This window comes from Triticum dicoccoides, chromosome 3A (genome assembly GCF_002162155.2).
Source record: "Triticum dicoccoides isolate Atlit2015 ecotype Zavitan chromosome 3A, WEW_v2.0, whole genome shotgun sequence".
Lineage (NCBI taxonomy): Eukaryota > Viridiplantae > Streptophyta > Magnoliopsida > Poales > Poaceae > Triticum > Triticum dicoccoides.
In genome coordinates, this window is record NC_041384.1 from 35,507,737 (window position 1) to 35,579,825 (window position 72,089).

A 72,089-nucleotide genomic window follows, 5' to 3' on the forward strand; every position below is an offset into this window, starting at 1 on the left:
GTATCGCAAATAGTTGACTCAAAATATTTATTCACATTTTCTGTCAATATAGATGATGATATCTTTGTTCACTGCATTCCTATTTGAAACTATGCTGCCATTGCACAAGTTACTGTTGATTACCTGCCTTGTTTGACTCACTTGTTTGACCCAGGCACCTGAAGGTTCTACCATGCCAAAAACGAAAAAGTGTGGCAGATCCAAAAATAGTGCAGTGGCTACCTCAAGAATAACAAGATCTAGAGCTACCACAACAACTGAGTCAGTTGAAGCTACAAACCATCAAGAACAGTCTGCACCAAATCCAACAAACACATCACCTCACCTAACTTCTAAGGATAGCAACTCACTTGATGCTGATTCAGGGGTACAAGGTTCCCAAGACATGATAGGCACATCTGAACAATCAGATAACATGATAGCATTACAAGGCCAAGGTATATGCGACATCATCGCTTCACCCCCTTCTATTTTCCACTTGAAATTGTAACCTTCTAATTTATCTGCCAGTTTGTAATGTAGATGCGTTAGCATGCTCCACTGGTCCAACTGATCCACGGCCGTCAAGGAGAGGTCGTGGACGTAGACCAACCATGGGGCATGGGCTTCAGGAGTATGCAAGCAGAAATGGAGGGAGGAAAATGCATATTGATTTTACAGCAGGGAAAGTGAGACCTACAGACCCAGTCCAAGCAGCAAAGCTTTCTTCTGAGTGTGGTATCCACATCAGGAGCAGAATGCATGTTGCTACGCACTGGAAGGACTATGCCAAAAGCCCACTCAAACATGTTATTCCCCATGCTATTAAAGATATTGCGGTGGGATAGTTTCCTTTAATTTTCATACACGTGTTCACATGTCGCATAGTCAATTTAGTGATATATCGTATATATGATTGTTATTTCAGCTTAACTTTGAGATGGAAAAGGATGACAAGGTTGGGAATGATGTATGCACAAAAGTAATCCAGAAGGGTGTTCGACAACAACGCTACAGGCTAAAGAAGAAATACTTCAATGGTTATACTGCTCAGGAAGCATTATCAAATAAGCCAGCAAACATTACTCACGAGAATTGGACTAGCCTTGTCAATAAATGGTCTGATGAAAGAAACAAGGTTTGTAACAATATATGCGACCAACAATAGTTTTTGCACTCACATCTACTGTACCATATGTAAATACTTATATTAATTTTCTTTATGTAGCAATTATGTCAAATGAATAAGGAAAACCGAGAAGCTGTCAAGCATCACCAGAAGACTGGATCTATGTCTTATGTTGCCTATTTCAGCAAACTTGTAAGAATTCCAAATATCTTATGTGTAGTCCTATGTCTATTGCATCTGGCCAATATATATGTAGTAGTAATGTTACAATTTCATATATCTTGTAGAAAAAAGACAAGTACAATAATCAGGAACCAAGTCCCATTGAGTTTTTCAAAGATACCCATACAAACAGCAAGACTGGTAGCATGAGCGAGCCAGCACTTCTAGCTCATGTAAGATTACTTCCTCTATTGTTTCTGACTTGAAATAGATTCTCATATTGATCAAGTGTAATCTAGCATATGAACTTTGCCTTAGCATCAATGTTTTTCTTTATACTATAGAATGCGATGGAAAAGAAAAGGAAAACACAATCAGAAGGTGAGCAACCAGTATCTGATACAGCGATTGTGGCTGAAGTTCTAAAGGACGAAAGCGCCCATAGCACCTTCCTTTCCAGCATGGGGTATGCATCAAGATCTGGGAGGTCTGGGAGCTCTACTTCATCAGCCCAGATCCGAATTTTAGAAGAAAGAATTGAACAGAAGGATAGAGAGGCAAGAGATGCAAATGATAGGTGATTACCTTATTTCCCTTTCTGTTCTTGTTGTTTCTTTTTGCCTGCTTCTATGTGCACATTGCACTCATTGCAGTGAATGAAAGTTCAACTAAGGAGTGCATCTTTTCACCTGGGTTGTTGACTTGATATCCTTTTGGTGATGCTTCCTGTAATCAAGCTGTTGGTTTTGCATATTTTAAAACATCATAAGTTATTCTTGGGTTTACTGTTTCATTGGCCCATGGGCATGCTTGCCTTGACATTTAATATTGTACTTCTCTATTTCAAATTGGTACCCTTGTACCTTGTTATCTTGTCTGTTTTAATTTCATTACGATGCAATGTTGTTGTGTTTTGTCATTTATAGGCATCAGGAGGAGTTAGCCGCAAGACTTGAAGCACAAGAGAGAGCATTTGAAGAGATACAGAAGAAGTAGCAAGATGAATTGGAAGCTCTAAGGAAGAGCCAGGAAGAGAAGAATGAAGCCTGGGCAAAGAAGCAAAAGGAGACGGATAATCTGCTTGATTTTCTCTTGAGGGCTCAAGCAACTCAGCAGTCCCAGTCCAAATCAGATGGTTCATGAATGCCATCCTTACATTGGAATCATCGGGAGAACATATGTGGTCTATAGTTAATATTAGTTTTCATCTTGTCTATTGTCTGTGTCAAACTTGAGTCAATTTTTTACTGTCATTTTTGTTTACAGAAAGACTTGGCGGAAACAATTTCACATATAATATGATTTGACTTTCATATCAATTTAAGATGTGCTTTTTCTCTTTAAATTTTTTATATAATCTGATGTGAATTAAATATTTATTTTGATCGTAATTTAGATTCAAAAGAAAGTACATATATGTTGATGATGTCATCTTCATCCATAATAAAAGTAGTGGCACTAGTAGTGGGATAGCCGCTCGGGTGTTGATGTGGCATAAAGTTAGTGACGTTGCCTCGTCACCGAATATGGTACAATATGGCATATTTTCTCCTAACATGTGACATTAATTGACTGTCATGGAAATAGCAAGTCGAGTGACAGTCTATACAATGTCACCGAAGGTCCCAATTTCGATGACGTTTTTGCGCGTGCGCCGTCACTAGGAGTAATCTGTGACGGGGAATCCGTGACGATGCTTGTGACGCCCATAAAATGTCACCGGGGGTAATTTGTGACGTTATTAGCTATTTAATGACATTATTTAGCTCGTCATAGTAGGCCCGATCTCTTGTAGTGCTACTTGGTTGCCTATACAGTTCATAGACAAGTTAATGGTTACTACTAAAAGACTCAAGATAAGTGTGAGTACCGAGGATGGCCCTCTCGTAGGATGACGAGGGAGGATCCCCGGTGGAGTATTGTGTTGGTGATTAGTGGACTCGTGTGCGGAAACTATTTTACAGTGGTGTCTCGTAGGATAGCTTAGCCAAGAGTCAAAGCTGGCTAGCTGCAATAACTCCACCACCTTCTTGAGAATGAGCATGTATAGTAGGTTCTGTTGTAAGACTTGCTGAGTACCTTTGTACTCATGTTGCTTTAATTACTATTTCAGACGACAACACCGCCCCCTCCGATGGGTTTTATGTAGACCTCGACGTCGATGAGTAACTTGCCACCCGGGTGGTGATTCTGGCCATGGAGGGCCCTATGTAGATAGTCAGGCTTTGACAAGCCTTCTTTCTTTCTAGTGTCTGTATTCAGACTACTTGCTTCGGCATGTGCTTGTATGCTTGTATGCTTGTATGACTTGAGTGTCGGGTCATGTGACCCCTACCTGTATGAACATGTTATGTATGGCTCTCTGGAGCCTTTAAATAAAGTACTTGAGTTGTAGAGTTTTGTTGTGATGCCATGTTATATTTGCACATATCGAGCATATTGTGTGTATGATTGAAATGCTTGGTATGTGTGGGATCCGACAATCTAGTTGTTTATCCTTGGTAGCCTCTCTTATGGGGAAATGTAGTCTAGTGCCCCTTGAGCCATAGTAGTCCGCTACAGCCCGGTTCACCAGAGTCCTGCTAGCCCAGCACTACTTCTCAGGACACTTGACTGGCCGGCATGTGTTTCACTTCGTTCCTATGTTTGTCCCTTCGGGGAAATGTCACGCGGTGACATCCGGAGTCCTGCCTAGCCTGCTACAGCCTGGGCTCCCCGGAGTCCTGTTAGCCCAGTGCTACAGCCCGGATTCACTCGCTGATGACCGACATGCTCGATGTGATTCATGTATGCCTGTCCCCATAGGTTAGTGCCGCTTTGGGTTCACGACTAGCCATGTCGGCCCAGGTTCTCTGTCATATGGATGCTAGCGACACTATTATATACGTGAGCCAAAAGGCGCAAACAGTCTCGGGCCATGGTAAGGCGACACCCGTGGGGATACGGTGCGTGAGGCCGCAAAGTGATATGAGGTGTTACCGGCTAGATCGATGTGACTTGGAATTGGGGTCCTGACAGCTCCTTCCAACTGGCAATTTGAAGTTAACCAAATTGTAGTGGCGGCGACTTGTGCACCTGCCCATTAAGCCACCCAGTGCAAACGGCGGTTGATAGTATATGATAATTTGCCTCCATTTTGTTGAAAGAAAAACGGGCTATCCAAGCTGTGACTTGCTCATACTCAATAAACAGCTCATGTAGACAGGTGCGGCCCGGTATGTTGATGTAGACCAGGCCGCGAGAGACAGACGGTCAAGACGACCGCAACATCAGACGCAGCTCAGACAGATGAATCGGCCGCGGTGTTGTAAGCCGGCGCGGACAGGCGAGTCGATCACGCGCGGTAAACCGTGTGGACGGGCGAGTCCACCACGTCGTGTTGATATAGTGAATAATTGTCCTGTATCAAAAACATCGCAGGCCAGAGTAATTGTTTTTGAAAGCATAAATATGTTTATAAAATTAGATTAGACGGATATCACCTGGTGCATTGGGATGACAGATGATCTTTAAGTGTCCATTGTTTAACTGGGATACGGAGGGACAGCAGCAATGTGAACGTGCTAATCTGCGGATCTAGCCCTCCGTCTGGTCTGATATCTGATGAGTCAGTAGTGTTGATTTCTCCACCACGTGATGTCAATCAGCCTAGTCCTTCACGTGAGATGAACTTTTAGGCAATAATTAGCCTGAGAACTTATGCCTTTGCAGGTTTGCTTCTCCTTGTGGTAAATGGATATTTAAAAAGTGCAAATTGACTTGCACGACTTGGTCTTTACACCAGGGAGTAGTACTCCATCTAGTCTGATTGAACAAATTTGTCTTCACATAGAAAAATACCAACACAAAAACGCCTTGGTTTTGCCTGCTGCCGCCGCTGGGAATTTACTCTGGACTTGTGCATATACACAGCCACACGTAGTTTGAATGAGCCTAGCAGATGATCATAGAACAGTGAGGTGACTTGAGGTGACAGTTGTGACTTGCTCAAAGCGCAAATGGAAGATGGCGGCCAGCAAGGCGAAAAAGGCCTGAAGGTGCAGGGGCGAGACCACGAAACGGACGCCCTCTTGGCGACTCAAACCGAACGCCAGACCGGCTCAACGCGCAGCAGGCGCGGCTCAGTGTTGCCACGGTGGCTCGGATGTGAAGGTGACTGCGGTAGAGGCACGACCGTGGCCAGCGAGAAGGCAACAGCGAGCTAGCGCCGTCTTACAAGAAAGAGCAGGATGGGTTGTGGCCACGGCGGCCTTGACGCGTGGGCGAAGAAGCAGGGCAATAAAGCGAAGGTAAGGCCGCTCGGCGGTGACCCGGCGGCGACTCCCGGCGGAGCAAGGCCCTGGCCATGGCGGCCGAATCATGGGCGCGGAAGGCCTGGGGCAGGTCAAGGCGCGAGCTCGTGCTGACAGAGGCGGCGGCTCGGCGCGAGGCTGCGGCAGAGGCGGCTGAACGAGGCCCCCAGTGAGATGGAGCACGGCGGCTTGGCCAAGGTGGCAGGACTGCGGCGACGACAACGTCCAGCAGTTCAACAAGGCCGAACAAAGGACCGCTCAAGGCCACGCAAGCAGAAGTGAAATCCGGCGGAGCACAGGTGGGTCGTGGTGGTCGGCCGCTCGATCCTCGGCTGCAACCATGCAGCAGTAGTAGAGGTGTCCGAGCTCTACGCCACGACTGCATCCGTCTCCGGGTCGTGGTCGCCACGTCCGCGTATCCTGCTCTTTTTTTTTAATAATGATTGCCCTTTGAATGCCTTTAGGAGTGCTGTTGACGAGCTTGTTGCACATAAATACTACTTGATGCATGTAGACTGCGTTGCTGCCATCGCCACTGAATAATGTTTTTCCTTAGACAATCAGTGTAGCAAAACTGGAAATATGAGTCACTTGTCCGGGCGCAGACAAAATCGATCACGTATCTGCCCCATCACGGATGTTTTGGCGTGATAAATACTTTCGCCTGTACATGGACTTTGATGCGTGGCCGCAGTTGCCTGTATTAGTCTGACCTTGGTCCATGATTGCATCGGCCTGTGTTGCACCAAATAGTTTGATTTTGGTAAATAAGACAACAGCAATGGCTGGCTAAATTGTATAGGGACTCGGTCCCCTTCCTTTCTTTTCTTTGTTTTTCCTCCTCTCTCCGCCTACGACCCGATGAGTCTACAGGACTGCAACTTTTGCTTTTGCATGGAATTTGATTTGACGGGAACAGATGCAACAGTTTGCATCAGGCACATCTGTCCCAATATATGCGGCTGTGCTGCGTCCGGTCGTCCTTTTTTTTTTCTTCACGCGCCACCGTTTGGTCCTCTAATTCTTTCCGATCTTGACTAAGAAAGACTTAGGTTGATGTGTTCCGATCATAGCGTACGGCATGCTTTCCGTTGAATAATTGGATTTAGCAGATTCCCTGTTGCGGCATAGGGAGTGGCCACGAAAAAATTCTTTCGACACTTTTTTTTTGAAACCGAGGCAAAAAATTTGCCTCATCAATTAATTAAGAAGAAGAGAATTGCCCAGTTAATTAATGAAAAACCGGGCGAAAACTGATACATATAGACCACATACGGACTACTCGCTAAGAAAGAAATTTCATGACACCACGGTCAACCAAACAAACATACATAACATGCAACAACCACAAACCCTCGCAAAATGACATCACAACGAAACCCTCAACGAAACCACCGAACGCCACCAAATCCACAGAGGCGAGTCAATCGAAGATGGATGACAAAAAGACTGAGCATCCTCCATGAGGGAGTCCTGGATTAGGGGGTGTTCGGATAGCCGGACTATACCTTTAGCCGGACTCCTGGACTATGAAGATACAAGATTGAAGACTACGTCCCGTATCCGGATGGGACTTTACTTGGCGTGGAAAGCAAGCTTGGGGATGCGGATATTCAAGATCTCCTACCATTGTAACCGACTCTATGTAACCCTAACCCTATCCGGTGTCTATATAAACCGGAGGGTTTTAGTCCGTAGGACAACTTCATCAACTCCATAGACAACAATCATACCATAGGCTAGCTTCTAGGGTTTAGCCTCCTTAATCTCGTGGTAGATCTACTCTTGTACTACCCATATCATCAATATTAATCAAGCAGGACGTAGGGTTTTACCTCCATCGAGAGGGCCCGAACCTGGGTAAAACATCGTGTTCCCTGCCTCCTGTTACCATCCGGCCTAGACTCACAGTTCGGGACCCCCTACCCGAGATCCGCCAGTTTTGACACCGATATTGGTGCTTTCATTGTGAGTTCCTCTGTGTCATCGCCTTTAGGCCCGATGGCTCCTTTGATCATCAACAACGATGCGGTCCAGGGTGAGACTTTTCTCCCCGGACAGATCTTCGTCTTCGGCGGCTTCGCTCTGCGGGCCAATTCCCTTGGCCACTTGGAGTAGATCGAAAGCTACGCCCCTGGCCATCAAGTCAGGTTTGGAAGCTTAAACTACACGGCGGACATCCGCAGAGACTTGATCTTCGATGGGTTTGAGCCACGGCCAAGCGCGCCACACTATCTCGAGGGGCACGATCTAGCTCTGCCTCCGGGTAGTGTCCTGGAGGCCGCACACGCATCGGTTCCGACCTCTAACTCGGAGCCTATTGCACCAATCGAGGACAAGCGGTTGGACGCCACCTCGGGGGCTGCGATCTAAAAGGCGATCGAGCCAAACGCTAGCCCCGCACTCTGCATGATCCGTGACTCCGAGGATCCGGACTCCGAACCGCCCGCGCCCCTGCCAATCGAATCCGATTGGGCGCCGATAATGGAGTTCACCGCCGCGGACATCTTTCAGCACCCGCCTCTTGGCGTCATCCTGAATTCTCTTAAGTCTCTCTCTTTATCAGGAGAGCCCTGGCCGGATTACGGTCAGCGAGGATGGGATACAGACGACGAAGAAATTCAAAGCCCACCCACCACCCACTTTGTAGCCACTGTCGGCGATTTAACCGACATGCTTGACTTCGGCTGCGAAGACATCGACGGTATGGACGACGATGTAGGAGACGAACAGGAACCAGCACATGTAGGACGCTGGAAGGCCACCTCGTCATATGACATATATATGGTGGATACTCCGAAGGATGGAGATGGCGATGGAACAGTGGGGGAGGACACCCCCAAGAAACAGCCAAAGCGCCGACGTCAGCGGCACCGCTCTAAATCCCGCCAAAGCAAAAACGGTGATTCCGGCACGGGAGATAATACTACCCCGGAGAGCGCCGAAGAACACCCACCTCAGCAAGATTCGGCACAGGAAGATGGAGAAGCCAGCCCTCAGGAGAGAGTGGCAGACCAAGAGGTTGAGGATGATAACTATATGCCTCCCTCCGAAGACGAGGCAAGCCTCGATGACGATGAATTCGTCATACCATCTGACCCCGCCGAACAAGAGCGTTTTAGACGCAGGCTTTTAGCCACGGCAAGCGGCCTCAAGAAAAAGCAACAGCAGCTTAGAGCTGCCCAAGATTTGCTAGCTGACAAATGGACTGAAGTCCTTGCGGCCGAAGAGTACGAACTCGAACGCCCCTCCAAGAGTTACCCAAATCGCAGGCCGCTACCCCGATTAGAGGAGGAAGCACCTACATCACCAGCGCATGACATGGCAGACCGGCCACCTCGCGGCCGCGACAGAGAGGTCTCTCGGCCCTCCACCCAAGCCATGCCCTGACGCTACTCAACCAAGGCACGGGAAAATGCGCCAGACCTGCGAGATGTACTAGAGGACAAGGCAAGACAAACAAGATCGATCTATGGATCGCGCAGGCGCCCTACGGCACGTGACGATGATCTTCACTCCGGATACAACAAATCCGGCCGGGCCGAACACAATAGACATAGCTCTTCCGAGCTACGTCGTGATATAGCCCAGTACAGAGGCGTCGCACACCCGCTATGCTTCACGAAAGAAGTAATGGAGCACAAAATCCCAGAGGGTTTCAAACCCGTAAACATCGAATCATCCGATGGCACAACGGATCCGACGGTATGGGTCGAGGATTATCTCCTTCACATCCACATGGCACGCGGCGATAATCTACACGCCATCAAATACCTCCCGCTCAAACTTAAAGGACTGGCCCGGCATTGGCTTAACAGCTTGCCAGCAGACTCAATCGGTTCTTGGGAGGACCTGGAAGCCACATTCCTCGACAACTTCTAGGGCACTTACGTGCGACCACCGGATGCCGACGACTTAAGCCACATAATTCAGCAGCCAGAGGAATCGGCCAGACAATTCTGGACACGGTTTCTAATAGAGAAAAACCAGATAGTCGACTGTCCGGATGCAGAGGCCCTAGCAGCCTTCAAGCATAACATCCGGGACGAGTGGCTTGCTCGGCACCTGGGACAGGAAAAGCCGAAATCTATGGTAGCCCTCACGACACTCATGACCCGCTTTTGTGCGGGAGAAGACAGCTGGCTAGCTCGCAGTAACAACTTATCAAAGAACCCTGGTAATTCGGATACCAAGGACAAAAGTGGCAGGACACGTCGGAATAAGCAAAAACACCGTGTTAGCAGCGACATCAATGAAGACATGGCAGTCAATGCCGGATTCAAAGGCTACAAATCCGGTCAGCGGAAAAAGCCAATTCAAAAAGAATACTCAGCGCCCGTCCAGTTTGGACCGAATACTCGACCGCTTGTGCCAGATACATGGCACCCCTGAAAGGCCAGCCAATCACACTAACAGAGATTGTTGGGTGTTCAAGCAGGCAGGCAAGTTAAGAGCCGAAAACAAAGACAAGGGGCTGCACAGCGACGACGAGGAGGAGCCCAAGCCGCCGAACAACAATGGACAGAAGGGTTTTCCCCCACAAGTGCGGACGGTGAACATGATATACGCAACCCACATTCCCAAGAGGGAGCGGAAACGTGCGCTACGGGACGTATACGCGATGGAGCCAGTCGCCCCGAAGTTCAACCCATGGTCCTCCTGCCCGATCACTTTTGATCGAAGGGACCATCCCACTAGCATCTGTCATGGCGGCTTCGCCGCATTGGTTCTCGATCCAATCATCGACGGATTTCATCTCACAAGAGTCCTCATGGACGGCGGCAGCAGCCTGAACATGCTTTATCAGGATACAGTGCGGAAAATGGGCATAGATCCCTCAAGGATTAAGCCCACAAAAATGACCTTTAAAGGCGTTATACCAGGTGTAGAAGCCAACTGTACAGGCTCAGTAACACTTGACGTGGTCTTCGGATCCCCGGACAACTTTCGAAGCGAAGAGTTAATCTTCGATATAGTCCCGTTTCGCAGTGGCTATCACGCCCTGCTCGGACAAACCGCATTCGCAAAGTTCAATGTGGTGCCGCACTATGCATATCTCAAGCTCAAGATGCCAGGCCCTCGAGGAGTAATCACGGTCAACGGAAACACCGAACGCTCCCTCCGTATGGAGGAGCACACGGCGGCTCTCGGAGCGAAAGTGCAAAGTAGCCTTCTTAGGCAATTCTCCAGTCCGGCCGTTAAAAAGCCAGACACTGCCAAGCGCGCCCGGAGTAACCGACAGCAGGACCGCCTGGCACACCATGAGAAAGCGTAGCAATGCGGCCCCAACCCCAGCTCTCGCGACATAGCGAAACCAGTATCTCGCGTACATAACTACGCCCTTCACTACTAGGAAAAGGGTTATAGATGGAATTGACACTAATGACGCACCAGACATGTGGTGCGCCATTACTATATACTAATGGCGCACCATGTGTTGGTGCGCCATTAGTGTTCAAATACTAATGGCGCACCACATCCACGGTGCGCCATTAGTAAAAAAAAATTAAAAAATTTCATCAAAACTACTAATGGCGCACAGTGGGAGTGGTGTGCCATTACTAGTTGAACTATTAATGGCGCACCACTCCTATGGTGCTCCATTAGTAAAAAAAGTTTTTTTAATTTTTTTTTCAAAACTACTAATGGCGCACCATGGGAGTAGTGCACCATTACTAGTTCTAGTTGAACTAGTAATGGCGCACCACCCCCACGGTGCGCCATTAGTAACTTGGCCACCACTTCCACCGAATGCACACCCCCCCCCCCCGGTGGACCGCCTTTTCAGTTTTAAAAAAAATAAACAAAATGGATGAAAATATCAAAAAAAATAAAAGAAAATAAGTTTCCTATGTGATATGTGGTCTAGTTGTTGTGAAAATTTACAAATATGAATTTCGACTTTATTTGCAAAATCTCTCGAGAATTTGTAAAATGGGCATAACTTTTGCGTACGAACTCGGACGAAAAAGTTTTTTATATGAAAAATCATCTACTCAAAAAGTTACATCCGAATTTAACTGGGGGAACCCCGTTAAACATTTTTAAAATCCTCAAAAACCTAACAGAAAAAAAGATACAAGACTTTTAAGATCTGGAGAGGCAAAAAAATTCAAAAAAATTCAAACTTACTAATGGCGCACCTGCCCATGGTGCGCCATTAGTATCTTCCCGCCTTCAAAATTCAAAATAAGTCAACAAAATAAAAAAAAGTTACTAATGGCGCACCTGCCCATGATGCGCCATTAGTATCTTCCCGCCTTCAAAATTCAAAATAAGTCAAAAAAATAAAAAAAAAGATACTAATGGCGCACCTGCCCATGGTGCGCCATTAGTATCTCCCCGACTTCAAAATTCAAAGTAATTCAAAAAAATAAAAAAAAGTTAGTAATGGCGCACCTGCCCACGGTGCGCCATTACTATGTCGTATATATGGCTGGGCGCACCTCCTCCACTCCACCTCTCCTCCACTCCATCTCCTCCTCTCCTCTCCTCCACTCCATCTCCTCCTCTCCTCCACTCCATCTTCCCTTCTCACCTCCACCATACTACCCTCCTCCTCTCCGGCGACCTCCTCCTCCTCCTCTCCGGCGACCTCCTTCTCCTCTCCGGCGACCTCCTCCTCCTCTCCGGCGACCTCCTCATCTCCGGGAACCTCCTCCTCCCTCCTCTCCTCCCCTCCCCTCCCCTCCCCTCACGGTTTCTCCTCCCTCCTCTCTGGTGAGCTCCTCCTCCCTCCTCTCCTCCCATTCCCTCATGGTTTCTCCTTCCTCCTCTCCGATGCTTTGGTGAACTCCTCTCCGGCGATGTAGGCGAGCGCCTCTCCGGTGACCTCCTCCTCTCCGGCGAACTCCTCTCCGGCAAAAGAACACGGCAAAAGAACGTACAAGATCCAAAAACAGGAACAAAATTTGAAATAATATCGTGCCAAAAAACGAGCAAAAAAACTAGCAAAAAATGGGCAAAAAAATCACGATCCAGATCCAAATTCAAAATTCAAAAATAGCAATGGCGCACGGTGGGGGTTAGACGGTGCGCCACTACTATTTTCCCGCCTTCAAAATTCAAAAATACTAATGGCGCACCGTGGCCTATACTAATGGCGCACCAGTGGCCTATACTAATGGCGCACCGTGGCCTATACCAGTGGTGCGCCATTAGTATACCAGATACTAATAGCGCACCAGTGGTGCGCCATTAGTAAAAATTACTAGTGGCGTGCTAGTAATGTCGCACCAGTGATGCGCCATTAGTAGGCAAAACTGGTGCGCCATTAGTAGGCCTTTTCCTAGTAGTGCTTGAAATACCATGGGCACAGGGGAAGGGGCACAATAACAGCATGCCCAAAATACGGCTTAAAACGTATAAGGGGCTGCCGGATTCTTTTTTTATTTATTTTTTCTTACTTTCAGGACTCCATACTTCGGACGACTTGTTCGGCAATTCGACTGCCGCACAAACGATGCAAGATCCAGGGAGGCAGACAAACCATGCCGCATTATGGAACTCCCAGGTGGTCTCTGTTACGAGCGGTATACCTGTTTTAAATACAATTCCGCGGCTTGCCCCTGGTCAGGACATACCAAATAGTCCAATATCTTTTGCTTACCGCACTATTTGTATCGTTCGGCTTTGATAAATAGCCTCTCTATAAACAATGCATAGCTTTCTGTCTATTTTTTGCATTATCACCTTTTTATATATATGTTTATGACATGTTGCACCCGTACACTATGGTACGGCAAAATACGCCAGGGGCTTTAGTACCCATTAATATGACGTGAGAAGTCCGTACATTTTCACAAGTGCGACACCCCGAACTTATAGCACTATATGCATCGGCTCCGAATCATGATTTGGGTCAATAGTTGGGTTTGCCCGGCTCCTATGTTTTGGTGCCTTACGTTCCGCTATATCGGCTAAGATAGCACTAGGAGAACCACTACGATTGTGCCCCGGTTGAGCTGGGCTAAGCACCTCAGTGGAGAAAGCTAAAACTGACTATCATGATGTGGCGAAAGACCGGTCGCTGTTCGAGAGGTTTTTCGAGTCCCTAAAGGCTTATGCCGCTTCGAGCGAGGAGCTGGCTTTGTCCGGCCAAGGCGTGGATAGCGCCCCGAACTCGGTCTTCCGAACTAGGGGCTTCGCCGAAATTTAAAATTATAGAGTTCTATGGCTAAGTGAGAGTGTTCAAGCATTATAGTACGATTGCCTGGTTCGTTGTGCTGAGCACCTCCCTCGAAGTACCCAACTATGGGAAAAAGAGCGCTCAGGTTTATCCCGAACACCCCAGCACTAGTGGCACGGGGGCAGAAGCCGACGACTGGCCATCTCTCAATTTTTGATAAACGGTCGCACAGAAAGTTCAATAAGCATTGCTTAGCGCATATGAACAAGTTTTCAGCGCACAGGATAAACACGAGCGAGTTCATTCAAAAATTACATCCTTGGTACATTCATCCGCCACTAGGCGGGCACCCGAACGAACATTCTTATAGTAGTTCTCGGGCTTGCGATGCTCCTTCCCCGGCGGCGGCCCATCCCTCACAAACTTCTCACCGTCCAGCTTACCCCAGTGCACCTTTGCACGGGCAAGGGCCCTACGGGCTCCTTCGATGCAGACGGAGCGCTTGATGACCTCGAGCCTCGGACAGGCCTCCACCAGTCGCCGCACCAGCCCGAAGTAGCTCCCAGGCAGGGCCTCTCTGGGCCACAGCCGAACTATGAAGCCCTTCATGGCTTGTTCGGCCACCTTGTGGAGCTCGACCAGCTGTTTCAGCTGGTCGCTTAAGGGCACAGGGTGTCCAGCCTCAGCATACTGAGACCAGAACACCTTCTCCGTCGAGCTGCCCTCTTCGGCTCGGTAGAATGCGGCGGCGTCGGATACGCTGCGGGGAAGATCTGCGAATGCCCCTGGAGAGCTCCGGATTCGGGTAAGTAACAAGTACTTTACTTTTATACTTCTGCTTTGCCTAAAGAATGCCTTACCCGCCGCTATCTTTTTCATCTCCTCCAACTCTTGGAGGGCCTTTTGGGCTTCGGCCTTGGCGGACTTGGCAGTCTCAAGGGCCGCCGCGAGCTCGGACGCTTGCGTCTTGGACTCAAGCTCCAAACTCTCATGTTTTTTCATGAGAGCCTGAAGCTCCTGCTGCACCTCGCCAACCTGGCCCTCAAGTTTCTCTCGCTCGGAGCACTCCGCGGCCATTTTCTTTTCGGCCTCGGACAGCGCCTGCTTGAGGGTCGCCACCTCAGTCGTGGCCCCTACAATTAGCAGTACAATCCTGTTATTTTTTGCAATCAAGCCTTTCTATAGGCACTCTTTCTGTAAGGTATTTCTTACCTTATTTCTCCTCGAGCTGCCGTTTGGCAAGGCCGAGCTCTTGCTCGGTCCGCTCGAGGCCCTGTTTTAGGGCACCCACCTCCGCAGTCAGTGCGGCGGTGGCTAGCAGCGAAGCCTGCATACACATATTGACTCTTTATTGTTAGACTCCTGCGAAATTTAATAGATCCTCTATTCGGCTTTTCTTTCCGAACGCCAAACAGAGCATCAGGGACTACTGTCTATGTGGTTATATCTTTACATATTTTTTACTTACCTCGAAGCCTGTTAGAAGGCTAGCGCAAGCTTCACTCAGTCCGCTCTTGACGGACTGAACCTTATGGATCATCGTACTCATAATAGTACGGTGCTCCTCATCGATGGAGGCACCGTCAAGCACCTCCAGCAGATTGTCCGGCACCTCCGGTTGGACGGAGGCTGCCGGCTCAGAAGGCTTACTCCTCTTGGAAGGAGTTCGCCTATCGCGGACCGGAACTGTTGTAGATTCCGGTGCGGTGTCCGGCTCAGAGCCGGACTTGGAGCCCTGGGGGGCCTTGTCCCCTTCACTCCTGGAGTCCGGGAGGTTGCCTTGCGGCTCCTCCGGGACCACCTCCTCCTGCCCAGGAGCTCGTCGCGACGCCACTTCGGCATCGTCCGCGGTGCGGGGGGAGACAGCGGGCGGAACTGAGTTCACGTCCGATGAATTCAGGGAACCGCTCGACGACTCGTCGAGTCCGGTCCAGGGCGGGCTGCATGATTATATTCGACATTAGGGAAAGCTGTGCAACAAAGGAATGTCATGAGTTACTCTGATATCCGAACTTACGATTTCACCGGGCGCTTGGCCCTGTCCGGCCACTCCTCTTCGTCCTCTTTGGCGTCGGGGAGGTAGTCCAGCGGAGGGGTCTTCCTCTTCTTGGACCCTTCGGCCTCCCCCGTTGGGGCGGCCTCCCTTTTCTTTCCTTCCCCCGCCGGAGGGGGAGAGGTTTCTTCTTCCTCCTCCTCGTTTTCATGGGAGGAGTGCATCTCGGACTCGTCAGATGATGAGTCTGACACCACCATATTACGGGCACTCTTTCGAGTCCCCATGGTCTTCTTCTTCTTGGCCTTCTTCTTCGGCACCACATAAGGCGCCGGAACCAGCAGCTTCGTTAGGAGAGCTGGGGCTGGGTCTTCGGGCAGTGGAGCCGAACAGTTAATCGGTCCGGATATCACCCGCCAAGCCTGTCAAAGGTAAGGGAGTTTAGATCCCGCATAGAGTCAAACTATGGAAAAAGCTTAAAACATCCTGTAAAAGGTGTAGATGGCTTACCTCGTTAGCATGACGCTGCGAGCTGTATCCGCGGTCCTCGGAAGCGGATGCAGGAGCCTCGGCGCCCTTAAATAGCAGCCTCCAGGCATCTTCGTACGTCGTGTCGAAGAGCCTGCTAAGGGTTTGATGCTGCGCCGGGTTGAACTCCCACAGATTAAAATCCCATTGTTGACACGGGAGGATCCGGCGGACGAGCATAACCTGGATTACATTGACAAGCCGGACTGGCTTGTTCACCAGGGACTGGATGCATGTTTGCAATCCGGTCACCTCTTTTTCGTTACCCCACGACAGGCCCGTCTCTTTCCAGGACATATGCCGTGTGGGGGGTCCGAATCGGAACTCAGGGGCTGCGGTCCATTTTGGATCGCGCGGCTCGGTGATATAAAACCACCCGGCTTGCCATCCCTTTAGGGTCTCCACAAAAGAGCCCTCGAACCATAGGACGTTGGCCATCTTGCCCGCCATGGCGCCTCCGCACTCCGCCTGGTTGCCGCGCACCACCTTGGGCTTGACGTTGAAGGTCTTGAGCCAGAGGCCAAAGTGGGGGCGGACGCGGAGAAAAGTCTCGCACATGACGATAAACGCCGAGATGTTGAGGATGAAGTTCGGGGCCAGATCATGGAAATCGAGGCCGTAGTAGAACATGAGCCCCCGGACAAATGGGTGAAGTGGAAAACCCAGTCCGCGGAGGAAGTGGGGAAGGAATACTACCCTCTCATGGGGCCTTGGGGTGGGGATAAGCTGCCCCTCCTCGGGAAGCCGGTGCGCGATGTCCTTGGACAAGTATCCGGCCTTCCTTAGCTTTTTTACTTGGCCCTCCGTAACGGTGGAGACCATCCACTTGCCTCCCGCTCTGGACATTGCTGGAGGAGGTTGAGGTGGGAAGTGTGGGCTTGGGCGCTGGAGCTCGAGTGCGCAGGAGATGGATAGGCAGAGGAGGAAGAAGGCGTAGGTAAAAAGGTGGATCCTTATCCCCTTATATGGGCGGATGCGGTTGTGCGTCCCCACCTGCCTAGTAAAACTCACTTGCCTCCCAAGCACCGTGATAAGTGGCGCGGTTGGATTACCCACGTCCGTATTGATGAGAATCCCGTAAAGGGGGGCACACGATCTCTGCTTTGACAAGACGTGCCAAGGAAACCGCCTCGCAAAACATGCTGAGGTGAAAAAATAAAAACGATTCGTAAAGGACTTGGCCGTAGTGTGATGGCGCACTGCGGAATACGTCAGCAGATTGGATTTGTGTTAATATTATTCTCTCTATGGCAATATGTGGAAACTTATTTTGCAGAGCCGGACACTATTCTTGGTGTTTACAATCTTCTATGAAGGACTTGGAGGAGGAACCCGCCTTGCAATGCCGAAGACAATTTGCGCGCCGGACTCGTCGTCATTGAAGCCTGGTTCAGGGGCTACTGAGGGAGTCCTGGGTTAGGGGGTGTTCGGATAGCCGGACTATACCTTCAGCCGGACTCCTGGACTATGAAGATACAAGATTGAAGACTACGTCCCGTGTCCGGATGGGACTTTCCTTGGCGTGGAAGGCAAGCTTGGCGATGCGGATATTCAAGATCTCCTACCATTGTAACCGACTCTATGTAACCCTAACCCTATCCGGTGTCTATATAAACCGGAGGGTTTTAGTCCGTAGGACAACTTCATCAACTCCATAGACAACAATCATACCATAGGCTAGCTTCTAGGGTTTAGCCTCCTTGATCTCATGGTAGATCTAATCTTGTACTACCCATATCATCAATATTAATCAAGCAAGACGTAGGATTTTACCTCCATCGAGAGGGACCGAACCTGGGTAAAACATCGTGTTCCCTGCCTCCTGTTACCATCCGGCCTAGACGCATAGTTCGGGACACCCTACCCGAGATCCGCCGGTTTTGACACCGACACTCCATTAAGCAGTCGCGGACGCCTTCCTAATGACGTCAGTCTTCTTGCCTATGCTCCTGATAGCCTTCTTCACCTTCTTCATTTTGCCCGTAGAAACCTCCTCCGCTAGGAGGCAAGCAATCGTCTTGGTAGACCCAGGACAAGCTGGATCCAAGCCGGTGCGCAAGCGGCCAAGCTTTTTCGCGAAGACCACCTCGTCAATACGTGCCAACATAGCGTCGCGGTCAAAGATGAGAGACTTGACGGGCTTTGGCGCCTTAGAAACAGGTCTCAAAGCACCTACCTCATCAAACTCAGCACCAACAGACGCCACCGGGCCAACAACCTCAGGTGAGAGAGCAGCAGCAGCAGCCGCCAAACCTCCAAGGTCCAGAAAGGCAAGCGGCTGACTCGGCTCCAATGAAAACGATGAGGTCGTAGTTGGCATCGCCAAGTCCCCTCCAAGAGACCCTATCTCCTCAGAAAGCACCATCGAAATAGGCAAAGTGGGCTCCCCGCAAAGCTTCTGAAGCTCAGGCATAATCCGCAGCACCGGTGTCACGACCTCAACAATGACTTTGCTCCCGGAAGGAATCGGCATGACAGTCAGCGGCAACCGACAGGCTGTAGCACGAGGGGAGAGATCTCCATACATGCCACATTCCCCATCGACAGAGTCAACCTGGATCTCGGGCAGTAGGGACACATCAGGCACAACCCCAATCTGAAGCTCAGGCAGTGAAGACACATCCGACACCACATCTAGTTTGGCAAGAGGGGCCTCCGCCCTCCCCAAAACACTGTCGGCACGCGCAAGGCAGTCGTGAAGCTCAGTGCGAAGCATCTTGGTCTCCTCCACCAACCCGACATGCTCAGCCGAGATAGACCGGAACTTCACATCTATCATGGAGACATCACCGGTGGAAGCAGGCGATGGAGCATGACATTGGAGCGGCGAAGCTTGATGGACATGCTTCTTAGCATGACAGAAGCGGGCAATGTGTCCAGATCGAAGGCAATCAGTGCATCGGATTGGATCCCTGCAGGAGTGTGCACGATGACCTCGACAGAGACACAGGAAACACCTGTCTCTCAGCCACGCCGGAGGGGAATGCCTCACATTGATGGAAGGGCGACGAAAAGCTGCAGGAGGCGGCGACCGGCGCCCCTTCGAGACAGTCTGCCATCCCCCTTGCTCACACTCGAGAACATCAGTCGCCTCATCACGATGGAAGCATCCACGCCAATCCCCACAACCAGGAGCAGCGAGTGCAAGAGGTTGGCCGTCGGGCAGGCAAGGGCGTCCAGCAGGCGGCGAAGCAAAGGTATCCAGGCCCTCCTGGGAACGAGGCTTCTGCCCTCCGATGGCCGGGTCCGATCTGCGGCAAGCAAGTGCAGCTGCGGCTAGTGCGGCGGCGGCGAACGATGGAGCGGGAGGGACCACGGGCGCTAGCTCGGAGGGGAGCGAGCTCGGTGGTGATGGACGCGAGCTCCCGGGCGTGGTCGGCAGGAGGAGGGACGAGGCCGCCATGGGGAGAAGGATGTCGACAGCAGCAGCCGTCATCGACGGAGCGGGGCAGCCACCAGCCGCGGGCATGGGTGGCGTCGGTGTCGCGGTGGATGGCGCCCGAGCTGGGCAGTTGCCGGTAGCGGCGGGCTTCGGTGACGCGGGCGCTACGAGCTCACACGGAGGCATCACCAGCACCGCCATGGGCATGGGACGAAGCTGGGTGGGCAGGTCCAGCGTCGTCGACGGCGGCGGCGGAAGCAGGAGGTCCTGATCCAAATCTGACCGGGAAGACGATAGGGATGGCGGCGGGACGACAACCGGCTTGAAGCCCACAGGCAACGAGGGTGGAGGCGGCGGCAGCATGGCGGCTGGGCTGCGAGCCAGCGGTGGGGTGGCCGACGGGGCCGGAGTGGCCGCCGCCGGTGCGCGCTAGCAAGAGAGCTCGGGGTCGGGTCTGAGTGCTCGCAACCACCACAGGGTTGGGTTTGGTTTCGACCCACTTCTTTCGAGACTGATCTTAGCTTAAACTGGCGCAAGTCGCCGTCGAAACAATTCCTTGCCTCCATAGTTGATGTAGATCTTTCTAGGATGGCTCTTTAGATCCTTCTGTGATGGCTCTTTTTCATCCGAACAAACGCAAACTTCTCGATCCTTGGGAGAAATCCCTCCAAGAACTCAATACCACCGTGCGTAGGCCCCACGGTGGGGGCCAACTGTCGTGGAATTGTCACGACAGATGTCCTTAGTGTCAGGACTTAGTCAGGAGGCCAACGCATCTATGTGGTAGCTTGAGAGGGGTTGAGTGGAACGAGAGACGCGAGGTTTTACCCAGGTTCGGCCCCTCACGGTGGAGGTAAAGCCTACGTTCTGCTTCATTGATATTGATGATGATGATCACGATTACAAGGGAGTGCTATTTCGAGAGCTATTGAGTTGTCTGTCTAAACCTAACTTATCAAAACTTGTCCTCTTGGGGTGCCCTGCCCCTCCTTATATAAGTTAGAGGGGCAGGTTACATTTGGAGTCCTATTAGGATTAGGACTAGTCTACCTTCTAATACAAACCGGATACAAGTTCGGGTCTTAACTCCTTGTAAGGTAAATATTCCTCATGACTTTCTTCTTAAACCAACCCACCATTAACATAAACCGGCCTTCTGGGCCTTGGGCCTTGTCATCCGTCTGTCCCGCCTGCCAGGTTACCAGTGAGTCATAATGTTCAGGCAGGGTGCTTGTAAATCGTCTGATCAGGGCGGGTCGCCAGTGAATCGCCAAGTGTAAATCGGGTCTCAAGTAAACTGCCAAGTCTGGCCGGGTCATATTTCCGGCTGGGTCATACCGCGGGGTATATCCCGGACAGGGTATATCAACAACGAGGACATACGACGATCCCTCGACCCTCGAACCCTCGCCGACCCCTCCCCCCCCCCCTTTTCTTCTCCTTTCTTCCTCTTCTTATTTTCCTTTTTCCTCTCATTCTTTTTCTTCTTCTTCCTTTCCTAGCTAGATATATAAAACTTTTCTAAAAATGTAACTTTTGCATATATAAAAATTTTCTAAAAATGTAACTTTTGCATATATAAAACTTTTTTTTTCTAACTTTTGCATACATAGATAAAACTTTTCTATAAAATCTAACTTTTGCATATATGAACATATATACATAGAGAACATACATACATATATACATTTTTATAAAAATGCAAAAACAAATAATCATATATATGAACAAAAAATATGGAAAAAAACAGGGCATATAATCATATATACACACATACATGTAATCACACATATACATATAATCTGGAAAAAACATCATATATATGAAAAAACAGAGAGGAAAGCCGGCTGCCAGACCAAACGTGGCGGCGGCGTGTGGTCAAAGTAGGCCGGGGGCGTGGGTTGGCGTCGGGGCAGGGGCACGGGCGCGGCCGGGGGCGGCGCGTCGGGTGATACGTCTCCAACGTATCTATAATTTTTGATTGCTCCATGCTATATTATTTTCTGTTTTGGACATTATTGGCTTTATTATATATTCACTTTTATATTATTTTTGGGACTAACCTATTAATCGGAGGCCCAGCCCAGAATTGTTGTTTTTTTGCCTATTTTAGGTTTTGAAGAAAAAGAATATCAAATGGAGTCCAAACGGAATGAAACCTTCGGGAACCTGATTTTCGGAACGAACATGATCCACGAGACTTGGACCCTAAGTCAACCAACCAACAGGGAAGCCACGAGGTAGGGGGCATGCCTACCCCCCCCCAGGCACGCCCTCCACCCTCGTGTGCCCCCTGTTGCTCCACTGACGTACTCCTTCCTCCTATATATACCTACGTACCCCCAAATGATCAGACACGGAGCAAAAACCCTAATTCCACCGCTGTAAATTTCTCTATTCACGAGATCCCATCTTGGGGCCTGTTCCGGAGCTCCGCCGGAGGGGGCATCGATCACGTAGGGCTTCTACATCAACACCATAGCCTCTCCGATGAAGTGTGAGTAGTTTACCTCTGACCTTCGGGTCCATATTATTAGCTAGATAGCTTCTTCTCTCTTTTTGGATCTCAATACAAAGTTCTCCCCCTCTCTTGTGGAGATCTATTCGATGTAATCTTCTTTTGCGGTGTGTTTGTTGAGACTGATGAATTGTGGGTTTATGGTCAAGTTTATCTATGAACAATATTTGAATCTTCTCTGAATTCTTTTATGTATGATTGGTTATCTTTGCAAGTCTCTTCAAATTATCAGTTTGGTTTGGCCTACTAGATTGATCTTTCTTGCAATGGGAGAAGTGCTTGGCTTTGGGTTGAATCTTGTGGTGTCCTTTCCAAGTGACAGTAGGGGCAGCAAGGCACGTATTGTATTGTTGCCATCGAGGATAACAAGATGGGGTTTTTATCATATTGCATGAATTTATCCCTCTACATCATGTCATCTTGCTTAAGGCGTTACTCTGTTCTTATGAACTTAATACTCTAGATGCATGCTGGATAGCGGTCGATGTGTGGAGTAATAGTAGTAGATGCAGGCAGGAGTCGGTCTACTTGTCTCGGACGCGATGCATATATACATGATCATACCTAGATATTCTCATAACTATGCTCAATTCTGTCAATTGCTCAACAGTGATTTGTTCACCCACCGTAAAATACTTATGCTCTTGAGATAAGCCACTAGTGAAACCTATGGCCCCCGGGTCTATTTTCCATCATATTAATCTTCCAACACTTAGTTATTTCCGTTGATTTTTTACTTTGCTTTTATTTTACTTTGCATCTTTATCATAAAAATACCAAAAATATTATCTTACCATATCTATCAGATCTCACTCTCGTAAGTGACCGTGTAGGGATTGACAACCCCTTATCGCGTTGGTCGCGAGGATTTATTTGTTTTGTGTAGGTGCGAGGGACTCGCGCGTAGCCTCCTACTGGATTGATACCTTGGTTCTCAAAAACTGAGGGAAATACTTACGCTACTTTGCTGCACCACCCTTTTCTTTTCAAGGGAAAACCAACGCAAGTGCTCAATAGGTAGCAAGAAGGATTTCTAGCGCCGTTGCCGGGGAGGTCTACGCAAAAGTCAACATACCAAGTACCCATCACAAACCTTATCTCCCGCATTACATTATTTGCCATTTGCCTCTCGTTTTCCTCTCCCCCACTTCACCCTTGCTGTTTTATTCGCCCTCTCTCTCTCTATCCTCCCTCTCTTTCTCTATTTGCCTCTTTTTCGCTTGCTCCTCGTTTGCTTGTGTGTTGGATTGCTTGTTTGTCACGATGGCTCAAGATAACACTAAATTATGTGAATTTACCAATACCAACAACAATGATTTTATTAGCACTCCGATTGCTCCTCTTACCGATGCTGAATCTTGTGAAATTAATGCTGCCTTGCTGAATCTTGTCATGAAAGATCCATTTTTCGGCCTTCCTAGTGAAGATGCCGCTACCCATCTAAATAGCTTCCTTGATTTGTCTGATATGCAAAAGAAGAAAGATGTGGACAATTATATTGTTAAATTGAATCTATTTCTCTTTTCGCTTAGAGATCGTGCTAAAGCTTGGTTTTCGTCTTTGCCTAAAAATAGTATTGGTTCTTGGAATAAGTGCAAAGATGCTTTTATCTCTAAGTATTTTCCTCCCGCTAAGATCATCTCTCTTAGAAACGATATTATGAATTTTAAGCAACTTGATCATGAACATGTTGCACAAGCTTGGGAGAGGATGAAATTAATGAAACGTAATTGCCCAACACATGGTTTGGATTTGTGGATGATTATACAAAAAAATTATGCCGGATTGAATTTTGCTTCTAGAAATCTTTTAGATTCGGCCGCGGGAGGCACTTTTATGGAAATTGCTTTAGGAGAAGCTACTAAACTCCTAGATAATATTATGGTTAATTATTCTCAATGGCACACTGAAAGATCTACTAATAAAAAAGTGAATGTGATAGAAGAAATTAATGTTTTGAGTGGAAAGTTGGATGAACTTATGAAATTATTTGCTACTAAGAGTGTTTGTTCTGATCCTAATGATATGCCTTTGTATACTTTGATTGAGAATAATAATGAATCTATGGATGTGAATTTTGTTGGTAGGAATAATTTTGGTAACAACGCGTATAGAGGAAACTTTAATCATAGGCCTTATCCCAGTAATTCCTCTAATAATTATGGTAATTCATACAACAATTCTTATGGAAAGTTTAATAAGATGCCCTCTGAATTTAAGACTAGTGTTAAGGAATTTATGAATTCACAAAAGAATTTGAGACTAGTGTTAAGGAATTTATGAATTCACAAGAGAAATTGCTTAAAGTTGATGATTTGGATAGGAACATTGATAGAATTTCTCTTGATGTTGATTCTTTAAAACTTAGATCTATTCCTCCAAAGCATGATATCAATGAGTCTCTCAAAGCCATGAGAATTTCCATTGATGAGTGCAAAGAAAGAACCGCTAGGATGCGTGCTAAGAAAGATTCCTTTATAAGAGCGTGTTCTTCTAGTTTCCATGATAATAAAGATGAAGATCTAAAAGTTATTGATGTGTCCCCTATTAAATCTTTGTTTTGCAATATGAATCTTGATAATGATGGGACTGAATATGATCCACCTTTACCTAGAAGGCGTTCCAAAAATTCGGAGTTTTTAGATCTTGATGCTAAATTTGATAAAAGTGGGATTGAAGAGATCAAAACTCTAGATGTTAATGAACCTACTATTTTGGATTTCAAGGAATTTAATTATGATAGATGCTCTTGGATAGATTGTATTTTCTTGTTGCAATCCATGCTAAATTCTCCTCATGCTTATAGTCAAAATAAAGCTTTTACCAAACATATCGTTGATGCTTTGATGCAATCTTATGAAGAAAAACTTGAGTTGGAAGTCTCTATCCCTAGAAAACTTTATGATGAGTGGGAACCTACTATTAAAATAAAATTAAATATCATGAATGCTACGCTTTGTGTGATTTGGGTGCTAGTGTTTCCACGATTCCAAAAACTTTGTGTGATTTGTTAGGTTTCCGTGATTTTGATGATTGCTCTTTAAACTTGCACCTTGCGGATTCCACTATTAAGAAACCTATGGGAAGAATTAATGATGTTCTTATTGTTGAAAATAGGAACTATGTGCCCGTAGATTTTATTGTTCTTGACATAGATTGCAATCCTTCATGTCCTATTATTCTTGGTAGACCTTTCCTTAGAACGATTGGTGCAATTATTGATATGAAGGAAGGAAATATTAGATTCCACTTTACGTTAAGGAAAGGCATGGAACACTTTCCTAGAAAAAAAATTAAATTACCTTATGAATCTATTATGAGAGCCACTTGTGGATTGCCTACCAAAGATGGCAATACCTAGATCTATCCTTGCTTTTTATGCCTAGCTAGGGGCGTTAAACGATAGCGCTTGTTGGGAGGCAACCCAATTTTATTTTTATTCCTTACTTTTTGCTCCTGTTTAGTAATAAATAATTTATCTAGCCTCTGTTTTGGTTGTGTTTTTTGTGTTTAATTAGTGTTTGTGCCAAGTAGAACCGTTGGGAAGACTTGGAGAAAGTCTTGTTAATCTTGCTGTAAAAAACAGAAACTTTAGCGCTCACGAGAACTGCTGCCATTTTTATTTTGATAGTGATATTTAGTTAGTTATTTTTGAAGATGATTAATAGATAAATTCCTCACGTCCAGCAATTTATTTTAGAATTTTTTGAGTTCCATATTTTGTGTTAGCTACATATTACTACAGACTGTTCTGTTTTTGATAGATTCTGTTTTTCGTGTGTTGTTTGCTTATTTTAATGAATCTATGGCTAGTAAAATAGTTTATAAACCATAGAGAAGTTGGAATACAGTAGGTTTAACACCAATATAAATAAATAATGAGTTAATTACAGTACCTTGAAGTGGTGTTTTGTTTTTTTCGCTAACGGAGCTCACGAGATTTTCTACTTTAAGTTTTGTGTTGTGAAGTTTTCAAGTTTTGGATAAGGATTGGATGGATTATGGAACAAGGAATGGCAAGAGCCTAAGCTTGGGGATGCCCATGTAACCCCCAATATAATCTAAGGACACCTAAAATCTAAAGCTTGGGGATGCCCCGGAAGGCATCCCCTCTTTCGTCTACTTCCATCGGTAACTTTACTTGGAGCTACATTTTTATTCACCACATGATATGTGTTTTGCTTGGAGCGTCTTGTATGATTTGAGTCTTTGCTTTTTAGTTTATCACAATAATCTTTTTTGTACACACCTTTTGAGAGAGACACACATGATTCAGAAATTATTAGAATACTCTATGTGCTTCACTTATATCTTTTGAGTTATATAGTTTTTCTCTAATACTTCACTTATATATTTTAATAGCACGGTGGTGGATTTGTTTTATAGAAACTATTGATCTCTCATGCTTCACTTAGATTATTTTGAGAGTCTTAAATAGCATGGTAATTTGCTTAAATAATCCTAATATGCTAGGTATACAAGATTAATAATAAAATTCTCTTATGAGTGTGTTGAATACTATGAGAAGTTTGATACTTGATAATTGTTTTGAGATATGAAGATGGTGATATTAGAGTCATGCTAGTTGAGTAATTGTGAATTTGATAGATACTTGTGTTAAAGTTTGTGATTCCCGTAGCATGAACGTATGGTGAACCGTTATGTGATGGAGTCGGAGCATGATTTATTTATTGATTGTCTTCCTTATAAGTGGCGGTCGGGGACGAGCGATGGTATTTTCCTACCAATCTATCCCCCTAGGAGCATGCACGTAATACTTTGCTTTGATAACTTGTAGATTTTTGCAGTAAGTATATGAGTTCTTTATGACTAATGTTGAGTCCATGGATCATACGCACTTTTCTTCCTTCCACCATTGCTAGCCTCTCTAAATACCGCGCACCTTTCGCCGGTATCATACACCCACCATATACCTTCCTCAAAACAGCCACCATACCTACCTATTATGGCATTTCCATAGTAATTCCGAGATATATTGCCATGCAACTTTCTACCGTTCCATTTATTATGACACACTCCATCATTGTCATATTGCTTGGCATGATCATGTAGTAGACATCGTATTGGTGGCAAAGCCACCATTCAAAATTCTTTCATACATGTCACTCTTGATTCATTGCATATCCCGGTACACCGCCGGAGGCATTCACATAGAGTCATATTTTGTTCTAAGTATCGAGTTGTAATTGTTGAGTTGTAAGTAAATAAAAGTGTGATTATCATCGTTTTTAGAGCATTGTCCCAAGTGAGGAAAGGATGATGGAGACTATGATTCCCCCACAAGTCGGGATGAGACTCCGGATGGAAAAAAGAGAGGCCAAAGAAGCCCAAATAAAAAAAGAGGCCATAAAAAAAGGGAAAAGGCCCAAATAAAAAAATATGAGAGAAAAAAAGAGAAGGGACAATGCTACTATCCTTTTACCACACTTGTGCTGCAAAGTAGCACCATGATCTTCATGATAGAGAGTCTCCTATTTTATCACTTTCATATACTAGTGGGAATTTTTCATTATAGAACTTGGATTGCATATTCCAATGATGGGCTTCCTCAAAATACCCTAGGTCTTCGTGAGCAAGCAAGTTGGATGCACACCCACTTAGTTTATTTTTGAGCTTTCATATACTTATAGCTCTAGTGCATCCATTGCATGGCAATCCCTACTCACTCACATTGATATCTATTGATGGGCATCTCCATAGCCCGTTGATAAGCCTAGTTGATGTGAGACTATCTTCTCTGTTTTGTCTTCTCCACAACCACCATTCTATTCCACCTATAGTGTTGTGTCCATGGCTCACGCTCATGTATTGCGTGAAAATTGAAAAAGTTTAAGAACATTAAAAGTATGAAACAATTGCTTGGCTTGTCGTCGGGGTTGTGCATGATTTAAATACTTTGTGTGGTGAAGATGGAGCATAGCCAGACTATATGATTTTGTAGGGATAACTTCCTTTGGCCATGTTATTTTGAAGAGACATAATTGCTTAGTTAGTATGCTTGAAGTATTATTATTTCTATGTCGATATTAAACTTTTGTCTTGAATCTTTCGAATCTGAATATTCATGACACAATTAAGAAGGATTACATTGAAATTATGTCAAATAGCATTCCACATCATATATTCTATTTTTATCATTTACCTACTCGAGGACGAGCAGGAATTAAGCTTGCGGATGCTTGATACGTCTCCAACGTATCTATAATTTTTTATTACTTCATGCTATATTATCTTTTGTTTTGGACATTATTGGGCTTTATTATTCACTTTTATATTATTTTTGGGACTAACCTATTAACCGGAGGCCCGGCCCAGAATTGCTGTTTTTTTGCCTATTTTAGGGTTTTGAAGAAAAAGAATATCAAACGGAGTCCAAATGGAATGAAACCTTCAGGAACGTGATTTTCAGAACGAACATGATCCAGGAGACTTGGACCCTACATCAAGCAACCAATAGGGAAGCCACGAGGTAGGGGGGCACGCCTACCCCCCCAGGCGCGCCCTTCACCCTCGTGGGCCCCCTGTTCCTCCACCGACGTACTCCTTCCTCTATATATACACGTACCCCCAAACGATCAGATACGGAGCAAAAACACTAATTCCGCTGCCGTAACTTTCTGTATCCACGAGATCCCATCTTGGGGCCTGTTCCGGAGCTCCGCCGGAGGGGGCATCGATCACGGAGGGCTTCTACATCAACACCATAGCCTCTCCGATGAAGTGTGAGTAGTTTACCTCAGACCTTTGGGTCCATATTATTAGCTAGATGGCTTCTTGTCTCTTTTTGGATCTCAATACAAAGTTCTCCCCCTCTCTTGTGGAGATCTATTTGATGTAATCTTCTTTTGCGGTGTGTTTGTTGAGACCGATGAATTGTGGGTTTATGGTCAAGTTTATCTATGAACAATATTTGAATCTTCTCTAAATTATTTTATGTATGATTGGTTATCTTTGCAAGTCTCTTCGAATTATCAGTTTGGTTTGGCCTACTAGATTGATCTTTCTTGCAATGGGAGAAGTGCTTAGCTTTGGGTTGAATCTTGTGGTGTCCTTTCCAAGTGACAGTAGGGGCAGCAAGGCACGTATTGTATTGTTGCCATCGAGGATAACAAGATGGGGTTTTTATCATATTGCATGAATTTATCCCTCTACATCATGTCATCTTGCTTAAGGCGTTACTTTGTTCTTATGAACTTAATACTCTAGATGCATGCTGGATAGTGGTCGATGTGTGGAGTAATAGTAGTAGATGCAGGAAGGAGTCGGTCTACTTGTCTCGGATGTGATCCCTATATACATGATCATACCTAGATATTCTCATAACTATGCTCAATTCTGTCAATTGCTCAACAATAATTTGTTCACCCACCATAAAATACTTATGCTCTTGAGAGAAGCCACTAGTGAAACCTATGGCCCCCGGGTCTATCTTCCATCATATTAATCTTCCAACACTTAGTTATTTCCGTTGCTTTTTACTTTGCTTTTATTTTACTTTGCATCTTTATCAACAAAATACCAAAAATATTATCTTATCATATCTATCAGATCTCACTCTCGTAAGTGATCGTGTAGGGATTGACAACCCCTTATCACGTTGGTTGCGGGGATTTATTTGTTTTGTATAGGTGCGAGGGACTCGCGCGTAGCCTCCTACTGGATTGGTACCTTGGTTCTCAAAAACTAAGGGAAATACTTACGCTACTTCGCTGCACCACCCTTTCCTCTTCAAGGGAAAACCAACACAAGTGCTCAAGAGGTAGCATCGGGGCAGGGGCGCACGAGTGCACGGGCCGGGGGCGGCGCGTCGGGGCAAGGGCGCGGGGAGCGGTGCCGGATCGGGGAGGGGCGTGGGGAGCGGCGTCGAGGGCGTCGGCGGCAGTGAGGTGGACCAGCCTGACGGCGTCGGGGCAGGGCTCGATGGCGATGGCAACGAGGAGTAGGGGGCGTCGGGCGGAGAAGAAAGTGATGGATTTTGGAGAAACTGCTAAGTCTTGCTTATATACACAGCGCATTGATCCCGGTTCGTGGCACAAACCGGGACGAATGCCCCCCTTTGGTCCCGATTCGTGCCACCAACCGGGACCAAAGGTCTCTTTTCAGCAGCCCAAAGGGCGGGAAGCGGAGGCCTTTGGTCCCGGTTGGTGGCACCAACCGGTACCAAAGGGGGGCATTCGTACCGGTTGGTGCCACCAACCGGGACCAAAGGCCTCGTGCTCCCCGTGGCCAAAACTTTAGTCCCACCTTGATAGTTGAGAGGGGCGCGGAGTGGTTTATAAGCCCCACTGCCGCACCCCTCTCGAGCTCCTCTCAATTGCAGGCTTACGGGCCTAATTGTCACTGCTATGCCTGATGGTCCTACTGGGCCTTCTGTGGGCCTGAATCCGGGCCCATGGTAGGGTTTCTAGTCGTATTCAGGCCGTGGTGGCTCAATAGTTGGCACTTTTTTGTTTTTTTGTTGCTTTATTTATTTTATTTTGTTTCTACTTACAATAAAAAACTTACTGTTGCTATTTATATTTTTTATTAAAGTTTATTTACTTTATTAAAGTTTATTTATTTTACTTTTATAAAGTTTATTTTGTTTCTACTTCTTTATTTTATAAAAGCTTTATTCTATTTTATTTTGTTTTGTTTCTACTTATTTATTGTATTAAATTTTAATTTGTTTTATTTTGTTTCTAATTATTTATTTTATTAAAGCTTATTTTATTTTGTTTTGTTTCTACTTATTATTTTATTAAATTTTAATTTATTTAATTTTGTTTCTACTTTTTATTAAAGTTTATTTTGTTTCTTTCTGCTTTTCATGTTTTGAACAGAAAATAATTTGATAATTTCAGTGGCAAGAATTTTATATAATTTTATTTTAAAAAATACTAGAGGTTTATAAAAGCTTTTTAGTTCATTCCTTTTGCTATTAGAGTTTATAAAAGTTTTTTAGTTAATTTTATTTTTGCATGGTATCATCATTTCATCCACATAGTATGTGCAAGAAAATAGAGAGGGTTACAGCAAAACTGGATGCACTTCATGTACAAAACGGACAATCTCTTTCGAAGTATGAGGGTTTCATACGGAAACTCGTCTGGAACAAAGGGATTTTATTTATTTTTAACTTATTTGAACTCCAGAGTTTTTCTGTGTTCAAAATGCACCATTCAAAGCAACATCATCAATTTTCAACCCTTTCTGACTTCATTTGTTACTTTTCATGCATTTACTAATTATTTTGAGCTATAAGACCCTGAAATTGAAAAGCATTTCAAATGAACTCTGAAAAAGTTGAAAGTTGGCATGGTATCATCATTTCATCCACATAGCATGTGCAAGAAAGTAGAGAGGGTTACGGCAAAAACTGGATGCACTTCGTGTACAAAACGGACAATCTCTTTTCGAAGTATGAGGGTTTCATACGGAAACTCGTCTGTTACAAATGGATTTCATTTTTTAACTTGTTTGAACTCCAGAGTTTTTCTGTGTTCAAAATGCACCATTCAAAGACACATCATCAATTTTCAACCCTTTCTGACTTCATTTGTTATTTTTCATGCATTTACTGATTATTTTGAGCTATAAGACCCTAAAATTGAAAAGCATTTCAAATGAACTCTGAAAAGATTGAAAGTTGGCATAGTATCATCATTTCACCCACATAGCATGTGCAAGAAAGTAGAGAGGGTTACGGCAAAAATTGGATGCACTCCGTGTACAAAACGGACAATCTCTTTCGAAGTATGAGGGTTTCATACGAAAACTCGTCTGTTACAAAGGGATTTTATTTTTTTTAACTTGTTTGAACTCCATAATTTTTCTGTGTTCAAAATGCACCATTCAAATCCACGTCATCAATTTAGTACATATAGTTCTCATGAATAAATAAGTGACCAAATTAATAGAAGTTCATCATCACACTAGAAACAAAGTACGTACATAGTTCTCATTGAAAAACATATAGCTCTCCAGAGCATCTAGTTAAACCATACATTGAAACTATGTAAAACCTTTCAATGCAACAACAAATGCGATCATAATCACAACCAAGGTAAAAATTGATCCAACGGCATAATGATACCAAGCCTCAGTATGAATTGCATATTTTCTAATCTTTCTAATCTTCAACCGCATTGCATCCATCTTGATCTTGTGATCATCGACGACATCCGCAACATGCAACTACAATATCATCTTCTCCTCTTCAATTTTTTTCCTTCAAGAAATTGTTTTCTTCTTCAACTAAATTTAACCTCTCGACAATAGGGTCGGTTGGAATTTCCGGTTCAACTACCTCCTACATAAATAAAATCTGTGTCAACTTGATGGGCATAATTGTCATAAACAATAAATGAACCAAATAGTTATAAAAGATAATATATATATCACATCCGAATCATAGCCAGGACGAGGGCCGACGGGGGCGGATACCAAAACCATCGCACTATATAATAACAAGCAATAATTAAAGTAAGAAAATTAGACAAGTATCTATCTAAAGTAAGAATTTTTTCTTTCAGAAGAAGATAAGAACAAGAGGCTCACCACGGTGGTGCAGGCGGCGAGATCGGCGCGGGCGATCGAAGGTGGCGAAGACGGGGATGGGACATGATGGACCGCTAAACCTAGACAAATCTCGGGGAAAATGAAGCTTGGAGGTCGAGCTTCGAGAGGAGAAAGCTTAACTAGCGTGGCTCGGGCATTTCATCGAACACCTCATGTGCATAGGAGGTGAGCTAGAGCATCCAAATGCCCTCTCCTCGCCGGCCAGAAAAAACAGAGCACTGTGGAGTGCTCTGCTGCGGCGACGGAGTATATATAGGCAACTCATTTGTCCCAGTTCGTGGCTGGAACCGGGACTAAAGCCCATCCTTCTGTCCCGGTTCGAGCCAAGAATCGGGACCAATGTTTGTGGGCCAGGAGCGAGGCCTATTGGTCCCGGTTCGTGCCTAGAACTGGGACAAATGGGTCCATATGAACTGGGTGTCAGGGAATTCAGCCCCTAGATCACTCAAATGCACGCGATCTGGTGGACACGAAGAACACGAACGCACGCGAGACACAGGAGGCGAGCACATAGGTTTTGGCGACGCGCCCTAATTTGCGTCTTTTCTGTTTCTTTCCTTATTCTCCTATAGGCAGCACGTACAACAGATCGTGGCCTATTCAATCGCTAAGTTTCCGCTCGATCCTATTCACCCGTGCCATCCCACGGAAGATCGCTCGGAAGCTGACCAGGACTACTACAAGTCAAAATAATCATGTGTGTGCGCATGCACACGTGACAGGCCCTATCTTATTTGCAACAAGCAAACTATAAACTGGAACGCTACAGACACATGCTACATCACAGCAACGTGCCATCCTACAGGAACGTGAAAACCAATGTAACAGAAACCAAGAAATGCAACGAGGTTAATTTCATGAAATTCTTTCCCTTAACCTTGTTGCTCTTTCTCCAGCGCCTTCATCCCCATCTTCTCCTTCATCTCATGGAATTTCACTCTTCCCAAAGACTTTGTAAGGATGTCAGCAAGCTGGTTTTCAGTTCTCATGTGCTCAACATTGACCTTGCCCAATTCAACACAATCCCGTATGAAATGATAGCGAAGATCAATATGTTTACTTCTATCATGGTGGACAGGGCTCTTACTCAGAGATATCGCAGATTGGTTGTCCACCTTGACTCCTTGAGCACAACTTGAACTGAATCTTCGCCAAGTAAATAAGCAAGTAAATGCCCCAGCCATATGCCCTGACATGCTGCGGATGCTGCTGCTATATACTCAGCTTCACATGAGAAGATGGCCACAATTTTTTGCATATGTGACACCCAGCTGATTGGGTTTGAACCAATGTAGAAGATGGCACCCGAGGTACTCTTTCTGTCATTGATGTCACCCGCATGATCACTATCACTGAACCCAACAAAATTCAACTGGTTCCTCTCCTCTCTCTTATGGAAACACCCATGATTCAGAGTGCCTCGCACCAGTGGCGGAGCGAGCGCCCAGCGACCCTGGGCAGTTGCCCGGGCTCGCTGGCACTCCGACGGCAACAGTGGTCGTACCACAATACGTGAAACTTCTCGATACGGAGTGAATTTACCCGGGCAAAACTGGATTAGGCCTCCTTCACAGCCCAGCCCAGTTATTTACTAGAACGTCCCGATCACTCCAGCCCACTAGAAAAAAAGAATACCATCGATCGCTTCGCTCCAGCCCACGAGGCAACAGGGAATACCATCGATCACTCCAGAGTCCAGACAGTTCTCGGCTTCTCGCGTACTCGCGTCTCTTCGGTTTCTCCCAGGTGCGGCAGGGGCTTGAAGGCGAGGCGGCGAGGCGGCGATCTGGGGCTGGGCGAGCGGCAGGCCGACGGCGAGCCGGCAGTGGCCACGGTCGTCCCTTCCTTTGTCCCTTCCTCTCCTGAAGGCTGGGGCAGTTCCTTTCCTTCGACTTCCGGTAAGATCACGTACTTAATAAATGATTCGGGTTGAGATATTGATGTACTTAGGGCTTATTTAGGAACTTTTGATTGGGGACGATTATGACCAAAGTCCAAAGAGAAAATCTATTTGTTAGCTGTTGGAAACTATAGAAACTGCAAGTTTATTAGACTGACAAACTAGTATGCAGGTTGCAGACTCTTTCCTCTAGTAATTTTAAGAAATATTTCACCGATTTCACTTTGGCAACATCAAGAAATACTTGATAATCTAATACATGTAGTTGATGCAGGTAGCTTTGTTATTGTACTGTACTATGAACTTGTGATTAACCCATATTCTTATTTGTGTAAAAACTAACTTCAGATTTTTTACTCACTAAATTTCAGAGATGAGGAGGTTTTTGGTTAAGAGAGCAAGGACTGAAAATATGAATGATGTGAAACTTGAAGTAGAAGTAGAGCAAAGGACTGAAAATGTGAATGATGCGCAGCCTGAAATAGAAGTAGAGCCACCCGCGCCTAACGTTGCCAATGAATTTAATCCAAATGCGATTGAGCGCGATCCGGGAAAGAGGAAACAAATTTGTGAGTATCCTCCTGATATTCAAGACCAAGTGAGGAGAGCATATATATTGAAGGGTCCAATGCAACCAGATTTGAATAAATACCATCGTACTGAATTTGGAAGTTCGCGTTCCTCAAGAGCATTTTCCAAATCTTGGTATAAAAGGTACGACTGGATAGAATACAGTGAGTGGAAGAATGCAGCTTATTGTTTTTATTGTTTTCTCTTTAAGCAACCCGGAAGAGCTGAGCACTTTGGTTATGAAGTCTTCACCAAAGAAGGATTTACAGATTGGAAGCATGCATCTAAAGGCTTCAAAGATCATATTGGTGGTCATGGTAGTAGGCACAACTCTTGCGTCAAGCATTATGATGATTATAATAATCAAAGACAAAGTGTGGCAAGTAACTTTGCTAGATCAAGCAAGGAATCAGAAGAAATGTATAAGATTCGTTTAACTTGTTCTGTAAGTTGTTCAAGATATCTCATTGCACAAGGCTTGGCATTCCGTGGACATGATGAATCAGCTACTTCTCTAAACAAGGGAAACTTTAGAGAGATGATAGATTTGGAAAAAACTAAGAATGAACAAGTCAGAGATGCTTTTAACCGTGGTGGCAGAAATTGCACAATGACATCTGGTGACATTCAAAAGGAGCTTGCAATGTGTTGTGCACATGAAGTTAGAAAGAAGATCATGGCAGAGCTTGGTCACAAACAATTCTCGGTGCTTATTGAAGAATCACGTGATATATTTGTGAAAGAGCAAATGGTTGTGATGTTGAGGTTAGTAGTTTCACTTTTATTTTGTTGTTTGTTTGTCATTTATTCTCTATGCAACCAACTGACATTATTGTGTTTTCCTATAGGTTTTTGAATGACAAAGGGAGGGTTGTGGAAAGATTCCTTGCTTTGCATCATGTCAAAGATACGACGTCTGAGTCACTAAAGGATGCTCTTTATGGCATTCTTGATCATTATAAGTTATCAATTTCAAGGATACGGGGTCAAGGATGTGATGGGGCTTCAAATATGAGAGATGAATTTAATGGTTTGCAGAAAAAGATCATAGATGAAAACCCCTATGCTTTCTATGTTCATTGCTATCCTCACCGTCTGCAATTGGTGGTCGTGTCTGTTGCTAGTAGTTGCTCATCTATTCATGATTTCTTTGAGTACATCTCCTTGATTGTGACTACAACAACAACATCTTGCAAGAGAAGGGATGCATTGACCGAGGCACAACACCAAGATATTCTGGATAGACTTGAGAGTGGTGAGATATCTACTGGAAGGGGCTTGCACCAATCATCTACTCTTTCTAGACCGGGGGATACTAGATGGGGTTCACATCATACTACCTTACTGCGTTTGGATCAAATGTGGTCCTCCGTGTTAAAGGTGCTTAGTACAGTTGATGAATATGGACGTGGACCATCTCAAGCAGCAGGTTTGATAGAAAAAATGGAGAGCTTTAAATTTGTTTTCATTCTGAAGCTTATGTTGAAGTTATTTGGCATCACAAATGAGCTTTCAAAAGTTTTGCAAAGAAAAGATCTCAATATTGTTCTTGCCATGGAATTAGTTAATGATGTCAAGGCTCGGTTGGCGACGTTCAGAGAGAGTGGTTGGGATAATTTATTTGGTGATGTCCAAGAATTTTGTGGTGCTAATAGTATTCTAGTACCAAATATGGACGAAGTAATACCAGTTCGTGGTCGTTTAAGGAGAGAAGGGGGAACTGTTACTAATCTTCACCATTACCGTGCAGAGATTTTTTTTATGTTGCTATTGACAAAATTTGTGTGGAGATGGATCACCGCTTTAGAGAAGAAGCAAATTGTGTGCTTGATTGCTTCTCATGTCTTGACCCCAAGGACTCTTTCTCCAAGTTCAATGTTGATAAACTTGCTCTTCTTGCTGAAATTTATCATGAAGACTTCTCTAATGATGATCGTGGAACAATAAGAGAGTAGCTCCTCACTTATATAAGTCAAGTGAAAAGGCATGCTTCTTTTTCTACTTGTGATGATGTTCAAAGTTTGGCCGTGAAGATCGTCGAAACTAAGAAAAATCTGGTATTTCCATTGGTATACAAACTTATTGAGTTGGCTTTGATATTGCCGGTGTCAACTGCATCTGTTGAGAGAGCATTTTCAGCAATGAAGATTATCAAGAATAAATTGCGTAGCAAGATCAACAACGAATGGTTCAACGACTTGATGATATGTTACACCGAGCGAGAGTTATTCAAGTCAGTTGATGATAAAGATATTATTCGAACATTTACAGCAATGAAGTCTCGGAAAGGACATTTGCCTCGTGATTTTCTTTAGCACACTATTGGTACGTTCCATCTAACCTTTTCTATTGTTACAAGCTCTCTGTTTTGAATAAATAAACAAATCACAACACTGAATTTTTGTGAATAACAAATCCATTTTCTTATCCTGTAGTGTCTTCTAGGATATATTGATGGTGTCATGGTGAGGATATATTGATGGTGTCATGGTGATTTAGACGGCTACACTTTTGTTGGCAAGATGGCTAGTTTGGCTGATTAGCTCTATGCCATTTGCTATCTGAAATGGAATATTGATATATTAGTTCACTTAAATATTACATTTGTCCAGGGCCGTACCCGAGAAAATGGGGGCCCTGTTCAACATCCAAAATTAGGCCCTTGATATAACCATTGGCAATTAGGAAAACAAAAAATTATACTCAAGAAGCGATCTCAAAACTCAAAATTAGTACATTATTTGCAAACTCAAAATTTGTTTTTCATAAGCAATCTTCTCCAAAATGCCATTTGATTATTTTGCAAAAAACTAGCGCATTTTTTAGATGAATGATTAGTATATTATGTGTTAGAAATAGGACATAACACCCGCAAAAAAAGAAATAGGACATAACAACAGGGAATGAAACGAACTTTGGTTTATGAGTTCTGGTAGCCTGGTTAAAACTTTAGTCGGGCAGCGTAGGTAGAAGCAGTAACAGAATCTAAGAAGCAGAGGAGACACCTGCTAAATAGATGTTGGATTGACCCGCAAAAAAATAGATGTTGGATTGAGGATGGAGCATACATATACATCGGGTTTATTTCGGAGAAACCGCCAAGGAATGAAGCCATGAGCCCTGTGATGGAGCAAGGGATTTGCATGGGTCACTGGAAGTGAAAGAGAATACAGAGAAAGAGAATAGGAAGGAGGAGAGGTGTGCGTGAGATGGAGTGCTGGGAGTTATTACGGTGCATGTTCCCAAGGAATACCAGTAGTATTAGTACTGCATATACTCAAAAAATGCATTGATTGGTCATTCATATTTGCATAAAGTGTTCAGAAAAAATAGTGTACAGAAAAAACTGGGGCCCCTGGTCACTTGGGGGCCCTGTGCAGTTGAACATGCTGCGCATGTGTCCCGTACGGGCCTGCATTTGTCTGACTGTTATGTTCGTATTTTCACTTCAATATTAATGTGGATTTATGCTTTGCAAGTTTGATGCATAGTATATATTATCTACCCGGTACGAAATTCTTTATTTGCACGTTAGACATTCAGGCTTAAATTTGCCCGGGCTTCACAAAAGTTCTGGCTCCGCCCCTGCTCTTGTCGAACTTTCGGTGCTTCTTGGGCTTGTTCTCAGAGTGCTCACCACGCTCTCCACGCCGTCCGCCGCCGCGTCCGGACTGCCCTCGCCCACGGCCACCACGGCCACCGGCGCCGCTGCCGCTGCTGCTAGAACCCTCACCACTCAGCTTCTATTTGCCAAGCAGGTTCTCCAATGCCTTGGTCATGAGCATCAGCTGCTCATTCTTGTCGCCGCGATCACCACGGCGCCCGATCTCATTCTCCTCGAACGCGCGCAACCGGCCAACTGCCTCAGCCACGGACATGGTCTTCATGTCACCCCACTGTTCGACCGTCCGGATGATCTGCGAGAAATGATCAGGAACAGCAGCAAACAGCCGCTTGACGACCGTCCTCTCCTGGAGATCCTCTCCTAGGGCACGGATCTCGCTGACGAGTGCATTCAGCCGGCGAGAGAATGCGGAAATCGTCTCGCCGTCATCCATTAGCATGCGGTAAACTTCCGCATCAGCTGATTTATGCGCGCCTCTGTGACACGCGCCTCGCCGATCCGCATCGTACGAATCACAGCCCAAGCCTCTTTCGCCATCTTGTACTCGACGAGCGCCATCATCACATCATCAGGAACGGACTGGGAGATCGCTGCCATCGCGCCCATATCTCGTTCCTCGTCGTACTCGGTGTCAGCCTCGACCGCCGACCACACGCCCAATGGACGCATGATGATCTTCACCTTGGCCGCCCAGAGATGGTAGTTCGATTCCATGAGCTGCGGGTACTGCATGGGGACGTTGGGGATCCTCGCCGTGCTCCGAACGACCATGGCGCCCTCCTCCGAGGAGCCGTCGCCCGTGCGCTTCCCCGGCGGCTGGTACTTCCCCGCCGCCAGCACCTCCTTCGGCACCTCATCGCCCGCCATCACCTCTGAACACCGCCGCCACTCTTCACCACTCTCGCCGCCTCAAGATCGCCTCCCTCAAACCGAGGCTCTGATGCCAATTGACAGGGAATTCAGCCCCTGGATCACTCAAACGCACGCGATCTGGTGGACACGAAGAACACGAACGCACGCGAGACACAGGAGGCGAGCACACAGGTTTTGGCGACGCGCCCTAATTTGCGTCTTTTCTGTTTCTTTCCTTATTCTCTTAGGCAGCACGTACAACAGATCGTGGCCTATTCAATCGCTAAGTTTCTGCTCGATCCTATTTACCCGTGCCATCCCACGGAAGATCGCTCGGAAGCTGACCAGGACTACTACGACTCAAACTAATCTTGTGTGTGCGCATGCACACGTGACAGGCCCTATCTTATTTGCAACAAGCAAACTATAAACTAGAACGCTACGGACACACGCTACATCACAGCAACGTGCCATCCTACAGGAACGTGAAAACCAATGTAACAGAAACCAAGAAATGCAACGAGGTTAATTTCATGACACCGGGACCAATGCCCACGAGGCCCCGACCGGCCCCCTGAGCTAAAGAACCGGGACGAATGCCCCCATCGGTCTCGGTTCGTGACTGAACCGGGACTAATGGGCTTGCCCTGCCCGAACCAAAGCCCTGTTTTCTACTAGTGATATGAGAACAATCTCACATGCCCTATGCCTGGTATGGTGTAATCCGAAAGGACTGAACTTATGATCCATGGGAGAGAATGTGTTCGTGGCGAGCTTTGAGAATAAGCGAGATCGAGATTGCATATGGGATGGAGGTCCTGGGGCGGTATGAAAGCACTATTTGTGTTGGAAATATTCAACATCCGATCATGCTTGTCTAAACTCAAATTTGATCGAATAAAGATCAGGGTGTTGGTGATGAACCAGCGTTTAAGTTTGGTGTCTCACATGGCCTATTAAGATCGCTGACATGGTGGGGGATCTGATCCAACTAGATGCTGATGCGCGTTGATATGTGTGGGGAGATTTCCCAAAGAAAAATAGTGTGGATTAACTAGAGCCGCTGGCGCGTTGGGTGCAGTTGGAGTCGCAAAGACGAAGGAGGTTGATTTTTTATATATATTCAGTATGAGGACCCTTCACTATTTGTGTTTCTCTTGTGGTTTAGGGCATCTTCAGCCACGCCTCCAGGAAGACCTTCCCAGACGATTTTTTTTGCGCCGGCGTCAAAAAAACGGCCCAGTCGCACCCCCAGGAGCCCGATTTTCGCCGGCCTGGGCCGAAAACAGCGCCGGCGGACCCAGGCCGAACCCGGCGCGCTGGGGGGCGCCAGGGGGCGCCGGGGCGAGCTGTTTTGGCGCGAAAAGCCGCGGGCCAGCCGCGTCAGCGACACGGCGCCTCGTCTTTCCCCAACGGCCTCGGTTCCCGCGGGGAATCAATGCCAAGGCTGCCGCCGGTCAGCCTTGCCATTGATTCCTCACGGGCGGCGCGTCACGGGACGGCGCGCCAATGCCTCCCCTTCCTCGCACGCGTTCACACGGGTGCGGCGTGGCTATATAGCCGGTGGCCTGCACTCGCCTGTGCCCACACCAGCCCTGCCCCTCGCCGCCGCCCAGCCCCTCCCTGTCCCTACCTCTCTCGAGCGCCGCCGCCCAGCCCCTTCCTCTATCTCTCTACCTCTCCCGAGCCCGTCGCCATGGCGGAACGCTTCCCCGGAGACAAGGCGGCGGCCAATGGCTTTGGCCGCCGTTCGCTCCGCGAACAGGAGTCCTGGCTCCTGTTCCAGGCGAACATCCCGGCGCCGCCAGACATGCGCGCCGGGCCGACGGGGTGGAGACTCAGCACCGGGAGAGTGCCCATTCCCCCGTTGCCCGACGCCGTGGCGAAGCCGACGTACTTCACCGAGGAAGTTGAGGCCGTGCGCGCCTCCCTCACCGCCGCCCAACTCTCCCTCCCCCAGTACGCCGCCGACAACCACGCGGCTTGGGCGGCGTATTTTGAGCGCCGCCAGCAGCAGCGCTTGGCGTCCATCAACGGCGCGCCGGTGGTCGGCGGCCGGCAGAACAGCGAGGGGCGCCACCTGTGGTGGGGCGTCCCCGGCCGCACACTCGAGGGCGTGCCGACGTACCTCGAGGGCGGCAACGACCCGCCGTTGGCGTATCCGGAGAGGGCGGCCGCCCCGGCGCAGCACCGAGTGCGTTGGCCGAGCGGCGTCTCCGCCGCGGGCTCGGCCTTGACGCCGAGCAGCGCCGGAGTGCCGGAGGAGTGCGAGGAAGAGCGCGAGGAGGAAGAAGAGGAAGAGTCGAACCTCCTTGGCGCCCATGGCCCGTCGCGTCGGCGGTGCTCCGCGGCGGCCGACCTTGCCGAGGGGGTATGCCAATGGCGGGTTGTTGCCACCCTCGAGGTGCGTCAGTGATGTCTACTACACAACCTTCTTCTTGTAGACGTTGTTGGTTCTCCAAGTGCAGAGGTTTGTAGGACAGTAGAAAATTTTCCTCAAGTGGATGACCTAAGGTTTATCAATCCGTAGGAGGCGTAGGATGAAGATGGTCTCTCTCAAGCAACCCTGCAACCAAATAACAAAGAGTCTCTTGTGTCCCCAACACACCCAATACAATGGTAAATTATATAGGTGCACTAGTTCGGCGAAGAGATGGTGATACAAGTGGTATATGGATAGTAGATAATAGTTTTTGTAATCTGAAAATATAAAAACAGCAAGGTAGCAAGTGATAAAAGTGAGCGTAAACGGTATTGCAATGCGTGGAAATAAGGCTTAGGGTTCATACTTTCGCTAGTCTAAGTTCCCTCAAAAATGATAACATAATTGGATCATATAACTATCCCTCAACATGCAACAAAGAGTCACTCAAAAGTCACTAATAGCGGAGAACGAACGAAGAGATTATGGTAGGGTACGAAACCACCTTAAAGTTATTCTTTCCAATCAATCCATTGGGCTATTCCTATAAGTGTCACAAACAGCCCTAGAGTTCGTACTAGAATAACACCTTAAGACACAAATCAACCAAAACCCTAATGTCACCTAGATACTCCAATGTCACCTCAAGTGTCCGTGGGTATGATTATACGATATGCATCACACAATCTCAAATTCATCTATTCAACCAACACATAGAACCTCAAAGAGTGCCCCGAAGTTTCTATCGGAGAATCACGACGAAAACGTGTGCCAACCCCTATGCATAGGTTCATGGGCGGAACCTGCAAGTTGATCACCAAAACATACATCAAGTGAATCACGTGATATCCCATTGTCGCCACAGATATGCACGGCAAGACATACATCAAGTGTTCTCAAATATTTAAAGACTCAATCCGATAAGATAACTTCAAAGGGGAAACTCAACTCATTACAAGAGAGTAGAGGGGGGAGAAAACATCATAGGATCCAAATATAATAGCAAAGCTCACGATACATCAAGATCGTATCACCTCAAGAACACGAGAGAGAGAGGGAGAGAGATCAAACACATAGCTACTGGTACATACCCTCAGCCCCGAGGGAGAACTACTCCCTCCTCGTCATGGAGAGCACCGGGATGATGAAGATGGACACCGGAGAGGGATTGCCCCCTCCGACAGGGTGCCGGAACGGGTCTAGATTGGCTTTCGGTGGCTACGGAGGCTTCTGGTGGCGGAACTCCCGATCTATTGTGTCCTCCGATGTTTTTTGGGTATATGGAGATATATAGGCGGAAGAAGTACGTCAGGGGGCCACGAGGGGCTCACGAGGGTGGAGGGCGCGCCCAGGGGGGTGGGCGTGCCCCCCTGCCTCGTGGCCTCCTCGTAGAGCCCCCGATGTGCACTCCAAGTCTTCTGGGCTTCTTTCCTTCCAAAAATGAGTTCCGTGAAGTTTCAGGTCAATTTGACTCCGTTTGATTTTCCTTTTCTTCGAAACCCTAAAACAGGGTAAAAACATAAACTGGCACTGGGCTCTGGGTTAATAGGTTAGTCCCAAAAATGATATAAAAGTGTATAATAAAGCCCATAAACATTCAAAATAGTAGATAATATAGCATGGAGCAATCAAAAATTATAGATATGTTGGAGACGTATCAAGCATCCCCAAGCTTAATTCCTGCTCATCCTCGAGTAGGTAAATGATAAAAACAGAATTTTTGATGCGAAGTGCTACTTGGCATAATTTCAATGTAATTCTTCTTAATTGTGGTATGAATATTCAGATCCGAAAGATTCAAGACAAAAGTTTAATATTGACATAAAGAATAATAATACTTTAAGAAAACCAACAAAGTAATTATGTTTTCTTAAAGTAATATGGACAAAGAAAGTTCATCCCTACAAAATCATATAGTTTAGTCATGCTCCATTTTCGTCACACAAGAATACTCTCATCATGCACAACCCCGATGACAAGACAAGCAATTGTTTCATACCTTAATAATTTCAAACTCACAAACTTTCATGCAATACATGAGCGTGAGCCATGGATATAGCACTGTGGGTGGAATAGAATATAATGATGGAGGTTATGTGGAGAAGACAAAAAGGAGAAAGTCTCACATCAACGAGGCTAATCAATTGGCTAGGGAGATGCCCATCGATTGATGTTAATGCAAGGAGTAGGGATTGCCATGCAACGGATGCACTAGAGTTATAAATGTATGAAAGCTCAACAAAAAAACTAAGTGAGTGTGCATCCAACTTGCTTGCTCACGAAGACCTAGGGCACTTGAGGAGGCCCATTGTTGGAATATACAAGCCAAGTTCTATAATGAAAATTCCCAGTAGTATATGAAAGTGATAACTCAAGAGACTCTCTATATGAAGAATATGGTGCTACTTTGAAGCACAAGTGTGGAAAAAAGGATAGTAGCATTGCCCCTTTTTATTTACTAGCAAATATGCCCGTGCTTTGCAATGGGAGACAAAAAATCATGGCTAACCAAATAAGTATGACTCAATATCCTGACACATGAGCGTACTCTATTTTAACACTGTGGCTCACCATGTTGCTATTTTTTTTCTCACCCTACCCGATGGTGGTTGCGATGTCCACGTGATCACAATGCATTCGACGTGGTAAATCCCAAGCCTATGAGTTTGCCAGTACATGCCACATTTTTCATTATGTTGCGCAAGGGAACGTTTAAAACTTTAAAAACAAATCTCATTAACTACATACTACTCCCAACGCCAAGACATATAAAGACTTTCAAAAAACTAATCGAATCCTAAACATAAAATACTTTTGAATCAGTGAATAGTTTTTCGAATCGACAAACATGTTTTAAAAAAAATTATTTTCTTAAAAAAGTAATGAACATTACTTTTGTTTACAAACTTTTTAAATGTATGAAACGGTTTCAAATTCATTAACATTTTTTTTCTCAACAAACATTTTTTGAATCGATGATTTTTTTTAAATTGGGGAACAAATTTTAAAAATCATTTTTTTGTGAACATTTTTAAAATGTTATGGTCATTTCTTTCAGATTTCCGAATATGTTTTGACTACATGATCATTTTTTCAAAATCATGCACTTGATTTTATTTCCCGACCATTTTTCCAAATTGTGATTTTTTTATAATATTGCGAACAATTTTGCAAAACGACCAACATTTTTTGAATCTGCAATTTTTTATGATTTTCTAAACATTTTTGAATTCACATATATTGTATGATTTCTCAAACATTTTGTTTGAAAACTCGTAACTTTAGAATATTAGATCCCGAATTAATTTAAAGAAGAAAGAAAACAGAAAAAACAAAAAAGTAAAATCAGAAGAAACAGGGGAGTAAAGCCCCGCACATGGGCCGGCCCATGCATGCATAGATGGGTCATGCGTGAGAAAAGAAAAATAAAAAATTGTTGACGTTGGGGATCGAACCTCAGTCTCGTCGCTAGAGGAGCAATAGGCCAACTACCCTGCTACTCATCGTTCATTGACTACTGCTCGTCTCGCAGCTATAAAATAGCGTGGGAGGCGGCGATTTTTAGTCCGAAAAATGAATCGTTTTCCACTTATGGGTCGCATTGGTGGGTATTTTTTACCAACATGGAGGGTAATTTTAACGACGGACGACCAGAAGCGATAGCCGCTTTATTAGTAGGTTAAGATGTTGCGCAAGGGAACGTTTAAAACTTTAAAAACAAATCTCATTAACTACGTACTACTCCCAACGCCAAGATGTATAAAGACTTACAAAAAACTAATCGAATCCTAAACATAAAATACTTTTGAATCAGTGAACAGTTTTTCGAATTGACAAACATGTTTTTTGAAATTTTTTATTTTCTTAAGAAAGTAATGAACATTACTTTTGTTTACAAACTTTTTAAATGTATGAAACGGTTTCAAATTCATTAACATTTTTTGACTCAACAAACATTTTTTCAATCGATGATTTTTTTTTAAAATTGGGGAACAAATTTTAAAAATCATTTTTTTGTGAACATTTTCTAAAATGTTATGGCCATTTTTTCAGATTTCCGAATATGTTTTGACTACATGATCATTTTTTCAAAATCATGCACTTGATTTTATTTCCAGAACATTTTTCCAAATTGTGTTTTTGTATAATATTGCGAACAATTTTGCAAAACGACCAACATTTTTTGAATATGCAATTTTTTTATGATTTTCTAAACATTTTTGAATTCACATATATTGTATGATTTCTCAAACATTTTGTTTGAAAACTCATAACTTTAGAATATTAGATCCCGAATTAATTTAAAGAAGAAAGAAAACAGAAAAAACAAAAAAGTAAAATCAGAAGAAACAGGGGAGTAAAGCCCCGCACATGGGCCGGCCCATGAATGCATAGATGGGTCATGCGTGAGAAAAGAAAGATAAAAAATTGTTGACGCTGGGGATCGAACCAGAGTCTCGTCGCTAGAGGAGCAATAGGCCAACCACCCTGCTACTCATCGCTCATTAACTACTGCTCGTCTCGTAGCTATAAAACAGCGTGGGAGGCGGCGACTTTTAGTCCGAAAAACGAATCGTTTTCCACTTATGGGTGGCATTGGTGGGTAATTTTTACCAACATAAAGGGTAATTTTAACGACGGACGACCAGAAGCGATAGCCGCTTTATTAGTAGGTAAAGATTTTCTCTTTTTTTGGGCCCTCTTTCTTTTGGCCTTTCTCTTTTTTTGGGACAATGCTCTATTGAATGATGATCATCACACTTCTATTTATTTACAACTCAATGATTACAACTCGATACTAGAACAAAGTATGACTCTATATGGATGCCTCCGGCGATGTACCGGGATATGCAATGAACCAAGGGGGACAAGTATGAAAAAATTATGAACGGTGGCTTTGCCACAAATACTATGTCAACTACATGATCATGCTAAGCAATATGGCAATGATGAATGTGTCATGATAAACTAGATGGTGGAAAGTTGCATGGAAATATATCTCGAAATGGCTATGGAAATGCCATAATAAGTAGGTATGGTGGCTGTTTTGAGGAAGATATAAGGAGGTTTATGTGTGAAAGAGCGTATCATATCACGGGGTTTGGATGCACCGGCGAAGTTTGCACCAACTCTCGATGTGAGAAAGGAAAATGCACGGTACCGTAGAGGCTAGCAATGATGGAAGGGTGAGAGTGCGTATAATCCATGGACTCAACATTAGTCATAAAGAACTCATATACTTATTGCAAAAATCTACAAGCCATCAAAAACCAAAGTATTACGCGCATGCTCTTAGGGGGATAGATTGGTAGGAAAAGACCATCGCTCGTCCCCGACCGCTACTCATAAGGAGGACAATCAAATAACACCTCATGTTTCAAATTTGTTGCATAACGTTTACCATACGTGCATGCTACGGGACTTGCAAAATTTAACTCAAGCACTTCTCAAATTCACAATTACTCTACTAGCATGGCTTTGATATTACTACCTCCATATCTCAAAACAATTATCAAGCATCCAACTTTTTTTAGTATTCAACACACTCTATATGAAAGTTTTTACTATTCTTGGATGCCTAGCATGTTAGGATTTTAAGCAAATTTCCATGCTATTAAGACTCTCAAAATAATCTAAGTGAAGCATGAGAGTTCATCTATTTCTTCAAAATAAAACTACCACCATGCTCTAAAATATATAAGTGAAGCACTAGAGCAAACGACAAACTACTCCGAAAGATATAAATGAAGATCAATGAGTAGTGGAATAATTATGCAACTATGTGAAGACTCTCTAACATTTAATAATATCAGATCTTGGTATTCTATTCAAACAGCAAGCAAAGAAAAATAAAATGACATCTAAGAATAGCAAACATCATGTGAACAAGCAAAAACTTAGGATCAACCGATACTAACCGATAGTTGTTGAAGAAGAAAGGTGGGATGCCATCTGGGCCATCCCCAAGCTTAGATGCTTGAGACTTCTTGAAATATTATATTGGGGTGCCTTGGGCATCCCCCAGCTTGAGCTTTTGTGTCTCCTTAATTCCTCTCATATCACAGTCTCCCTAAATCTCAAAAGCTTCATCCACACAAAACTCAACAAGGACTCGTGAGATAAGTTAGTATAAACCATTGCCAAAACCTTATCATACTCTACTGTAGCAAATAACTAAAATTATTATTCAACATTTCATACTAAATGCCTCTGCATATTTAATAGTCCTATCCTCAAATAGAATCATTAAAGAAGCAAACATATGCAAACAATGCAAACATAACAGCAATCTGCCTAAACAGGACAGTCTGTAAAGAATGCAGCAACATCCATACTTCCCTAGCTCCAAAAATTATGAAATAAAATTCCCACTGTAGTAAATTTATCAGAGCTTAATATGCAAAAGATTTCAACATTTTATCACATTGTGACTTTTCTAGGGAATTATTGCAACAGCGGTAAACTTTCTGTTTTCAAACAGAAACATGTGGACTTCTAAAATAGGCATAGTAAAAGGCTATCAATGCCACTTTTATTGAAATAAAAGATGAAAAATATGGTTCTAAATAACAGCAAGCAAATCCTAACAAAATAAATTGACGCTCCAAGCAAAACACATATCATGTGGTGAATAAAAATATAGCTCCAAGTAAAGTTACCGATGAACGAAGACGAAAGAGGGGATGCCTTCCGGGGCATCCCCAAGCTTTGGCTCTTGGCTATCCTTGAATATTACCTTGGGGTGACTTGGGAATCCCCAAGCTTAGGCTCTTGCCACTCCTTATTCCATAGTCCATCGAATCCTTACCCAAAACTTAACAGAAAACTCGTAAGCTCCGTTAGTATAAGAAAGTAAATCACCACTCCAAGGTACTGTAATGAACTCATTCTTTATTTATATTTGTGTTAAACCTACTCTATTCTAACTTCTCTATGGTTTATAAACTATTTTACTAGCCATAGATTCATCAAAATAAGTAAACAACACACAAAAAACAGAATCTGTCAAAGACAGAACAGTGTGTAGTAATCTGGATCAAACGTGTACTTCTGGAACTCATAAAATTCTTAAATAAATTGCAGGACCTGAGGAATTTATCTATTAATCATCTTCAAAAACAATTAACTAAAGATCACTCTCCAAATAAAAATGGCAGCAATTCTCGTGAGCGCTAAAGTTTCTGTTTTTTTTACAGCATGATCAACAAGACTTTCCCAAAGTCTTCCCAAAGGTCCTACTTGGCACAAACACTAATTAAAAGCATAAAACCACATCTAAGCAGAGTCTAGATGAATTATTTATTACTAAACATGAGAAAAAAGTAAGGAACAAAAATAACATTGGGTTGCCTCCCAACAAGCGCTATCGTTTAACGCCCCTAGCTAGGCATGATGATTTCAATGATGCTCACATAAAGGATAACAAATGTAACATAAAGAGAGCATCATGAAGAATATGACTAGCACATTTAAGTCTAACATACTTCCTATGCATAGGGATTTTGTGAGCAAACAACTTGTGGGAACAAGAATCAACTTGCATAGGAAGGTAAAACAAGCATAACTTCAAAACTTTAAGCGCATAGAGAGGAAACTTGATATTATTACAATTCCTAAAAGCATATATTCCTCCCTCATAATAATTTTTAGTAGCATCATAAATGAATTTAACAATATAACCAGCACCTAAAGCCCTCCCTCATAATAATTTTTAGTAGCATCATTAATGAATTTAACAATATAACCAGCACCTAAAGCATTCTTTTCATGATATACAAGCATAGAAAATTTACTACTCTCCATATAAGCAAAATTCTTCTCATTCTGAATAGTGGGAGTATCATAAGAGACTCGAATACTATAAATTGTTTCCACATTAAAAGAGTAATGTTCAGAAAAGGGATAACCATAATCATGACAAGTTTTATAAATATAATCACTACTTTTTATAGCATAAGTATCATCACAATAATCATCATAAGTAGGAGGCATGCTATCATCATTATAAATTTGCATATCAAAACTTGGGAGACTAAAAATATCATCTTCATTAATCATAGCTTCCCTAAGCTTGGGACAAACATTAATTGCAGCAAATACATTCTCAAAAACATCATATTCATCAAACATATCAACCCCAAGCTTGGGCCTTTTCACATCATAAGTATAATCACTCTCATCATTAATAGTATGGATAGCACCAATAGTATAGCAATTATCATATTCTTCCAAGCAAGTGCCAAAAAGATTTTCAAGATCATAAGAAGTATCATTATCTTCCACAATTGTATTTTCATGAGGCATAATAGTAATATGAGCAACATTATTTGGGAGAGATATCTTTTTACCTCTCTTCCTTTTTCTTTTCTTCTTCTTCACCACATCATGTGTGGGTTCAATCCTCTTTTTGGAGCTCCTTATTAATGAGATTGGTTGAATAGGAGGCTCATCCTTGTTACCTGATTCATCATAAGAAATAATAGGAGGATATTGGGAAGTCTCTTCCCTTTCATTAGTATTCTCTTCATCTTCTATTTTTTTTTTCTTTATGTAGCTGGCAATATAAGGATTTTCAATGCAATTCACCGCACAATACATATAAATTTTCTCTAGATCAAAATGAAGAACTTTATCAAGGGCAAATTTTGGAATATCCTTAGTTATACGTTTAATTTCTTCATAACCCAAGAGCAAACTAAGTTCATTATGATGTGCAAGGGAAATTAAGTCATCACAATTTTTGGACACGATTAGATCATGAAACAATTTGCATCGGATAATTAAATGACCACGTTCATTACAAAGCTCACAAGTATGGCCAAGAAAATTTAAATTTTCAACACAATCATCTAGCTCTTCTTGCAACAATTTAGTTTCTAAGTACTTATGCTTCTTGCAATATCTATCTTCTCTATTTGGTGTGTATTTACAAACCCAATGCACTCCACAAAAATTGACATGTTTATAGGAGACATTTTCATCATAACTAGTGCAATCATCATTGGTGTCATGGATATTCAAAGAATTCATACTAACAACATTGCAATCATGCTCATCATTCAAATATTTAGTTCCAAACATTCTAATGCATTCTTCTTCTAGCACTTGAGCACAATTTTCCTTTCCATCATACTCACGAAAGATATTAAAAAGATGAAGCGTATGAGGCAAACTTAATTCCATTTTTTGTAGTTTTCTTTTATAAACTAAACTAGTGCTAAAACAAGAAACTAAAAGACTCGATTGCAAGATCTAAAGATATACCTTCAAGCACTCCCCTCCCCGGCAATGGCGCCAGAAAAGAGCTTGATGTCTCCTACACAACCTTCTTCTTGTAGACGTTGTTGGGCCTCCAAGTGCAGAGGTTTGTAGGACAGTAGAAAATTTCCCTCAAGTGGATGACCTAAGGTTTATCAATCCATAGGAGGCGTAGGATGAAGATGGTCTCTCTCAAGCAACCCTGCAACCAAATAACAAAGAGTCTCTTGTGTCCCCAACACACCCAATACAATGGTAAATTGTATAGGTGCACAAGTTCGGTGAAGAGATGGTGACACGTACAAGTGGTATATGGATAGTAGATAATAGTTTTCGTAATCTGAAAATATAAAAACAGCAAGGTAGCAAGTGATAACAGTGAGCGTAAACGGTATTGCAATGCGTGGAAATAAGGCCTAGGGTTCATACTTTCGCTAGTCTAAGTTCCCTCAACAATGATAACATAATTGGATCACATAACTATCCCTCAACATGCAACAAAGAGTCACTCCAAAGTCACTAATAGCGGAGAACGAACGAAGAGATGATGGTAGGGTACGAAACCACCTCAAAGTTATTCTTTCTAATCAATCCATTGGGCTATTCCTATAAGTGTCACAAACAGCCCTAGAGTTCGTACTAGAATAACACCTTAAGACACAAATCAACCAAAACCCTAATGTCACCTAGATACTCCAATGTCATCTCAAGTGTCCGTGGGTATGATTATACGATATGCATCACACAATCTCAAATTCATCTATTCAACCAACACATAGAACCTCAAAGAGTGCCCCGAAGTTTCTACCGGAGAATCACGACGAAAACGTGTGCCAACCCCTATGCATAGGTTCATGGGCGGAACCTGCAAGTTGATCACCAAAACATACATCAAGTGAATCACGTGATATCCCATTGTCACCACAGATATGCACGGCAAGACATACATCAAGTGTTCTCAAATCTTTAAAGACTCAATCCGATAAGATAACTTCAAAGGGGAAACTCAATTCATTACAAGAGAGTAGAGGGGGGAGAAAACATCATAGGATCCAAATATAATAGCAAAGCTCGCGATACATCAAGATCGTATCACCTCAAGAACACGAGAGAGAGAGAGGGAGAGAGATCAAACACATAGCTACTGGTACATACCCGCAGCCCCGAGGGAGAACTACTCCCTCCTCGTCATGGAGAGCACCGGGATGATGAAGATGGACACCGGAGAGGGATTGCCCCCGCCGGCAGGGTGCCGAAACGGGTCTAGACTGGCTTTCGGTGCCTACGGAGGCTTCTGGCGGTGGAACTCCCGATCTATTGTGTCCTCCGATGTTTTTAGGGTATATGGAGATATATAGGCGGAAAAAGTACGTCAGGGTGGCCACGAGGGGCTCACGAGGGTGGAGGGCGCGCCCCCTGCCTCGTGGCCTCCTCATAGAGCCCCCGACGTGCACTCCAAGTCTTCTGGGCTTCTTTCCTTCCAAAAATGAGTTCCGTGAAGTTTCAGGTCAATTGGACTCCATTTGATTTTCCTTTTCTTCGAAACTCTAAAACCGGGTAAAAACAGAAACTGGCACTGGGCTCTGGGTTAATAGGTTAGTCCCAAAAATGATATAAAAGTGTATAATAAAGCCCATAAACATTCAAAACAGTAGATAATATAGCATGGAGCAATCAAAAATTATAGATACATTGGAGACGTATCAGTCAGCACGCCCTCGAGTGTGCGGCCGGGGACGCCCCACCACAGGTGGCGCCCCTTGCTGTTCTTCAGGCCGCCGACCACTGCCACGCCGTTGGTGGACTCCAGCCGCTGCTGCTGACGGCGTTGGAAGTACGCCGCCCAAGCCGCGTGGTTGTCGGCGGCGTACTGGGGGATGATATGTCTCCAACGTATCTATAATTTTTGATTGCTTCATGCTATATTATCTACTGTTTTGGACTATATTGGGCTTTATTTTCCACTTTTATATTATTTTTGGGACTAACCTATTAACCGGAGGCCCAGCCCAGAATTGCTGTTTTTTGCCTATTTCAGTGTTTCAAAGAAACGGAATATCAGACGGAGTCCAAACGGAATAAAACCTTCAGAAACGTGATTTTCTCACCGAACGTGATCCAGGAGACTTGGACCCTACTCCAAGGAACAGAAGAGGCGGTCACGAGGGTGGGGGGGCGCCCCCCACCCTAGGGCGCACCCCCTGCTTCGTGGGCCCCCGGAGCTCCACCGACGTACTCCTTCCTCCTATATATACACACGTATCCCCAAACGATCATAACAGGAGCCAAAACCTAATTCCACCGCCGCAACTTTCTTTATCCACGAGATCCCATCTTGGGGCCTGTTCCAGAGCTCCGCCGGAGAGGGCCGTCATCACGGAGGGCTTTTACATCATCATAGCCTTTTCAATGAAATGTGAGTAGTTTACCTCAGACCTTCGGTTCCATAGTTAGTAGCTAGATGGCTTCTTCTCTCTCTTTGAATTTCAATACAAAGTTCTCCCCCTCTCTTGTGGAGATCTATTAAATGTAATCTTCTTTTTGCGGTGTGTTTGTTGAGACCGATGAATTGTGGGTTTATGATCAAGTCTATCTATGAATAACATTTGAATCTTCTCTGAATTCTTTTATGTATGATTGGTTATCTTTGCAAGTCTCTTCGAATTATCCGTTTGGTTTGGCCAACTAGATTTGTAGTTCTTGCCATGGGAGAAGTGCTTAGCTTTGGGTTCGATCTTGCGGTGTCCTTTCCCAGTGACAGAAGGGGCAGCAAGGCATGTATTGCATCGTTGCCATCAAGGATAACAAGATGGGGTTTATTTCATATTGCATGAATTTATCTCTCTACATCATGTCATCTTGCTTAAAGCATTACTCTGTTTTTAACTTAATACTCTAGATGCATGCTGGATAGCGGTCGATGAGTGGAGTAATAGTAGTAGATGCAGAATCTTGTCACGGGCGTGATGCCTATATACATGATCATGCCTAGATATTCTCATAACTATGCTCAATTCTGTCAATTGCTCAACAGTAATTTGTTCACCCACCGTAGAATATTTATGATCTTGAGAGAAGCCACTAGTGAAACCTATGGCCCTCGGTTCTATTCTCATCATATAAATCTCCATCAATTTAATCTTGCTTTGCTTTTACTTTTACTTTGCATCTTTATACCAAAAATACCAAAAATATTATATCTATCAGATCTCACTCTCGTAAGTGACCGTGAAGGGATTGACAACCCCTAATCGCGTTGGTTGCGAGTAGCTATCGTTTTGTGCAGGTACGAGGGACTTGAGCGTAGCCTCCTACTAGATTGATACCTTGGTTCTCAAAAACTGAGGGAAATACTTACGCTACTCTGCTGCATCATCCCTTCGTCTTCGGGGAAATCCAAAGCAAGCTCAAGAGGTAGCAAGAAGAATTTCTGGCGCCGTTGCCGGGGAGTCTACGCAAAAAGTCAACATACCAAGTACCCATCACAATCCCTATCTCTTGCATTACATTATTTGCCATTTGCCTCTCGTTTTCCTCTCCCCCACTTCACCCTTACCGTTTTATTCGCCCTCTCTCTCTATCCTCCCTCTCTATTTGCCTCTTTTGCCCGTTTGCTCTTGTTTGCTCGTGTGCTAGTTTGCTTGTTTGTCACGATGGCTCAAGATACTACCAAATTGTGTGACTTCACCAATACCAATAATAATGATTTCCTTAGCACTCCGATTGCTTCTCTTGCTAATACTGAATCTTGTGAAATCAATACTGCTTTGTTGAATCTTGTTATGAAAGATCAATTCGCCGGCCTTCCTAGTGAAGATGCCGCTACTCATCTGAATAGCTTCGTTGATTTATGTGATATGAAAAAGAAAAGAGATGTCGATAATGATGTCGTTAAATTGAAGCTATTTCCTTTTTCGCTTAGAGATCGCTCTAAAGCTTGGTTTTCGTCTTTGCCTAAAAATAGTATTGATTCTTGGAACAAGTGCAAAGATGCTTTTATCTCTAAGTATTTCCCTCCCGCTAAGATCATCTCTCTTAGAAACAATATTATGAATTTTAAGCAACTTGATCATGAACATGTTGCACAAGCTTGGGAGAGAATGAAATTAATGATACGTAATTGCCCTACTCATGGGTTGAATTTGTGGATGATTATACAAAAATTTTATGCCGGATTGGATTTTGCTTCTAGAAATCTTTTAGATTCGGCCGCGGGAGGCACTTTTATGGAAATCACTTTAGGAGATGCTACTAAACTCCTAGATAATATTATGGTTAATTATTCTCAATGGCATATTGAAAGAACTTCTAATAAAAAAGTGCATGCGATAGAAGAAATTAATGTGTTGAGTGGAAAGATGGATGAACTTATGAAATTATTTTCTACTAAGAGTGTTTCTTCTGATCCTAATGATATGCCTTTGTGTAGTTTGATTGAGAATAACAATGAATCTATGGATGTGAATTTTGTTGGTAGGAATAATTTTGGTAACAACGCTTATAGAGGGAATTTTAATCCTAGGCCATATCCTATTAATCCTTCTAATAATTATGGGAATTCCTACAATAACTCTTATGGAAATTATAATAAGATACCCTCTGATTTTGAATATAATATTAAAGAATTTATTTCTTCGCAAAAGAATTTTAATGCTATGATTGAAGAAAAATTGCTTAAGATTGATGATTTGGCTAGGAACGTTGATAGAATTGCTCTTGATGTTGATTCTTTAAAGCTTAGATCTATTCCACCTAAGCATGATATCAATGAGTCTCTCAAAGCCATGAGAATTTCAGTTGATGAGTGTAAGGAAAGAACCGCTAGGATGCGTGCTTCCAAAGATTCCTTTATTAAAGCGTGTTCTTCCAATTCCTATGAAAATCAAGATGAAGATCTAAAAGTTATTGATGTGTATCCTATTAAATCTTTGTTTTGTTATATGAATCTTGATGAAACTGATTATGATCTTCCTTTACCTAGAAGGCGTTCTAAAAATACGGAGTATTTAGATCTTTATGCTAAATTTGATGAAAGTGGGATTGAAAGAAATAAAAATCTAGATGTTGCTAAACCCACTATATTGGATTTCAAGGAATTTAATTATGAAAGTTGCTCTTTAATTGATTGTATTTCCTTGTTGCAATCCGTGCTAAATTCTCCACATGCTTATAGTCAAAATAAAGCCTTCACCGAACATATTGTTGATGCCTTGATGCAATCTTATGAAGAAAAACTTGAGTTGAAAGTTTCTATCCCTAGAAAACTCTATGATGAGTGGGAACCAACTATTAAAATTAAAATTAAAGATCATGAGTTTTATGGTTTGTGTGATTCGGGTGCTAGTGTCTCCACTATCCCCAAAACTTTGTGTGACTTGCTAGATTTCCGCGATTTTGATGATTGCTCTCTAAATTTGCATCTTGCGGATTCTACCATTAAGAAACCTATGGGAAGGATTAATGATGTTCTTATTATTGCAAATAGGAATTATGTGCCCGTAGATTTCATTGTTCTTGATATAGATTGTAATCCTTCTTGCCCTATTATTCTTGGTAGACCTTTCCTTAGAACGGTTGGTGCGATTATTGATATGAAGGAAGGGAATATTAGATTTCAATTTCCATTAAAAAAAGGGCATGGAACACTTTCCAAGAAAGAAAATAAAATTACCATATGAAACTATCATGAGAGCCACTTATGGATTGCCTACCAAAGATGGCAATACCTAGATCTATTCTTGATTGTTATGCCTAGCTAGGGGCGTTAAACGATAGCGCTTGTTGGGAGGCAACCCAATTTTATTTTTATTCCTTGATTTTTGCTCATGTTTAGTAATAAATAAATTATCTAGCCTTTGTTTTGGTTGTGTTTTTTGTGTTTAATTAGTGTTTGTGCCAAGTAGAACTGTTGGGAAGACTTGGGGAAAGTCTTGTTGAACTTGCTGTAAAAGACAGAAACTTTAGCGCTCACGAGAACTGCTGCCATTTTTGTTTGGAGAGTGCTATTTAGTTAATTATTTTTGAAATGATTAATAGATAAATTCCTCACGTCCAGAAATTTATTTTAGAATTTTTCGGGTTCCAGATATTGCACTAGATACATATTACTACAGACTGTTCTGTTTTTGACAGATTCTGTTTTTCATGTGTTGTTTGCTTATTTTGATGAATCTATGGTAGTAAAATAGTTTATAATCCATAGAGAAGTTGGAATACAGTAGGTTTAACACCAATATAAATAAATAATGAGTTCATTACAGTACCTTGAAGTGGTCTTTTGTTTTCTTTCGCTAACGGAGCTCACGAGTTTTCTTCTTTAAGTTTTGTGTTGTGAAGTTTTCAAGTTTTGGGTAAGGATTTGATGGATTATGGAACAAGGAGTGGAAAGAGCCTAAGCTTGGGGATACCCATGGCACCCCCAAGATAATAGAAGGACACATAAAAGCCAAAGCTTGGGGATGCCCCGGAAGGCATCCCCTCTTTCGTCTACTTCTATCGGTAACTTTACTTGGAGCTATATTTTTATTCACCAACATGATATGTGTTTTGCTTGGAGCATCTTGTATTATTTGTGTCTTTGTTTGTTAGTATGCCACAGTCATCCTTGCTGAACACACCTTTTGAGAGAGCCATACATGAATTAGAATTTGATAGAATATTCTATGTGCTTCACTTATATCTTTTGAGCTAAGTAGTTTTGCTCTATGTGCTTCACTTATATCTTTTGAGCTATGTAATTTTGCTCTATGTGCTTCACTTAGATCTTTTAGAGCACGGCGTTGGATTTGTTTTAAAGAAACTATTGATCTCTCATGCTTCACTTAAATTATTTTGAGAGTCTCCTAATAGCATGGTAATTTTCTTAATAATAATATGCTTGGTATTCAAGATTTGTGAAACTTTCTTTTGAGTGTGTTGAATACTAAGAAAAGATTGAAGCATGATAATTGTTTTGAGATATGGAGGTGATAATATTAAAGTCATGCTAGTTGAGTAGTTGTGAATTTAAAGAATACTTGTGCCGAAGCTTGTGATTCCCGTAGCATGCACGTATGGTGAACCGTTATGTGATGAAGTCGAAGCATGATTTATTTATTGATTGTCTTCCTTATGAGTGGCGGTCGGGGACGAACGATGGTGTTTTCCTACCAATCTATCCCCCTAGGAGCATGCGTGTAATACTTTGCTTTGTTAACTTCTAGATTTTTGCAATAAGTATATGAGTTATTTATGACTAATGTTGAGTCCATGGATTATACGCACTCTCACCCTTCCACCTTTGCTAGCCTCTCTAATACCGCGCAACTGTCGCCGGTATCATACACCCACCATATAGCTTCCTCAAAACAACCACCATACCTACCTATTATGGCATTTCCATAGCCATTCCGAGATATATTGCCATGCAACTTTCCACCGTTCCGTTCATGACACACTCCATCATTGTCATATTGCATATCCAGGTACACCGCCGGAGGCATTCATATAGAGTCATATTTTGTTCTAAGTATCGAGTTGTAATTGTTGAGTTCTAAGAAAAATAAAAGTGTGATGATCATCATTATTAGAGCATTGTCCCAGTGAGGAAAGGATGATGGAGACTATGATTCCCCCACAAGTCGGGATGAGACTCCGGACGAAAAATAAAAATAAAAAAAGAGAAAGAAAGGCCATAAAAAAAGGAGAAGGCCCAAAAAAAGAAAGAGAAAGGCCATAAAAAATGATAGAAAAAGAGAGAAGGGACAATGTTACTATCCTTTTACCACACTTGTGCTTCAAAGTAGCACCATGATCTTCATAGTAGAGAGTCTCTCATGTTATCACTTTCATATACTAGTGGGAATCTTTCATTATAGAACTTGGCTTGTATATTCCAATGATGGGCTTCCTTAAATTGCCCTAGGTCTTCATGAGCAAGCAAGTTGGATGCACACCCACTTAGTTTCTTTTTGAGCCTTCATATACTTATAGCTCTAGTGCATCCATTGCATGGCAATCCCTACTCACTCACATTGATATATATTGATGGGCATCTCCATAGCCCGTTGATACGCCTAGTTCATGTGAGACTATCTTCTCCCTTTTTGTCTTCTCCACAACCACCATTCTATTCCACCTATAGTGCTATGTCCATGGCTCACGATCATGTATTGCGTGAAGATTGAAAAAGTTTTGAAAAAGTTAGAGTATGAAACAATTGCTTGGCTTGTCATTGGGGTTGTGCATGATTTAAATATTTTGTGTGGTGAAGATAGAGCATAGCCAGATTATATGATCTTGTAGGGATAACTTTCTTTGGCCATGTTATTTTGAGAAGACATAATTGCTTTGTTAGTATGCTTGAAGTATTATTATTTTTATGTCAATATAAACTTTTGTCTTGAATCTTTCGGATCTGAATATTCATACCACAATTAAGAAGATTTGCATTGAAATTATGCCAAGTAGCACTCCGTATCAAAAATTCTCTTTTTATCATTTACCTACTCAAGGACAAGCAGGAATTAAGCTTGGGGATGCCTGATACGTCTCCAACGTATCTATAATATTTGATTGCTCCATGCTATATTATCTACTATTTTTGACTATATTGGGCTTTATTTTCCATTTTTATATTATTTTTGGGACTAACCTATTAACCGGAGGCCCAACCCAGAATTGCTGTTTTTTGCCTATTTCGGTGTTTCGAAGAAAAGGAGTCCAAACGGAATAAAACCTTCGGAAACGTGATTTTCACACCGAACGTGATCCAGGAGACTTGGACCCTACTCCAAGGAACAAAAGAGGCGGTCACGAGGGCGGGGGGTGCCCCCCCCCCCTCGGGCGCGCCCCCTGCCTCGTGGGCCCCTTGGAGCTCCACCGACGTACTCCTTCCTCCTATATATACACACGTATCCTCAAACGATCATAAAAGGAGCCAAAAACCTAATTCCACCGCCGCAACTTTCTGTATCCACGAGATCCCATCTTGGGGCCTGTTCCGGAGCTCCGTCGGAGAGGGCCGTCATCACGGAGGGCTTCTACATCATCATAGCCTTTCCGATGAAGTGTGAGTAGTTTACCTCAGACCTTCGGGTCCATAGTTAGTAGCTAGATGGCTTCTTCTCTCTCTTTTAATCATAATACAAAGTTCTCACCCTCTCTTGTGGAGATCTATTCGATGTAATCTTCTTTTTGCAGTGTGTTTGTTGAGACCGATGAATTGTGTGTTTATGATCAAGTCTATCCATGAATAACATTTGAATCTTCTCTGAATTCTTTTATGTATGATTGGTTATCTTTGCAAGTCTCTTCGAATTATCCGTTTGGTTTGGCCAACTAGATTGGTAGTTCTTGCCATGGGAGAAGTGCTTAGCTTTGGGTTCGATCTTGCGGTGTCCTTTCCCAGTGACAGAAGGGGCAGCAAGGCACGTATTGCATCGTTGCCATCGAGGATAACAAGATGGGGTTTATTTCATATTGCATGAATTTATCTCTCTACATCATGTCATCTTGCTTAAAGCGTTACTCTGTTTTTAACTTAATACTCTAGATGCATGCTGGATAGCGGTTGATGAGTGGAGTAATAGTAGTAGATGCAGAATCATTTCGGTCTACTTGTCACGGACGTGATGCCTATATACATGATCATGCCTAGATATTCTCATAACTATGCTCATACATATGTTGTTTACTAGACGGCGGTGGTGGACACTTTGTATCACGAAACAGAGAAGAAACCATTTCCTTTTAGCCATTGTTGGATCATATTGAATGTCAAAGTCAAAGTGGACACAACTTGTGGCCGATCTCAAGTTCGGCTAGAAGAGAAATGATGACTCAAGTTCCCACCAATCAATTGGGTTGGACGATGAAAAGGACGATATTATCGTCGAGAATGGAAAAGCCACCGTGCGGAAGGATAACCGACGAGTCATGGGAAACAAGCGGGAGAAGGCAAGGGCCTCCTGCGACGTCGCGGCTACGAAAATGCCCTCCACATGGACATGCATTTTATCGGCGAGGGAGAACAAGAAAGAGGAGAGGTACAAGCTCATGTTGGATGCGCAAAAAGGAAATGATGGATTGGGACCGAAAGAGGGCGGAGGAGAAGCTGGAAATTGAAAGGGAGAAGATCGAGTTGGAGAAGCAAAAGGCGGTGATCAAATGGGAGCTTGAGAAGCCCAAGACATTTGGAGAGAATTGAGGTTGAGAAGGAGAGGTTGCAATTCGCACGGGACGCATAGGATGCGAAGATCATGTTGGCGGAGAAAACCCTCTTGGATGAAAATACAAAGAAGTATCTTGCCAAAAATAAGGAGATCAACGACCGTAGGGAGTATGAGGCGGCGAGGGCGGCAGCAAGAACAATGGAGCGTACGGCAAGAATGCAGGCGGAGCATACCGCCCGGATGCAGGCGGAGCAGGACGCAAGGATGGCCTCGGAGTAGACGGCATGGATGGCGTCCCGCAAGTGATCCGGTCAGCCGGTGAGGCATCTGGCGCGCTCGGACATTGATTTCATTTTGGCATGTCTGGATTGTTGTTGAACTATGATTTGCTTTGCTTTGTTTTGAACCATTGATTCAGACATTTGTATCATATGATTGACGTGTATGGATTAAAGGCTCCGCTTTGAGATGTGTGAATGTGCGGTAGTCCATATAAGGCGACATTCGGGGCTGTTCGCGGACGTGCCATACAAGGGGCGGATTTGCAAAGTCCGGCTTTAGATGCTCTAAGGCTTTAAGCTGCTGTTTTTTGAGAAGAAGAAGACTAAATCAGTGCAGCCTGGCCCATTTTTTAAATCCCTTAAAACTCTAGCCAAACAAAACCCCTCTTTTGCAGCGTCTCTTCACTTTTCCCCGTTTCTTCCCAAACCGGCAGCACCTTCTCCGCCGCGTCCGCACCCTGCGGCTGCGGGCACCCACAGGGAGTGCCTCCAGACGTCTCGGCTCCCGGATCGCCGCCAACAGCCAACCCTGACTCCTTACTTCTCGTTGATTGCCCTAGGTTTTGCTTCTCATCTTCATCCCATCATCGCGTTTTCTTCTGTCCCTTTCCTGCTAACAATTTGGGCCTAAATTCCTCCTTCCGCAACCATATCAAGCGGAACCCTAGGTACCTATGGTGTTTTTCCTTGGATTGGTCAGAAATACTGAAATTGCTGAGTGGAAAATTGGCGTCTTGAAACCTAATGGGATACAAATTGTTTGGAAAATAATGAAATTAAGTCGTTACTTTTCGTTTGATTTGGGACCGTTAATGGGGACCTGACTCTTAGGCATCAACTCCCTACTCAAATATGTTGGAAACAACCTAATTTTGTGTTGGCCTCTAAAATAGTCAAATATGTTGGAACAACCTAATTTTGTGCTGGCATTCTTCTTGTTGAACAAACATTGGACTGATGTATTAAGAAATTGAGATATACTCCCTCCGTTTCCTAAATATTTGTCTTTCTAGAGATTTCGACATGTGACTATATACGGAGCAAAATGAGTGAATCTACACTCTAAAATATGTCTATATACATCCGCATGTGATAGTCCATTTGAAATCTCTAAAAAACAAATATTTAGGAACGGAGGAAGTATGTTTCTGTGCAGCGGTCAGAGCCATGTCAACACAAGAAAGCGAGACCGACTATCAGGTTCTCCTTGGTGATGAGGCGGAGGAGGTTGAAGAGGATGATGAGTGGGGAGAGGAGGAGGAGGAATATGAGTCAGCTGGGTCTGAACCAATTCGAAGGCGTCAGAAAGCATCTGACATTTGGGAAGGCTTCATGATTCTTAAGCGCACAAGCACTGGGGAATCAGCTAGATGTTCTACTTGTGGCAAAACAGGCATGACTTCTCTCTTGACATCAGCACGTTCAGTTGACAAGCCCTAGGTCGGTCCTGATTATGATGCTGCTAGAAGAGCATTAGCCATGTTTATTATCAACAGTGGGCAGTCATTATCAATTGTTGAAGAACCCAGTCTTCGGATGTTTATTAGAGCTGTTAGGCAACTCCAGCGCATGACCCTAAACGGACGCCCGTTTTGCCAGGATTCTGTCCGTTTGGGTAGGGCAATGAGGTCATGTCCATGCCTGTCCTAGGATGTGGTGGCCGTGCACCCAGTGCGCAGACGTATCCTTTGGCCCCATCCTGTTCGCCACGGCAAAAAATGCCCATATATTCATATTTCAATATTCAAAACAAGTTTGCACGTCCAAATATTAATTGTCTGAAAATTAAAATAGTTTTACAACCCAATCACAATTGTCTCTAATAAAATAGTTTTACAACCAAATCGAAATTGTCTTGAATGAACATAATGAACCAATACATCTATTGGTTGCCAATGTGAGTCCACACGTGCTCAACCAAGTCATTTTAAAGATCCAAATGAGTGTGCCAATCACGTATTTCACTATGAAATTGGGCAAACTATTCAAACATGGTCGGTTCTTGGTGTAGAGGCTCAACATTTTCACCTTGAAAATCAAATCCTTGGTCGAAGATGTTGTCATCACGCTCGTCCTGACGATCATGTTGTGCATGATCACACAAGCAGTCATCACCTCCCAAAGCTTTCCTTCATCCCATGTCAGTGCAGGGATTCGAACGATACCCCATCGGGATTGAAGCACACCAAAAGCATGTTCCACATCTTTTCCAGCACTCTCTTGTATTTGGGCAAATCTCTTTCTCTTCTCACCTTGGGGGTTCGAGATTGTCTTCACAAAAGTTGACCATTGAGGATATATACCATCAGCATGGCAGTATCCCTTGTTGTATTGGTGGCCGTTGATCCCAAAGTTGACAGGTGGGGAGTGACGTTCTGCAAGCCTTGCAAAGACTGGAACGCTGCAGCACGTTGATATCATTGTAAGAACCTGCCATGCCGAAAAAAGAATGCCATATCCAAAGATCCTGCGAAGCCACCGCTTCTAATATGATAGTGCATGCTTTAACATGCCCCTTGTACTGGCCCTGCCAAGGAAATGGACAGTTCTTCCACTCCCGGTGCATACAATCTATGCTGCCAAGCATGCCTGGATAGCCTCTAGCTGCGTTGGTCGCCAACAATCTCTCTGTATCAGCGGCATTTGTCTCCCTCAAGTACTCAGGGCCAAACACTGCCACCACGGCCTTGCAGAAGCTGTACAGTGACAACAGACATGTGGACTCGCTCATACACACATACTCATCCACCAGATCGCCTGGAATTTCATATGCAAGCATGCGGATGCCCGCGGTGCATTTCTAGTAAGAGGAGACTCCAAGCTTGCCAAGGGCATCCGTCTTGCACTCGAAGTATGGGTCATGAGCAACCACTTCCTCTCAGATACGATTGAACACATGCCTTGCCATACAAAACGGCGACGGAATTTATCCGGCTTGAAGAGAGGGGTGTTCGCTAAGTAATCGGCATAAAGCATGGCGTGGCCTCTCTCCATGTTGCGGTTTAGGTTGGGAGCACGGCCAGGGTGTGACCCCTTGTACCGAGGAAGCTGCCGTTCAATGTGGTCGTGAACGACCAGCGCAGCCACCACAAGATCTTCATCATGCGAGGACAAAACGTTCGATGAATAGATGAAGTGGTGGGAGAAAAATTCATCTCCACTGTCCATACCTTTGTGGGCAAAGTGTCAAACATCTTGCGGTCGTGGTGGCAAAGAGGCCGCGATGATCACATTGATGCAGCAGGGGTGGTTGGCAGCCGGCTACTGGCCACTCTGGAGCACTCGTCGGAAGCTGCCGTGGCCCATAAACATCGCCGACGGTCATATCCCCTCTGGCACCGGCTACGACGGCGACGGCCAATTCTCCTCCAAGCGACGGCCAAAACTCCTATGAAAGCGCGGGCGTGGTGGCGGCCATGTCGAGACGTGGTTTGGTATGGAAGGCTGGGGGGTGAGCAGTGAGGAGGCGGCCAGAGAATAGTGGCGGCGCCGGTGGCCGGCTGGGGCGACGGAGAGCGGGTGGAGGCGTTGAAGAGGAATGGACTGCTAGTGTCCCCGACAGGCGGGCCACGGAGGGACAAGGGCATGCGTCGAGCCCGTCCACGCGATGTCTGTTTCACCCCAAACTCGGCACAAGTTTGGGTCAGGAATGGGTCGAAAACAGACGAAATCCGGACATTTGTGTGTTTGGGGCCGCGCTATTCATCCGTTCTACCCCAAACTGATGCACCCGGACAAGATGGGGTCGCGCGCTGGAGTTGGCCTTAATCCGCTGTCTGAAAATATAAACTCTTGTCGCCGTTCTGTTTTAGACAGAGATGTCATGGCTCTTTATGGAAGGGAAAATGATTCTTTGAAATTTATCTTGTCTGAAGTACCTGGGAGAATCAGTTTCGCTATTGATCGCCGGAAGGGCAAAGAAACCGGAGAAAACTACAATGATGATATATATATGTGCATCGTGGATTGCTTTATTGATGTTGATTGGAATTTGCAGAGAAGAGTAGTGGCTTTCAAACACTTGTCTTTTCCTGATGATGTCGTGTTTGTCGCTGATACTGTAGCATCCTGTTTTACTGAATTTGAGGTTGATCAGAAGCTAATGTGCATAACTCTGGATAATGCATTAGATGATGCTTCTGTGGATAATTCAGTTAAGACGATTGTGCTAGATAAGAACAAATTGTTGTGTGATGGTGAATTATGTCAAAATGCATTGTTTCACAGAAATCTTGAATTCAGTTGTGCAAGCTGGTCTAGAGCTGATTGATGATGTTGTTGCCAAGATTCGTCATGGAATTCACTATATCACTTACTCTAAAAAGAGAGAGGATGAGTTTTATCAGGGTGCTAAAGAAATTTGTCATCTTGATGTTGCAATGAAGTTACGTGCTGATCTGGTTATTACTTGGGACTCAACTTACAAAATGCTTTGCTGTGCGTTTTATTACAAGGATGCTCTGAAGCATTTTGCACCAAAACATTAGACCTTCTTGTCTAATTTCCATCTTTGTGATGAAGAATGGAACAGGGTGGCAACAATGGAAAAGTTCATAAAGCCACTCTATGACATCACATGCACTTTCTTAACCACAAAGCACAAAACTGCCAGTTTATACTTTCTTGGTCTATACAAGGTTTACCGATTGCTTGGAGTGACAAAAGGGCAAGAAAACTTCATGGCTGGTATGGTGAAAGACATGACGGCTAAGTTCGACAAGTATTAGTCAGAGTACAGCCTCGTTTTGGCTTGTGCGGCTGTTCTTGATCCTCGCTACAAGCTCAACCTAGTCAGCTTTTGTTTTAAGAAGATCTATGGTGATGTTGGTGCTAGCCAGTATACTGACAGAGTTGTCGCATTGCTCCAGACTGTTCGGTGAATATGAAAAGTCGCCATCTTCGTGCTCAGCTGCAGTTGGGGGTGGTGTTACTGAATACCACACCAAGGATGATCTGTTTGATGGTTATACTCTGCCAGAACAAAAATCGGAACTGGGTTGGTATTTGGAATCACCAGTTATGCATCTAAACACTGATCTGGATATCTTGGAATTTTGGAGCGGCATGTCTAAGTGTTACCCCAACCTTGCAAACTTAGCTCGTGATATCCTCGCCATTCCTATCTCCACCGTTCCTTCTAAGTCTGTATTTACCGTGGGCGAGAAAGTTGTGAACCCTCGTCGGAGTACGCTCAAGCCCGATCTACTCGAGATGCTGATCTCTCTCCACGACTGGACATGTCCACATGACAAAAAGGGTACTACATTTTACTTAAACATTTAATTACTTCTTCTTGGATGATTTCATATGGTTGGTAGTTCTTGTCATACGGATAGATATAACAACTTTTTTGCTTCTATTGTAATACGCAGATATTACTGTCTCTGCTATAAAAGAGGATATCGATGATGAGGAAGACGAGGAGGATGGTGCAGACGAATCTGATGAAGAAGAAGAGAGCACGGAAGAATCTGATGACAATGATGCTTATTGCTGTGGGTGATTAGGATGTCGGGCTGCAACTCCAAGCTCTTTTGTTTCATGTGTCGTGGCAGTCAGTCTCTTTTGTGGGCTGTGTTGCACATACTGTGATGTTTAACTTGTTGGAGAGTTTAATTTACACATACTGTTATGTTGTTGACAAGTGCTGCTCGTTAAGTTGCTTTTGTTACATTTCCTTGGACTGGCCAAGAAGATGCATCACTATTTCTAGGCAGAGCCTTAAGCCTTTATGAGGCCTGGAGCTCCTAAATTCCACATGTATGATTAATTGCAAAGTGTGATCCCCTGAGTTCTTTTTTTGTTTAACCAGATGGAGCGACTAGGTCATGCCAAAGTGAAATTCTGATGGTGACCTGTAGACATGGTAGCTTTGCTTGGAACTGCATTGTCTCAGCTATTTATATTCTATTTCTGTGACGGTCTATCAATTCCAGTTGGTCTCTGCAAACTGATCTCCTTTTACAAGTAGAAGCATGACTTCTCAAACTTTAAGCACTAATAGTTACAAAATAATTTAGAGGTCAAGCAAAATTAGTGCCTAATAGACTTGTCATGATAATTTTTTCACAGTAGAGAAGTTCATTGTTTCTACTACCATTTGCCATGGTGAAAGCTTGAATGAATTCCTTGAGAAAGATGGAATATAAGGTGAATAAGTGAAATGCTCTCTATCTGTTTCTCCTCGGATCTCGATCTGGTTGGGAGGCGGCGCTCCTCTCCGGCCAGATCGGCGACGGTTGCGCAGATCGGCGGCGACATGGAAGTGGTGCAGCGGCGGCGGGGGACGGCACCAGCAACGGCGGATCTGGCCTTGACTCATGTCGGGCTAATTCGTTGTGCTACCGATCTCAATCGCCGTCGGCGGGGCACTGCTCCTGGACTTGATCTGCAACACGAGGATGTCTGGGGCGCCGGCCCTAGGCTTGGTGGTGGTGGCCTTCTTCTTCGTCGGAGTTGGTCGGCCGGCTGGCTGTGCTCGCATGGTCATGCAATGACCGGCGGCTTGGCCGGTCGGCGGCGGCAGAACTTGGCTGGTGGCAGCGGCAAAGTTCTGTCTGGATCCCGGGGCGGCGGCCCTGGAGGGTGGAGGCCGGTGAAGGTCGGGCTTCCCGTGGCGGCATGGCGTGGTGCAGTCCCTGTCCAAGGCGGATCCGTGACGACGACGAGCGCGCGGGATCCTTCTCGGCGGCTTTCGCGGCTTGGCGAGGCAGAGTGGGAGCCCTCCTCCTGGGCTCCAATGGTGGCACACTCAGGAAGTGGCCGGTGCGCCAGGGGTCCAACGGTGGCACTGTTGCTGCGGTTGGTCGCCGGATCTAGGTGGATGGATCTGGGGCTTTGTAGGCGGTCGAGACGGTGCACAGGTTGTTGGGTGGATTTCTTGGGACGGATCCGGGTGAAAACCTGATCTTCGGTCGATAGCCGGAGACGGTGATGACGATGCCCTTATCATCGTTTCCTTCATGAAGGCATCATCGAGGTGAAGCCCCCAACTCCACTCAATACCTCCGGGGAAACCCTAGATCAGCTGATCGGATGTTGGTGGCAATCATGTGTCGTAACCCCCTTGGTGGCGACATTCTTGGAGGTGCACTCGGCTTCGCGGGACCAGCGGACGACTTTTTTGGTGGAGCGGTGCTTCATCCATACATTGATGGCGACGGATCTGGACGGCGTGGCGCAGTGCAGATTCAGAGTTCGATGTGGGAGGATGGACTGGCGTAGGAGGACGACGCTGTCTGGCGTTGTGGTGGCGTCGATGGCTGAGAGACCTGACACGGTAGATCAGGGCCGGAGCCAGAAAATCAAGCCAATGGGTTCATGACTGATTTATTGTGAAAATTTTGTCTGGCATAATTAAGTACACTGTCCAATTCCACACTACCATATAACGAGAGGCTAGCACCCAAATACAAATATAATAGCACTTATATTTTATATATTGAAAACAAAACAGTATAACATTTGCAAAGAAAAACAGCAAGACATACCAGTTGGATGATATTATAAAAATCTCTTGTTTACATATTGTGAATAGAGTAATTTCAAAAATAAGTTCATAGCTTCAGGTGCAGCTTCTCCTTCCCAAAAACATCGGCAAAATAGTCAAGTTACATTGAAAGTGTATAGTACCATAAATCAAATGAAGCATGTACAATCACTCACATTACAATGTGCTCCCTTTCGACCATTCCAGTCAATTAATTACCAATGCATCACTCACAACTTGCCCCTAGTTATGATCTGTGAAAAAGGCGGCAACACAAATAATAGATGGATCGTCTTAATATCAGTACTCTGTATAGATGGATTTTTCTCTTTTCGAAATCTGTAATAGTACTTACATCAACGACGTTTGATGCATTTTACCTGCATCCAACAGATGGCCTTGAAGTGCCTACATCATAATCTGAATCTGGTGATTGGTTTCTATTTGACAAATATTGCTCCACCGCCAAGATCAATCAAAGTTCAGGAAAAGTTAATTAGAAAATTAGGGCAAAGGCTAGGCTAAATAGAACATGCATCAGAAGAAGAATATGTGGTGATCTACTAGTATCTTGAATTTGTACTGCACGCTGACCTGCTGTTGCTTCCTTGGGGCTGGCTGGCGAAGACTAGGCGATGCGCTGTCGCCGCGATAGGCGAACAAGATGGGGAGAGGTGGAGTAGAGGAAAGACCCCGGTAAGTCTTGGCGAGCGAGAGTCGTCGATTCACAACACATCTGACCTGATGCGTTACGAGTCATCTAACGCACGCACGGGACAGTAGCAGTTTACTTATGGGCCTTAGCTGGGCTACTCCCGTGAAGATTTCTGGACTAAAGGCTTTCGCTTGTGAATTTCAAATTCCGATGGGTGCAGCCTCGATTTTCCAATGGGTTCACGCACACCATAACCTACATATGCATACGTGGCAGCAGAAAATCATTGGGTTCACTTGAACCCAACGCCACAACGCTGGCTCCGCCCCTGCGGTAGATGCAACAGTACAGCTTTGAAGATGGACTCGTGGCAGGTGGCTGCGGCGGCCCCATACCCGGCAGGCGTCCTGGTTGAGGAGTGCGCCGGACTGGTAGGTGCCCCATACCAGACAGGCGTCCTGGTTGGGACCTCTGGTCTTAGATGTTTAGGTTTGGCTGCTATGTCTATTTGGTATTAGGCCCAGACTATCAGCGCTACTTCATCAACTGGATAGGTGTAGCGACAGTTGTTGCTTAGACGGTGGCTTCAGTCTTACTGTTGTATGACTTTGTAAGGTCATGTGAGAATAATTAATAAAGTGACCGCATGCATCGCCCAGATGCAGAGGCCGGGGGTCATCCTCCTTTTCTAAAAAAAAAATCTGTTTATGTTGTTACCTGGCCTATGTATTTGGCCGTCATCAGTGAGAATGTGAAGGAAAAAAAAGTGTCACATGCATCCAGTGTTTATGGTTACATTACAACCGCAGTACATGTATGTCGTGCGTCCATATTTACATACGCAAAGCAATGAATGAAGTTTCAAAAAAAGAAGGGAATTGAAGGGTTTAACCAAAGGGTAGTCACCCAATCGTCTAGGGAACTGGGAGCCCCAAGTTACCTCAGGAACCAGGAACCTAGGCAATGCTTCAATGTGGAAGCTGCGAAGTTGGCTACACTGCAGTTCAAGACCGAAGGATAACTATACAGTTCCTCAAAGTTCATGGAAATAATCCACACATAATACTGGCATAGCACATTGACATACTAGCCCAAAGATGAGCATTCCCAGCAATATGTAGTACTAGAAGGTAACTTGCAAATAATATATACATAATACTCCGTATTTCTTAATCACAAGGGATATTTACATAGGTGTAGAACTAAGGGAGAACAAAAGAAGGGGGTACGTGATCTGAAAATCCCACACATGTAGCACATATTGTTCTTGTGACATGAAGAGTTGCTGAGAGTGTGTGAGAGAGAGCATTCTGCCTCTGCCTACACAGCCTCATCTTCGGTCTTCAGCTCAGCTTCTAGCTTGATGATCAACATCTTCTCCTGAAATCAATGGGCAAGGATAACTTATTGGACCAACATGCTAGGGAGAGCTTCTCTGGAGTTCTTTGCTAGTAAAATTTCAGAATAGAAAAGAGAAAAGTTAACCTTTTCACCCATCGGTCTACATGCGTCGAAAAATCTTGAGCATGTCTTGTCTCCATAAGTTGTGAGCTCTCTTCCTTCAGCAAAGGAGTGTCACCTCCTACCGTCATCTGAACCGAGGCACCGTCCCGCAGCAGCGCCGACTCGTCGGCATTCAGGACCCACCTCATGACAAAGGTTGACCACCGGTGGTCAAAGGCAACTTGGAAATCAAAGTTGCGTGTCGAGTCAATAACACGCAGGATTGCATCTTGCATGCTGCACCTGTTCTCATCGGTGATCTCTGCAACAAGTTCTTCTGCTGCAACACCAACCAGTTGTTGCGCCTGATCACCAAAGATCACGACGTTCATGGTGCCAGTGGAATCTTTCACCACTGCAGTCACCTTATACCTAATGCGTTGAGTTACCAGCAACGTAACTATTTTGGGTGATGTATGAACTGAACAAACAATTGAGGCAATCTTACCTGCGTGCTAGACTTCCATTCTCTTACCTTGGAACAGGTGACTGGTCATTTTGCGAGCATCGGTTGCATCAGAATTTCTTTCCATAGCTGCTGATTGAACAGCTACAGTGAGAGCATGAAAGATACCACCAACCTCTGGTGCAATCTATGTCATTAAGGGAGGCTCTGCACAAATATGTAGTACCCCCTCTGTAAAGTAATGTAAGATTGTTCAGAACACTACTTTAGTGATCTAAACATTTT

At 44.4% G+C, this 72,089-nt stretch overlaps 1 protein-coding gene and 1 pseudogene across 1 annotated transcript; both read left to right on the forward strand.

The window, feature by feature from the left end:
- Window positions 1-160: 160 nt before the first annotated feature.
- LOC119271099 lies at window positions 161-2,481 on the forward strand. Its single transcript, XM_037553050.1, has 7 exons — window positions 161-437; window positions 523-818; window positions 908-1,117; window positions 1,208-1,300; window positions 1,396-1,503; window positions 1,615-1,847; window positions 2,197-2,481. The coding sequence occupies exons 1-7, from the start codon at window positions 173-175 to the stop codon at window positions 2,264-2,266; spliced, it is 1,275 nt and encodes a 424-aa protein (XP_037408947.1). The 5' UTR covers window positions 161-172; the 3' UTR covers window positions 2,267-2,481.
- Window positions 2,482-34,965: 32,484 nt separating this feature from the next.
- On the forward strand, window positions 34,966-37,477 carry LOC119271101 (annotated as a pseudogene).
- The last annotated feature ends 34,612 nt before the right edge of the window (window positions 37,478-72,089 follow it).

Coding starts and splice junctions, on each gene's coding strand:
- LOC119271099 (XM_037553050.1), top strand. CDS start 173: ATGCCAAAAACGAAAAAGTGTGGCAGATCCAAAAATAGTGCAGTGGCT. Junction 1,301..1,395: donor TTGCCTATTTCAGCAAACTT/GTAAGAATTCCA, acceptor TATATCTTGTAG/AAAAAAGACAAGTACAATAA. Junction 1,504..1,614: donor AGCCAGCACTTCTAGCTCAT/GTAAGATTACTT, acceptor TTTATACTATAG/AATGCGATGGAAAAGAAAAG.